This window comes from Carassius carassius, chromosome 29 (assembly GCF_963082965.1).
Source record: "Carassius carassius chromosome 29, fCarCar2.1, whole genome shotgun sequence".
Lineage (NCBI taxonomy): Eukaryota > Metazoa > Chordata > Actinopteri > Cypriniformes > Cyprinidae > Carassius > Carassius carassius.
In genome coordinates, this window is record NC_081783.1 from 20,879,468 (window position 1) to 20,942,700 (window position 63,233).

At 36.6% G+C, this 63,233-nt stretch overlaps 3 protein-coding genes and 1 non-coding gene across 6 annotated transcripts; 1 reads left to right on the plus strand and 3 right to left on the minus strand.

Moving 5' to 3' along the window:
* Positions 1-4,113: 4,113 nt before the first annotated feature.
* Positions 4,114-22,159, minus strand: acsl1b (acyl-CoA synthetase long chain family member 1b). Its single transcript, XM_059516250.1, has 21 exons — positions 21,999-22,159; positions 19,145-19,357; positions 18,943-19,057; positions 18,629-18,693; positions 16,854-16,955; positions 15,774-15,873; positions 15,362-15,537; positions 14,554-14,586; positions 14,346-14,397; positions 14,049-14,122; positions 13,843-13,920; positions 13,596-13,730; positions 12,248-12,382; positions 12,047-12,142; positions 11,884-11,956; positions 11,701-11,789; positions 10,195-10,311; positions 9,627-9,770; positions 9,442-9,543; positions 9,220-9,291; positions 4,114-5,530 (listed from the first exon to the last, which is right to left on the minus strand). Exons 2-21 carry the CDS (start codon positions 19,337-19,339, stop codon positions 5,390-5,392), a joined length of 2,094 nt encoding a protein of 697 aa, XP_059372233.1. The 5' UTR covers positions 19,340-19,357; positions 21,999-22,159; the 3' UTR covers positions 4,114-5,389.
* Positions 22,160-34,412: 12,253 nt separating this feature from the next.
* On the minus strand, positions 34,413-40,377 carry arsia (arylsulfatase family, member Ia). Its single transcript, XM_059516251.1, has 3 exons — positions 40,297-40,377; positions 39,859-40,160; positions 34,413-36,199 (listed from the first exon to the last, which is right to left on the minus strand). The coding sequence occupies exons 2-3, from the start codon at positions 40,140-40,142 to the stop codon at positions 34,807-34,809; spliced, it is 1,677 nt and encodes a 558-aa protein (XP_059372234.1). The 5' UTR covers positions 40,143-40,160; positions 40,297-40,377; the 3' UTR covers positions 34,413-34,806.
* Positions 40,378-53,099: 12,722 nt separating this feature from the next.
* Positions 53,100-57,371, plus strand: tcof1 (treacle ribosome biogenesis factor 1). 3 transcript variants are annotated; one of them, XM_059516252.1, is made up of 8 exons: positions 53,100-53,343; positions 53,871-53,926; positions 54,025-54,041; positions 54,945-55,006; positions 55,105-55,240; positions 55,309-56,727; positions 56,831-56,931; positions 57,202-57,371. In XM_059516252.1, exons 1-8 carry the CDS (start codon positions 53,227-53,229, stop codon positions 57,295-57,297), a joined length of 2,004 nt encoding a protein of 667 aa, XP_059372235.1. In that variant the 5' UTR covers positions 53,100-53,226; the 3' UTR covers positions 57,298-57,371. The 3 variants fall into 3 exon arrangements, with proteins under 3 accessions (XP_059372235.1, XP_059372236.1, XP_059372237.1); XM_059516253.1 differs by having other exon boundaries at positions 54,948-55,006; XM_059516254.1 differs by having other exon boundaries at positions 53,262-53,343; positions 54,025-54,045; positions 54,948-55,006.
* Positions 57,372-60,192: 2,821 nt separating this feature from the next.
* On the minus strand, positions 60,193-60,274 carry trnas-gcu (transfer RNA serine (anticodon GCU)). The gene has a single exon. It is a non-coding gene; the product is annotated as a tRNA-Ser (tRNA).
* Positions 60,275-63,233: the final 2,959 nt, after the last annotated feature.

Genomic DNA, 63,233 nt, shown 5'->3' on the forward strand with positions numbered 1-63,233 from the left:
GAACTCTTTTTTGTCAAATGTTTTTCTTGTAAAATGTGTTTGTTCGTCTTAAAATAAAAAGCACTTGCTCTAATATGTTGTGTCTAATGCAAAAGAGTCTAAATACTTTTCGAGCCGCTAAGTTTCTTAAAAAAAAAAAAAAAAAAAAAAAAGACTGTACGTTTAATGATGGCTAGTTTAATGTTCACAAAAAAATGGTAACGGGAGGCTTTCAATAAAAATTACTTGTTGTTTTTGAATTTCTGTTTTCATGCTACAACAGAAGAAACCTGAACTGACAGTTCATAAAAAAAATGCTTCAGAACACAAAGAAAAACTGAGAAATATTAGATTTAAAAATTGTCTAGTTCTTTTTTCCCTTAAGAGAAGCAAGACAGTGGCTATCCAACTATAACTTACTTAAAAAAATATTTGCATCCTTTAAATAGACACTACATTTAATTATGTTAAATCTCTAGATGTAAGAGTGAATGGGGTGGGTGTGTGGATCTCACAAAATCTGTACAAAAACAATTCAAATTAAGCAAATATAAAAAAAAAAAGAAAAAGATAACAATAATAAATAAAGCCTAATGTATAGGACCACAAACATTTGCATGAATTAAGCACTAATTATCCACCCAAATTGTCAGTAATCTACCGTAATAGAGAAACTCATTATATTTACTTTAATGTGAAATTTTATTTTTTGCATAACTGTAATTACAATTTGGGGGAAAACAGGTAAAAATTTTCATGTCAAACTGCAAAAATTCCTAAACAGCTCTTTGTTTTCAATGTAAACTCAAGTTAGCGTTCTGATGATGTTTAGAACACTTTGACTTATGATAACGATGAGGCAGAGAGTTTGTGTCTGAAGTTAGATGGTTAAACTTTAATAACAAGGGCCTATTTGTTGTTGTTCTGTGTCTGTACGGTATATAAGATGTGACTGAGGAATGAAGATGTGGCACTGCACTCACAATAGCATCCCCAATCACATGACCATACCATTGTGTACCTGTCAAACACTCATCTTCTCTGATGACATCACCTTCACACATCAGTATCTTTACTAGTCCACGTGAGGAGTCCATCAATCGCTCCAATGCGCTGAGGATCCTGGGAAGGGTAATGGATCTGGCCTGGAGCTCTCAAAGCCATCGGAGGAGGTGGATCATGGGAGGTCCAAACCTGAAACAAGCAGCAGACCGGATTACTCACATTTTAGTTTTGCCATTAGTTTATGCATACATACATTATGCTGTTTGGACCTTATTTTGTTTAGTTAAAAAATATCAAATATATCAGTAAAACATCCTGTCACATACAGTTTTTCCACAAAATAAGAATGAATATTTAAAAAAATTATATAATGAAGTGTGACAGAATGCCATTGCAAACATACCCTCTGATATAGATGGTTATTTTAGATTATATATATTATATTATATATTATAACTAAAATATTAATACCATTAAAAAATAATAATTACTTGAAATAAAATAAATTACATATTTCAAAAAACAATTTTATGCCTTAAATGCCTAAACTTGATGTACTAAAATAACTTAAGTTGCAAAAAAGTAACATAGAAATACATTAAAAAAACTAAAAATTACTTTAAAATTAAAATAATATAAAAATAAAAACAAATATATAAAAATAAAAAACTATTATAGTATCTCAATTATACCACTATCAATTATCAATCAGTATCAATCATCACAGTTTTTTTCTCACAAATTAATATTGAAATTAATAAATTATTTTTAAATAATTATATATTTTTATATACATTTATTCAATTTTGTATTTAAATGCAGTAATAATACAATAATACTAATTATTATAATAAACAAACTAATGAATAAGCACATTTAATTTAGTACAAGTATTTTAAACATAACTCAGATTATCCCATGAAATAAATTGCATGTCTTGTCTCTTTTTTAGCCTATAGAAATATAAAATAATAATATTCTTGATAAACAATAACATAAAAAAATAAGTTTATATATATACATATATACTTAACTAAAATACATAACTATTAAATACATTTAAATCCACAATTTCAACAAATATATTTAAATATATTAAATTACTAAATATATTAAATATATTTACTAAATGACATTTTTAATTGTTTCATTCTATGCAGTTCTAACAGAAAGTGGAAAAAACATATGAAATAAATGGTTTTAGTCACATGATTATCTACATTTAATTTTCACAGCCCTGAATAAAAAACAGCATTAACCAACTCTTGAACATCCATAAATCATATTTATTTCTCTTATATCTCTTACATGGAAAATCTATATTTATCATTATTGTCATGATAATGTATTTTAGTACAACTGAGTCATTATAAGAATGCACTTTAGTTTGTCACACACACAACAGTTGCTTTGGCTTATCCACAGGTCATTTCACACACAAAGATACAGCTTGAATAAAACAAACAATAAAAACAACCTGTGCATAATAAACACACAGTTACTGTGAACATGAAGCAGCAGCCATCAATGAAACATAAGGACACATGTGGAAAGCTCCTGTATTCTGCAACGATGTTACAGCATAATGATATGAGACATCCATAATATTACACCTGAAAACATCTGCCATTCAAAGCCTTCACACACATAGCCAACCAAATTAGATGAGAATGCAAGCTGTCTTAAAGTCAACATTAAAGGTGAGGAAAGCATCATATAGACAGCATATAGCTTATATAGGAACATATTGTAATCACACAGGCTGCGTTTAAACTCAACGGACCTTATTCATGAGAAACAAGCAAAACTTATTTGAGTAGATCATGCATAAAAATGGATTTATGAACCATTTGCACACGTTTTGAAAGGCACTATTCTTCGTAAAGCTGCATAAGAATGAGTTCTATACAAATATATAGAATTAAATAGAAAATTTAGCTAAACAAAAATTTGCTTTGCTAGTGTTTCTTGAATAAAGGACCAATAACAGTTGCTTTCCTAAAATGCCAAACTTTCCTTTTTTTTTTTTTTTATGTCCATCGTGTTAATAAAGAGTCAAAGGCTTCAGAACATTAAAATATCTAATGGAAGACAAAATAATGAAATATTTCCCACTCTCCATCTAGTGTGGAGTGTGTGCTTCTCCCTTCATGTTGATCGTGAGGTACAGTACAAAATTATTAGCTTTTTATTTATTTTATTTTTGCATGTGTGCATTTCCCCCCGTTCATCAACAACACTCGATGCAGCTGATGTCCATAAATAAGGCACATTTTCCCTGAGACTGTACATGATATTTCCCAAACACACACATACTCAATGTAGCTACTGCCAATGAAGCAGTAGTTTAAAAAATATTTTCGAGAAAGGCCACAAACTTAAAAATGAAGGTTTGCTGTATTAAAGGAATAGTTTTCTTAAAATGTACATAAGCCATCCAAGATTAGACGAGTGTTTTTTCATAAGAACAGATTTGGCGTAATGCATTACATGACTTGTTCAGCAATGGATCCTCTGCAGTGAATGGGTGCCGTCAGAATGAGCGCCCAAACAGCTGATAAAATGCATATGTAGCATCATGAAAGACCTCTTACAGTACTAACATTTCACTTACACTTAACATTTACATTAAACATTTCAGAGTAATGAGGTTTTGAATGTGTAGGTTTCATAAATTTAGACTGTTTTGAGCAGTCGTGTTCAAAGGAATTCTGAAGTTCTCAAATATTGATATTTGACTTGCATCAAACTGGTTTTTGCTGTAATTCTTGTAAAATATTTTTCAATTAATAAACAGTGGTTAAACAGGGAACTACACTTGCTCACTTGTGCTCCTAATTAAAAAAAAAAAAAAAAATTGGAGCACAGTCAAAAAGTTCAACAGTCAATAATCAAACACTCCCATTACGAGATGATACTTGACTCCTTAAAGTGATGTACCAATACCTTAGTAATGGCATTTTTCTCATTTTATTAAGTATTAGTCAAATTCAAAAATATATATTTATAAGCCATTTAAAATTTTCAAATTAAAACAGCAGAAAAAAAACGACTAGAATATGAATAAGTTAACAATCAAATGAAATCGTTTTTTTTTAAAACATAATTTGAACTAGAGGTGGCAGAGAAAAAGTGGCTTGTAGGTGTATTGTCAGAGGGTTTAATGAGGCTCAGCGGTCACATGAGTGCAATTAAATTCATTAGGTTAAAGTTTTAAATATAACATTTTGAATATATAAATATTAGATGATTTAAATAACAGAAAAGATTAAATGAAAGTAAAACTGCCAGTAGGTGGCGGCAAGTCCCTGATTTTATCACTGAATCTTTCATTCAATTGATTCGTTTGAACAGCGGATTCATTCAGGAAAGAAGCCAGTGTCTGTCTCTATGAATAGGTAATTGAATCAGATTCGTTTAAAAACGATTCTTACATAAATGAAACAACGCTGCTTGAATGGAGATGCGCAGCAGTTCAGCTGTAACTTTGTTTATTTTTGTAACTATTTTTGTTGAAGAAATACAGCAAAATTAGGCAATAGTGTTAAGATAATGCAATATCACTTAATATCAAGTCAAGTCTGCTTTATTTTCAATTCTTCCACATGTACAGTACATACAGAGAATCGAAACTGCTAATATTAACTTCTTGTTTAATTAACTGTTGTATTAAATCAACATCTCCACCTTAATCATTAGCACGGTTTCGTTTAGCCTTTGACAGCACATATAGGAAGATTTTTGAAATAGCACCATTCTACTAAATAATTTCATTACAAATTTATTTCAAGTACTTTCAGGGAACTTTATTTGTTTTCAAGTACCTTCCAGGCCTTGAATTAATGTCTCTGATATCCGAGTACTTTCAGGAAGCGTGGGAACCCTGTGTGGATTATTGTGATGCGTTTATCAGCTGTTTGGACTCTCATTCTGACGGCACCCATTCACTGCAGAGGATCCATTGGTGAGCAAGTGATGTAATGCTAAATTTCACCTTCATCTTGGAGTGAGGATGAGTACATTTTTAGCAAATTTAAGCACAATAGCATGTTTGGTTTATCTGCATCATCTCATTAGAAAAAAATGCACTTAAATAAAAGAGGAATATTATTTTGTCCTCAATAACAGCATTATGTTGTTTTTGCACGTGGATTTCTCTTCCCTTTCTCCTAAAATAGTCAAAGGCAAAAATGATGGTGTCAATGTAGGGACGTTTTCCTGAGGCAGGATGTTTAAAGCTGAAGTCGAGTCGAGAAACACAGCTGATCTAGGGTTTATAATCGTAATCTGAAAGACATAAAACTGATGCTACATCAGTTGACAACAAGCTCTCTCAGGCCTCTTGTTTTGAACTAGGTCTTTTCAGTCATGGGACCCAGATCAGCTCTGTTACACGTCCTCTGCTTTACATTTTGATGTTGGTGTAAAGCTCATCGATCAGTTTCCTGAAGCAGTTCCTGAGGTCAGCACGTTTGGCTTTCAGGGTGGGCGTCAGGAGGCCGTTCTGGATGGAGAACATCTCAGTGTGGAGAGCAATGTCCTTCACCTGAGAAGAGAAGATGATGAAAAATCAGCCATCATTTATTAAATCATTTCTTTATTGCATTTTAATGCTCTTAAAATATTAAGACCTAAATTTAAGATTTATATATTTGAAATGCATATACAAACTTCCATCCTAATAAAGTTAAGGCCAGTTTTACTAAACGGGGCAAATTTGCACAGGAGCGCAATTGCAAAACAGCGCTGATGGGTGTGAAAATGACTGCGGGTGATTTACTAATAAAAAGCAAATTAAAGAACACCGATGCGATCTCATTTACATATCGACCAATGCAATATACCAAGCGCAGCACAAGTTAGCATAGTCGCAAATAAACAAATAAATAAATAAGCCACAGTACGTTGAAAGGAACCTGAGGCCAGAAAATTATGATTTGCTAGAAGTTTTAATAGTTGAGCTTTCAAAGTAATCTTTTATTTCTTGAAGCAAATTAATAAAAAAATAACATGGCTTGGCAGACGATATGTTCAGATAAAGTGTTCTTCTGGCATTAAAAATAAATTGATACATGTGGAAGAAATCCTCTCCCTTCTACCACGCACTCTGTTCTCTGCGATGCCTCCTCTAGCAACAATTGCAGCCATTTCAAGCTTAAAATAGTTTAAGACCTGCTTCTTTTGGGTGTTAACTAATGAAGCAAATACTAGTAATTTGACGAGCGTAAACGTTAGTAAAACGTGTTGCTTGATTCATTTGAAAACCCTCCTCCCATAACTTTTCTGTCTGAAAGAGAAACTCCTAAAAATGCATATTCAATAAGGTCAGGCGCAAAAATAGCGGTCCACTCCTTTTCAGTGCTAATTCGTCACTGCATGTCTTTAGTAAATCCTGACAGTACTATTTTAACGATAGAAATGTTATTAAACTGGCCTTTAATGTGATGCATGTTTGCCAGTCACACTTTAGTGAAACCAGTCAAATTTCTGTAATAGTACTAAAAAAAACTTAGTACCATTACATTGTAAATACACAATAACTATGGAAGCACATGGGTAGCAATATTCAATTTGCAATGTAATATGCAAAATGACAATGCAATATGTAAAATGGCAATGCATTTCTGTATTTACATTTACATTTTCCAATACATTTGTGCAACGTTTGGTGCAAAATGAAAATGAAAATTAAATAATTTTCATTTGGCATTTTATACAACAGTTTTAATATGTAAAATGAAAACTAATTTTAATGCTTTATAAGTTGCAAAATTAAAATGAAAATGTATTACAGAAATGATTAGATATGTATAACATGTTCAAGCAAAAACTGTGGCAAAATTATCATGCTATTATGCTATTTTTCTTAAATGCATTAACACTCAGTCAAGACACTTACGATTGCATTTTCATTCAATATCCCGCAATGAATGTAGCAAAATTCAATGTGCACATTGAAAATGCATTCCGAGCCGATCACGTGTCCGCCCCCTCCCGACACGTCAATCACTGCGTGAACAAGGCAGGGCTTGCAGAAGGTCAAGAGACTCAAATCTCATGAAGAGGATTCAAGTGAGAGAACATGGACAAGACCGTTGGTCCGTGTACGTTTTGATCATTTCGGTTTATGGCTTCAATATTTCATTCGCACTTGTGGGCGGGGCTGAAACGCTCCTTTCATCTGATTGGTCGAATCGCTCCACCCTCAACTCGGTCTTTTCATTCTTTCAGGCAGAATAAGAGTCAGTGCGAGTGAAGCACTGTAATGTCTGAAACCACCGCTCACTGTTAATTAGCATAATATTTGAATCAGATGATGCTGGCCACATAATTCATGCTGCTGCGACTTGCAAGAGACCCCGTTAAATTATTTCTAGGTTATAGTATTGTATAAATATTGTCCCACTGATATAAACAGTGCAAATAGTTCTGTCTCCTTGGATAACAGTGAAGTGGAAATAAATATAGTTAAATTTATGAAATAAAATTAAATAGGATTTTTTGGGAAGGTAAGTCTGGCCAGTAACACAACAACACGAGTCAGACGAGTCTGAAGATCTGAGCTGAATTTGGTGAAACATTATAGTTCTATTCTGTGTCAATTACTCTCATAATAAATAATAATAATAATGTTACCCGTATTTTTCGGTATACGTTGCATCAGTCCAAAAACACGTCATGACGAGGAAAAAAACATATAAATCGCATTTATTCAGAACCAAGAGAAAACATTACCGTCTACAGCCACGAGAGGGCGCTCGGGGGTAGGCTACAGGAGCACTGAGCAGCATAGAGCTAATTTTAATATTTTTCTTTTTAGAAATGTAACTATATTCATTTTTACAATTATTTATTAATGTCACACACACATACCTAGTGCCTTATGACTTAAAAGATGAGAGTGGTAAATGTTACAGACATGGAACTGTCCAGTCTATTATTGATTTTTATTTCCACTTCACTTTTTTCCAAAGAGACAGAACTATTTGCACTGTATTTATCAGTGGGACAATATTCATACAATACTACAACCTAGAAATAATTTGCAGGTCTCAGCAGCACGAATTATGTGCCCAGCTACATCTGATTCAAATATTACGCTAATTAACAGCAAGCGGTGGTTCACTCGCACTGACTCTTATTCTGCCTGAAAGAATGACAGAGTTGAGGGTGGAGCGATTCGACCAATCAGATGAAAGCAGCGTTTCAGCGCCGCCCACAAGTGCGAATGAAATATTGAAGCCATAAACCGAAATGATCAAAACGTACACGGACCAACGGTCTTGTCCATGTTCTCTCACTTGAATCCTCTTCTTGAGATTTGAGTCTCAGACCTTCTACAAGCCCCGCCTTGTTCACGCAGTGATTGACGTGTCGGGAGGGGGCGGAGACGTGATCGGCTCGGAATGCATTTTCAGTGTGCACATTGAATTTTGCTACATTCATTGCGGGACACTGAATGAAAATGCAATTGTAAGTGTCTTGACTGTGAGTGTTAATGCATTTAAGAAAAATAGCATTTAAATTATAATTTTGCCACAGTTTTTGCTTGAACATGTTATACATATCTAATAATTTCTGTAATACATTTTCATTTTAATTTTGCAACTTATAAAGCGTTAAAATTAGTTTTCATTTTACATATTAAAACTGGTGTATGAAATGGCAAATGAAAATCATGTAATTTAATTTTAATTTTGCACCAAACGTTGCACAAATGTATTGGAAAATGAAAATGTAAATACAGAAATGCACTGTCATTTTACATATTGCATTGGCATTTTGCATATTACATTGCAAATTGAATATCGCTACCCATGTGCTTCCATAAATAACTAGGTTCTATGTTTATTATTAATAAATCAAATTTGTTCAGCTCTCATATACATCTTAACTAAATGAATATTGCTTGTTCCATACTTTAGCCTTATACATACTTCTTAAATAAACATACATAATTATTTTCCCAATGAAAATATTTGTGGTAATTCAAAGCACAATTTGTGCATGCATTTTGAAAATATGATTATTTAAATAAAATCAAATGCAAATAATTAATAATAAACTATGTCATGATTGTTTGGAGTGCAGAAATCATACTTGGTTCTTACTAGTTTCATTTATATATAATTCAAAAATATGCAGCACACATAAAGTTTATTAGTTTAAGTTAAAACTGTATAATCCAAATGAATGGAAATTAATATTTTTTGAGTCTATCAAGACGAACATCACCTGTTCAAAAGACTTCAGGCCACTTTCTTTACCCAATTTTACAATATCTTCCAGAATGGCTTTCTTCACCTCCTAGAAAAAAACATAAAACATTATTTTTCTCTCAAACTTTGTGACTTGTTAGATATATGCATTTTATTTTAGACCCAAATATACCCAAGCATGCAACTCTCTGAAAAGTGGTGAAGTGAATAAAAATGCACATGGCAGATCTGTCTTTACCTTATTTTTGCACAGTTCTTCATACGAGCCCTCTATGCCTCTCTTCTTGGCCCAGCCGGGCAGAAAGTCTGGATCAGGTACAATGATGGCTACCAGACAGGCCTGTGGAGAAAATGAGAGAACAAGAAATAATGAAGACTTGTCCTGTAACGCCTCCATCTGCGTGTTGTTCTCTCTCTCCTCACCTGCAGACTGTCTCCATGAACGAAAGCCTGCGCCACAGCTTCGCTCCTGATGTAAATGTTCTCGATCTTCTCTGGAGCGATGTATTCACCCTGAGCCAGCTTAAAAATGTGCTTCTTCCGGTCCACAATCTTTAGAGTGCCATTCTGCAAAACAAAAAACATGTGGTGGTCAAGTACGATCAGTCTGATTCTTCCACTAATCACTGAAAACTATGAATTAATAGAACTATCAAACTAAAAACAAAAATGGTCCATTTAAATAATGGCATATTTGACATGAATTAAACCTGATCTGCTAAAAGAACAAGTAGCTAAATAGTTATTTGAAATATGAACATTCATGAACATACACACTGGTCAAATAAATGCAGCCTTGGTGAGTAGAAGAGACTAAACATTGTAAAAACTCAAACTTGAGTAGTTTTAATTCCACATGTACACATTTAATTAGCTGTATCATGTTTTATTATTTGTAATGCACCAGAGTATCTCAATTCTTCATTTTCTAAATTAGATTAAAATTTGCCTGTGAACACAGAATGAAGGTCCTCTATTAAACCTCTCTTACCGGCAGCCACCTGCCAATGTCTCCAGTGTGAACCCAACCATCTTCATCAAGAGCCTCCTTCGTCTTCTCAGGGTCTTTCAGATACCCCTTAAAAACATTAGGACCCCTCACACACACCTGCCAGAAACAACAGCAGTCAAATAACACATCTAATAACACATACACACACATCAAGGTTATTCCTGTTAACTCAAGCTAAACCATGTTAAAAATTCTTTTATTATTTGATGCAAAATAAACCTTCAATGAAATAAATTAACTGAAATAAAGTTCTTTAGAAAATCAGTTACTTCCTTTTTTAGATAAATAATTTTGTACATTTAAATTATTATTTTTTTTAAGTACTAAAGTAGTAAGCAAACTGAAATCAATAAAAAAAATAAAAACGAGATATATTTAAAATAATAATAATAAATAAAAAAATAAAATCGCAAAAACTTTCAAATTAATGTTAAAACAGGAAAAATAAAAACCAAAAATATTAAAAACTATAATGGTGTCTTTTTTTCCCAAAGCATTAACAAAAAAAACTTAATACAACTGCAAAACTTTTAATTTATTTCTCACATTACCTCGTTCCACCACATTAAATTAAATTTTAATTTTAATTAAATTTAAAAACAGTAAATGATTAATCGCGATTAATGGCATCCAAAATAAAAGTTTTGTTTACATAAGGTGTGTATATTTATTATTAATATAAACACACACACAGTTTATACTGAAAATATTTACATGTACAAATATTTATATTCTTATATTTTAGATTATATATAAATATATTTAATCTATAAACATGAGTTTTCTTTATTTTCATGACTATGAAAATTGTAGATTCACACTGAAGGCATCAAGGGCTATTTGACCAAGAAGGAGAGTGATGGGGTGCTGCGCCAGATGACCTGGCCTCCACAGTCACCGGACCTGAACCCAATCGAGATGGTTTAGGGGTGAGCTGGACCGCAGACAGAAGGCAAAAGGGCCAACAAGTGCTAAGCATCTCTGGGAACTCCTTCAAGACTGTTGGAAGACCATTTCAGGTGACTACCTCTTGAAGCTCATCAAGAGAATGCCAAGAGTGTGCAAAGCAGTAATCAAAGCAAAAGGTGGCTACTTTGAAGAACCTAGAATAACATTTTCAGTTGTTTCACACTTTTTTGTTATGTATATAATTCCATATATAATTCCACATGTGTTAATTCATAGTTTTGATGCCTTCAGTGTGTCATAGTCATGAAAATAAAGAAAACTCTTTGAATGAGAAGGTGTGTCCAAACTTTTGGTCTGTACTGTATATGCATAATAAATATACACAGTAGCCACATATATCACATAAACATAAACTTTCATTTTGGATGCAATTAATCATTTGACAGCACTACATATATAAAAAAAAATTACAAATCTTAATCTTTAATACATTAAAGGTCAGTACGTATAATAGAATGACTACATAAAATAACAACAATAGAATCTCATTTATATTAAAACAACACACACACACACCTCTCCCTCGCCTTTAGTGGCATAATAGTTCATCTCTGCCACATCCACTAGTTTGATGTCATTACAGGACAGAGGAGCTCCAACATGACCTGCAACGACACCATAAACCAGTCAACATTAACATGCACCTGTGTTAATAACTGCACATGCTTCAGTGTGTGTGTGTGTGTGTGTGTGTGTTACCCGCAGTCCAGTCTCCTGGTAGTGTAACTGTGCTCCCCGCAGTGCATTCAGTCTGACCGTATCCTTCATAAAACTGCAAGGAAACAACATTTACTTCACAGCCAGCAGTATAAGATATGGTGGAATGAGTCTTAATGTATGTGTTTAGGTGATCAAACTGTACATTGCAGCCCAGCGCAGCTCGCAGGAAGGTGAGAACAGGAGCTGAAATGGGAGCTGCTCCAGTTATCATCATTCGAACCTGTCCTCCAACACTGGCCTACAGGGGGCAGCACAGACCCATTACTACAATAAAACACTACAACTCTTTCTAATTCTGTCAGCACAGAAGACACAGCAAGCACATTCTCAGGTCAATGATCACCTGGACTTTCTTGAAGATGATCTTGTCCCACACACTGTCTCTCCTCATGATGCCGCTCTTCATCTCGTTCTCTTTCCTCCTGAACGCAAACTCCAGGATGCGTCTCTTCAGGGAACTGTTGGCCTGTCCGTAGATCTGCGAGAGGGTTTCACTACATTACTACTACACTACAGCATCTAACATGGGGACACTACGAGGGGAAAGACATGAATGAGGGGACACAGATCATACAGTAATACAGTTATGAATGGTTACTACATGCTTTGCATGTATTTAGGCATATGATCAGTTAAGTATTAGTACTACCACTACTACAAATAATGATAAATAATAATAATAATATTATTATTCAAAATAAGTTTAATTTTAAATCAATGAACTACATTACTATTTTTCTAGTACTACTATTTCACAATAAAATAAAAAAACATAATAATTAACAACAACAACAAATTGTTATTACTTTTATTATTACTAAAAATATTTTATTATTATTAATTATACAAATGTAAATAAATATATTACAATTGCCTTAAAACTACTGCACTATAAAAAGGGGTATTTATTAATAAAAAATATATATTAATAATGGCAAATTGTTATTATTAAAATATATATTTTTTTATATTTGAATAATAAAACTAAATAAAACAAAAAATATTGCAACAAACTTTTTTACTATTAAATACAATTAGTTTTTAATAATAATAATAATAATAGTAATAATAATACTGTTATTAGAGTAACTTATTTTATTATTTTAATTATACAAATTAAAATCAATAAATCAATACATCACAATTGCAATATTTACAATTACTTTATTATTATTATTATTATTATTATTATTATTAATAAAAATGACCATTTTATCATTAAATAATTATTGCAAGCAATTGCAATAATACTATTTGTAAAATTAAACAATATTAGTATTTAATAGAATTAATAATATGAATAATAATATTTATTTTTTTGTTTTATTTTACAAAAACAAAATTACAATATACATTTGTAAACAAACATTAAACTACGACACTAAAGATTAAATCTTGAATCTATTGACCTTCTATTTTGGTCAGAAACCGCAGGGAGAGATTAAAGAGTCTCTTTAGTTAATAACAGTTTCATAAAGGATTTCAGTACAAATATGGGAAGATAAATGCCGAGTTCTGCATTTTCAAATGGACGTTACAAGCAACCCAAACTCACAGCATTCGCAGAGGTGGAGTTCAGGAGTGTGGATCAGCGTCATTTTTCCCTCTGATTTACACATTCCTGTTTTCTGCAGGTCACTCGCAGGCCTACAGCTCTTATACTAATAAAAAGGCCACATCTGTATGCTCACCTTGTCAAACATGCGGTTCAGCAGACGAGGAACCACAGGGAACACGGTGGGCTTCAGGGCCGTGAGGTCATCCATCAGAATTCGGATGTCACCCTGGAAGTATCCGATACGTCCGCCGTGCATCAGCATCACACCCTGAGAGTGAGGAAACAGCATCAGTCCACATGAACAGACATGAGCTGTTTTTAAACCATTAATAACGCGTTTATTAAAACACTCAACTAACTTAAAAGCACTCATCACAGACCTGTACGACTCTCTCAAACATGTGTGCCAGGGGCAGGTAAGAGATGTGTGTGTCCCGAGGACTGATGGGGCAAGTGGGCTGCAAATATGACCATCAGAAACATTACAAATTACTGTTTAATAAGCGGTTAAACATTTGCATCCTGCTTTACAAATGTATTAGAAGTGTTGTGTGATTATAGGGCTTTTATTTGAGAATGCATTTACCTTTGTGACATTGATGAAGGCAGAAACATTAGACACTATGTTTCCGTGGGTGAGCATCGCTCCTTTAGGGTTTCCTTGTGAGAAACCAAACGAGAAACCTTGTGTCCATCATTACACAATTTATTTTCAAACAGATACTACAATCAAGAATTTGGAGTGCATTGGTCAGACACTTTTATCCATAAGACATTACATTGCATTGAAGCCAAATGTACATTGATGTCAATTTGTGCATTTTCTGGGACTTGGATCTTCGTGTTGCTAGTGCGTAGAATGAAGTAAACTAAAACATCATACCTGTGGTTCCACTTGTAAAACAAATAATAGCCAAGTCATCAGGCTGTGGGGGCTGTAAATACAGATTTTTTAAGAAATAATAAATGCACAGAAAAGTAGCATCCAGACTTTTTCCAGAACTAAACATTTTATAATTATAAAATATATTAAAAAAATAAAATAAAGTAAAAAACTTTATTAAAGTAAAAAGTAAAAAAACTGTACTAACCACAGGATTCTGTCGATGAGCCTTGCCGATATTCTGCAAAGGAATGGAAACTTATTAAAATAAATGATGGAGACGAAGGAAGTTCAGTGAAAGAGGAAGAAACTGCAAGGTGAATGAGGTTTGTGTCTGTGACTGACAACAATCAAATATAAACAAATATAAAAACACTTAAGCAACTTAGATTATGAAATCTAGTTTTAAAATAAACATGTAATATTAAACTAAAAAAAATGACTAAAAATGTAATCATAAAGTCAAAATAATAAAATAAATCGATTAAAATAAATATGTAATAAACGACACATTTACTACAAATTTAATCATAAACTATTACATAAAATATCGAAATAAATCATATAAACAAAACGCACCTATTCATAAAATAAAATGAAAAAATAATTATGAAATTTAAATGAACTTGAATCATAAAAATTTAATATAAATACATAATATTAAATTAAACATTTAATCAAAAATGTTACAATGAAAATTAAAATGAAAATCTTTTTTTTAAATAAATACAAATTGGATATGGTGCTGTACGGCATTCTTTTACATAATTATTATTGTACATGAATATAATATTCATATAGTTCATCCAATTCCATAACTGTGTCATGGTACTTTTTTGGCTGGAAGGATGTACTTTAAATAGCAGCTGAAGTGCCAGTGAGCTCTTCCACCAAGTTTCCGCAGATGATCCGGGGCACAGAAAGACAAACAGACCCCACCAGACACAAACACACACATCGATCGCATTCGCTGGGGTTAAGCAAAGATTTGAGCAGACAATCTGCGGTTTATTCACCTCTGCATCTCTCAGACTGATGATGTCGATGCCACACTGCTGTGCTCTGCTGACCAAATCAGTGTCAAACTTTTCAATGAGGATCAGGGTTTTGACTGAGTGCTGTCGGCCCGAAACACAGTCCAACAGCAGCTTGACCTTCTCAGGTACATCACATACAACTGTAGAGATACAGGCTGCAAAACACACACAAATGCATGTAGTAAAACAGTCATAAAAAAAAATTACATTCATATTTGGTTATGAATCTCTTACCCTAATAATGACCTATCAAACATCAATAAAAAGACAACAGGGACATCTTATATGACACATCTACATGCAAACTAAAACCAGTGACTAATAAACAAACTAACTTTATGTAAACACACTAATTTCAAGATAAAACTGCGTAAAAAAAAAACTGACATACTTTTTTCGAGGATGTAGCTTATGGCTTCTGTGCCCAAGGTGTCATACAGAGGAACTGATATCAGAGAGTAAGTGTAGCAGGCCAGCTCTGAAATCGTCCACTGGATAAAGATTTCTGACATTAGTGAATCTCAAACGTTACAAGATGAACTGCACATTGATTCACTGTAACCTGTCGCTCACAAATTTAGAGTCCCAAACAGAGCAAAAACTCAAGACGGGAGATTTTAAAGTTGCCATTCCAATTTAAATTGAAATTAAAGATTAATTTGATCTTTTAAAGGTGAAATGTATAGGTTTTGCACCAGTACCAATCGGAATTGCAAAATATGATTTATAACTGTTTTTTCTGTGATTGGTCTACAAAGACTCAACTTGTGCTTCTGGATAATAATTTTTTTTTTACATATGTATCAAAATAAAAAACAATTTGGATAAATGTAGCATTACATCACTTCTCTCTGCAGTGAAAAACTCTTTCAGTGGGTGCCATCAGAATGAGAGTCCAAACAGCTGATAAAAACAAATCCATAATTAATCTATTTTCAGCTTCGAAACTGTTTCTTCTGGACAAGTATAAATCAATAATCCATGATAAAGCTTCCTACAGTGAAAAGGACGGTTCCCTATTGTCTTCTGTTCTATGCATATTTCTATATTGATTCAGAGAAGACTTTTTTTACTGGAGAACTCAATATTATTTATAGAGGACCTATATTTTTGACTGAAGAAATGGTTTCATATAAAAAAAAATTATAATTTTGTTTCTCAAAAACATTCTAATTTTCCCGTCACAAGACGTTAGTTAATGGACTGGAGTGGTGTGGATTACTTTTGGATTATTGTGATGTTTTATCAGCTGTTTGGACTATCATTCTGACGGCACCCATTCACTGCAGAGCATCCATTGGTGAGCAAGTGATGTAATGCTACATTTCTCTAAATTCAGTTATGAAATCTTCTGCAATGTTCAAAAACTATTCCTTTAAGATGAATTGCATTATTAAGTTAAACCAGGTTCAAATCTAAAGACGAGTGTAAAGATGCATTTGGGCAATAAATCACATTTATTAGCTCTGACCTCTGGTCTGTTCTGAGAGAAGATGCCGATGTAGGGATCTCCATCCTTCGAGTGTCCTTTGTGCAAAAATGCGGATCCCAAATCCTCTGCTCGCTCAATCACCTGATGAAGAGGAAATGACAAATAACTTAACCAAACCAGAAAACGACTTCTGCAGTTCACTTTGCACAAGAATGGCGGAAATATTAAAGAAAATTATTATTTCTCTAAATAGTTTAAATTAATTTTTCCATTGGGAACTTAATATGTGACCCTGGAGCACAAAACCAGTCTTAAGTCGCTGGGGTATATTTGTAGCAATACCCAAAAAAACATTGTATGGGTCAAAATTATATATTTTTTCTTTTATGCCAAAAATCATTAGGATAATAAGTAAAGATCATGTTCCATGGAGATATTTTGTAAATTTCCTAACATAAACATATCATAACTTAATTTTTGATTAGTAATATGCATCACTCAGAATTCATTTGGACAATTTTAAAGGTGGTTTTCTCAATATTTCGATTTTTTTTTTGCATCCTCAGATTCTAGATTTTCAAAAAGTTGTATCTCGGTCAAATATTGTCCGATCAAACAAACCATTTATTCAGCTTTCATAAGTTGTATAAATCTCAATTTCGAACAATTGACACTTAAGACTTAAGGTTTTGTGGTCCAGGGTCACATATGTTAAAGATTATCAGTGCATGCCAGTATAATGTGCAATCTATGTAGATTATTAACAAGACAACAACATAAGGAATGTACATCTGACAGCGTCAGCAGTTAAACAAGTTCCCACATGCCCGTTTTATAGTTTGACCACCTGTGTAAGTGCAACCTTCACAAACACGCCAACAACCTACAAGAAACCTGCACTTAAGAGGTCTGAAATCCAAAACCAGCTTCACCACAGGTGTGTGTCAGACGCTCTGATTACACGTCACACAGATTAGGCATTTTGAAAGAACAATGTCTCGCTCTATGAATTACTTCATAATTTACATCTAGCATGCTGTAAAACCTGTGAAAAGTTTTTATTAAATGACCCAGTGCACCAGGTAACTTATTATCTTTTAAACCAAGAGAACAGTAAATGTGAGCTATAATAAATCTCAAAGCTCAACATTAAAGATGGGCGGATGGCATGCACCAGGGTGAGAGATGGGACAGGTCTGCATTGTGACATTTTACATGTGTACTCTTATGTCTTAAAACACTTCTGTTTTTCTGTGATGGATTTCACAAATTAAGATATTTTTGATGAAATCTGAGAGCTCTCTGACCCTGCATAGGCAGCAAGCATAGACTACCACGATCAACATCGAGAAACGTAGCAAGAAGATCGCTAAAATAATCCAGCTGCACTACGGGAATATGTTGTTTTCTATCCAATCAAAACTTACGTACAATGCAGAAAATTCACATGGCGCAGCTGATACAAAACCTCATACACCATTTACATTCAGTGGATATTCTCCAAAATGGCACTAGTGTAAAATCTTTTTTTTTTTTTTTTTTTTTTTGGAGCACAAAAAGTATTCTCGTAGCTTCGTAAAATTAAGGGGTCTGGAGCGACATGAGGGTGCGTAATCAATGACAGAATTAAAATTTTTGGATGAAATATACCTTTAACATAGGAAATATAAGATAAATGTATTGCTTACATACAAAACTGTAAAAATAAAAATGAATCTTAGTGATGAGGTTAGTGAAAATATCAGAAAGCTTACATTATTACAAAAGCATTGATCAAAACAGAAACAGACATGGATGCAGAAGTGTCATCCTACCTCTGAGTATGAAAGCCATTCATACGGCTGCTTTGGTTTTCTTGATCCAAGACAGGGACCATTTTCTGAGAGAAAATGTAAAGATATCACATAAAGACCAATTCGATTTTTCAGTTTGGTGTTTATATACAGAATATTCAACATCATGCGATGTATTAATGCTGACCACTTAACCACGGGTTGACACAGCATTTCATTGTAAAATATAACTAGATTATCACCCAAATCATTATATAAAGTTAGATATACAAGTAAGTTCAACTTGATCATTTATTTATTGCTTCAAGGTTGAAATAAAAGTTAAAAGTGCATACTTGACTCCCTCAGACCCCTGTGAAACCACTCGTACAGGGTCATGGCATCCTCGTAGAAATGGCTCAAGAGCGGTCCTCCATTTAAAACAGCCGCTCGACGAGCAAATTCTCCACCCTGATCGACAAGAAAACATATTTTATATCAAATCTCTGATTGCAGTAAGACAGGCTTTGAGTTCATCTTAATGTAGTATTGTGTTACCGGCAGCTCTACTGACTGCATGCGCAGGTCACAGGGTGCTTTGAGGGCTTTGGGTCTGGTGGCGAACCAGTACGCTGTGACGGCGGTGAACGCACCCATCCCGAGGAGGGTGTTTGTGGAGACTCTGTGGAAATAGTCCCTCACCTCCGACAGCTCAGGGATTCGCAGCTGCTTCAACAGCTCGTGTGCCTGCATGACTACAGTGAACTCGATCTGTGGAGGACAATAGGGGTTAAAGTAGACACTATTGTGCTACATAATACCAAGGAACTTCAACAGATCAAAAGGTAGTTTTACCAGGGGACAAAAAAAAAAAAAAACATTGGTACTCATGGCACTTTTAGAAAACAAAAAATAAGGTTGTCTTACTACTTGTATATTGTATTCATATCAAATATTTCAAATGTTTATTTTAATTTTGATGATTATAACTGACAACTAAGGAAAATCCCAAATTCAGTATCTCAGAAAATTAGAATATTGTGAAAAGGTTAAATATTGAAGACACCTGGTGCAACACTAATCAGCTAATTAACTCAAAACACCTGCAAAGCCCTTATATGTTCTCTCAGTCTAGTTCTGTAGGCTACACAATCATGGGGAAGACCGCTGACTTGACAGTTCTCCAAAAGACGACCATTGACACCTTGCACAAGGAGGGCAAGATACAAAAGGTCACTGCAAAATAGGCTGGCTGTTCACAGAGCTCTGTGTCCAAGTACATAAATAGAGAGGTCACGGAAGGAAAAGATGTTGTAGAAAAAAAAAGTGTTCAAGCAATAGGGATAACCACACCCTGGAGAGGATTGTGAAACAAAACCCATTCAAAAATGTGGGGGAGATTCACAAAGAGTGGACTGCAGCTGGAGTCAGTGCTTCCAGAACCACTACGCACAGACGTATGCAAGACATGGGTTTTAGCTGTCGCATTCCTTGTGTCAAGCCACTCTTGAACAACAGATAGCGTCAGAAGCGTCTTGCCTGGGCTAAAGACAAAAAAGACTGGACTGCTGCTGAGTGCTCCAAAGTTATGTTCTCTGATGAAAGTAAATTTTGCATTTCCTTTGGATATCAGGGTCCCAGAGTCTGCACACAGTACCAAAGCTTCCAGTACCTGGTTTAAGGACCATGGTATCCCTGTTCTTAATTGGCCAGCATACTCTCCTGACCTTAAACCCATAGAAAATCTATGGGGTATTGTGAAGAGGAAGATGCGATATGCCAGATCCAACAATGCAGAAGAGCTGAAGGCCACTATCAGAGCAACCTGGGCTCTCATAACACCTGAGCAGTGCCACAGACTGATCGACTCCATGCCATGCTACATTGCTGCAGTAATTCAGGCAAAAGGAGCCCCAACTACGTATTGAGTGCTGTACATGCTCATACTTTTCAGTTGGCCAAGATTTCTAAAAATCCTTTCTTTGTATTGGTAATTGTAAAGTAATTTTCTGAGATACTGAATTTGGGATTTTCTTTAGTTGTCAGTTATAATCATCAAAATTTAAAGAAATAAACATTTGAAATATATCAGTCTGTGTGTAATGAATGAATATAATATACAAGTTTCACTTTTTGAATGGAATTAGTGAAATAAATAAACTTGATGATACTCTAATTATATGACGAGCACCTGTAATGTGAAATTTCAAAAAGATCAAAAGAAACATGAGAAATGTGTTTGTGTCTGACAGGCAACTTTCTTATTGCCCTTCAGAGATTCATAAAATCAGTCCTGTTAAAAAAAATGTATTGGCACATTTGAGCTGTAAAATCCTGACAAGTGTTTTGAAATATTGTGGAAACCCCTTTGATTGAATCTTAGCAATCATCTGGTAATCAAAGTGAACTGTGACACGCTATCTTTACTGGGAAACAGTCAGTGGTGAAGGGTCAAGCTGATTAAATGATCAGATGTTCTGCAAGGTTATCTTCATCTGTGATTCAGCTCACATCAAGCTTAGCTTTTATATAACAACAAACCTTCACAGAAATCAACACTCTGTCACTGTCATTAAACCTACAACCTACATTTTACAAAACAGGTTTCCGGGCAAAATTAACACCAACAGCTTAAACTAGTGTTGGCTAGATATTTTGCATTGCGACATTTTCATGACTTCTAAGCTCACTTCCCCCAAATTTCTGCTAAGTACAGAATAAAAAAAAACAGTAAGTCCTACAGTGCACTGATTGTCAACATTTTTAGTTGAACATAAAGAAAGTTTTTTATTTGATTAGTTTGTCACAGAAACTGAGGATCTGAACTTTGAACAGGTCCAACTACACATTATAATCATATTCAAATTAACGGTATAAACTACAAATTTCATTTGCAACAAGCTAACCCAAGCTAACTTAGCAGCAGCATTATGCCATGAGTCACCTTAGTCCGCTAGCCTATGTGATTCAGGTTAAACCTTGCGAGGACGCATTACCCCTTTAACCTCTCACCCACTTCTATTCTTACTGCCCTGGGTCGGATCATTCTGAGAAACAGCCTTCACTTAGTGAGTAAAACAATCACAGCACGAAGCCCTTGTAGACTCATGCATGTCTGCATACAAACAACGCAGAGTTAAATACTGTGGAGACTTGGAGCTAAAATACTACAAACCATTTAATATCCTTGCTCATTCAGAACAGCAAATACTAAGTTCTCTACATTCTGACAAAAGCAATTGTACTATAAACAAGTTTCTCCGACTTGGCTAGTAGACGCCTTTGCTTGAAAACCTGCCCTTCATCAAGGTGTTGACTACAAAGTCAAACCATCTCAAATCACTTGGCAAGAACTCAACATGACCAACACACAACACACACACACACCCACCCACACAAACACACACTTCACCTGAAACTAGAAGAATGAGGTACGTCCAAACTTGGGAGTCGATGTGCTTCCCGAACCCACAGAATCACGCCAACAGAAGGTGAAATGACCAGGTGAAGGAAAAAAAAAAGTTCAGTCTGAACAACTACGGGTTGAGTTCATATGCAACCGCGGGTCAGACCCCTGCCGACTCCTTCCTGTCCCTTATTGGACAGAAACACACGCTGCGTCAGCCAATCACAGAACAGGAAGTCAAACAAGCAACGACCAATAGTTAAAGTACTCCAATAAAACACAACTGCCTAGATCATTGTCACTGTGTCAATACTCACCAAGAACTATATGCTGATTACATTACGCTGATGTTCTGTGATAAAAAAATGACTGAATTTATTTTATTTTTATTAATACTTATACTTAGCAAGGATGCATTTAAAATGCTCAAAAGTGACACTAAAGACATTTATAATGTTACAAAGATTTCAACGGTCTACTCATTAAAAATACTGAAAAAAAACAATGAATTATGATTTACAAAGAAAATAGCAGTACATCTGTTTTCAACATTTATAATAATTGGAAATGTTTCTTGAGCAGCAAATATAATATATCAGATCACAGGAATAACTTACATTTTAAAATGTATTCATTAGAAAACGGCTATTTTAAATTGTAATAATATTCCACAATATCAGCGTATTCTTGCTCAAGTAAATTAGGGATGCACTGGTTGACCGGCCATAGATCGGTTTACGGTCTTTTCTCGGCCGATTTTTCCGGAAGTGCGCCCGCATGCACATACTACATTGTAATCATTTGCTATCATGTCATTTGTGTGGAAGTATTTCGAAATCTGTGTGCAGGACAATTGTCTCTGGCTACACATCTGTGGTAGGGGTGTGCACTGATAGTCGAACATTTGAATATTCGTTCTGCTCTAATTATTCGATAAATAAAAATGATATTCGAATTTCGCTATATTTTTGCTTGCCATAAAAAATAAATTAAAAAAAGTCCACAATAAAACCTTATTCGGTCACTTTCTGTGATTCTCCACGGCATATTTGAAGATGTATGCAAGCAAAAAATAATTAATGAATGAATAAGAACTGCTGTCTTCTACAGTACTTCAAATATGCCGTGGAGAATCACAGAAAGTGACCAAATTCAAGAACATTGTTGCGGCATTTCTCAAGCAACGAATAAACACAGCTAACTTGGAGAATGCAGTGAAAACTCCTCTTCTCGCGTCTACCCTAGACCCTCGGCACAAACATCTCAGGTTTCTCGATGAAAACATGAGAGAAGTAAGAAAACTTTTTTGAACATTATCAGAACATTTTCCTTGATGCGAGTGGTGCGGATGCAGCCGCCGTCACCAACAATGAAGAAGATGCAATGCCCACTCGTTGGAAAAGGCTGAGCCAGTTCTTCAGCGATGATTACAGAGAGTCCAGCCGAGACGAGTGGGAACAGTTCTTGCTGGAGCCATGTATTCCACCAGATGAGGATCCCATTCAGTGGTGAAACGAAAACACGAAGCGCTTCACAAAACTCATTCGCTTAGCACACCGTTATTTGTGAGTCCCGCCAACGTCTGTGCTGTCAGAGCGCGTTTTCTTTGCGGCCGGCCTTATTGTTAACAGACTAAGGAGCCGACTTTCCCCCGATCATGTTTACATGCCCGTATTTCTTAACAAGAACATGTAAAAACAATAGTTTCAAAGTTAAGTGTAAGCATTCTGTACAATAGCCTAATTGCTGCAGGCTGCTTTACGTTTTTTCTTTGTTCACTTTTTTTGTTTTTTTGCTTTTAATCTGTACTTTTGTTTGTTTGCACGCATTGTTAAAGGTTTTCAGCTACAAAAAACAATGTGTAATGTTCAAGCTTATTGTGTGTAAGCTTGTTCAAAAATGAATAATAACTGAAAAATAACGTCCGTCTCATTAAACTTAATTTAAATAAACGAATATTCGAATATTCATTTTTTTTGAGCCCAAATATTCGAATGTGATATTTGCGGAAAACGCACATCCCTAGTCTGAGGCACAGATAGCAGGAAGCGGTCAGCCGTTTGTGTACTGGCTCAAAAATAAGAGCCCCTATCCTGCTCACTGAAGCTGCACGAGCACACTGTACCTGCCCCTGCTTTTTTTTTTTGGTAAAGTAGAACTTGTATACACATTTGATAATCAAGAAAAAAACGTCAGTTCTGTATAGGATGATTTTTTTAATTTTACCTTAAAATTACATCGACTTCATTTTATTTAAAAATCACCTGCTGTAGCACACTGAAAAAAAGTGTTTAATTCAGCCAATTAAATATTTTTAGGGTAATGATTCACATCTATTTTTATTTTTTTTACTTGAGCCAATAGTTATTTATTTTTCATTGGCTCAGGAAAAAAATATAGATGTGAATCATTACCCTATTTTATTTTTTTTAATTGGACGAATTAAACACTTTGCATCTGATTTTAACATTTTGGAATAATGTATTTATATAGCATATTTTTATTTAGTCTCACTGGTAAATACCTTTTTTTTTAAGCCAAACAAAACTAAACTTAAAACTTAAAAACTAAAACAAATACTAAATGCTGATTAAGAAACATCTTATAGAATTTGTGTTGATTGTGGTGTTTGGACTGTAGAACTATGCAGTTGTTGCCTTTAATTTCACATGGTTACAGTTAATTTTTTAATTTAAGGCCAGTTCTATGTAGTTTCAACCCAATTCAAAAACAAAAGCTAAATGCTGATTTCTGTATCATCTATGTTTGAATTGAATGTAGGCTACTTACTGTGCAGTTACTGCCGTTAATTTCAGATGGTTACGGTTATTGTTTTCAATAGCCAAAAGCCAGTTTGGCCTATTAAATACCAAATAAACATCTTGTTTATGTATACTTTCTTTCTTTCTTGTTTGTTTGTTGCTTAAAGAAAAAAAAGAAAAAAAAAAATCGGAAATCGGTATCGGCCAGTTTGCTTGTAAAAAAATCGGAAATTGGTATCGGCCATGAAAAATCATGATCGTGCATCCCTAAAGTAAATGCAGCCTTTAATGAGTGTAAGAGACTTCTTTCAAAAACATTTGAAGAAAACTGAATGCCAATAAATTGCAAAATTACTATCTAGCATCACACTTCTGTTTATTTCTCAAAGATCTCTTTATTATCTCACTGTGTTTGGTGTCGATCCGTCACGAGGAGCTGATAAATAATCACTTCGTCTCATTCCACTGGTGTGCAAACTTTCCAGGGCAAAGGTAACATGACCACAGCCTCGTCCTTTAAACTCTTGAGGAGGGTGAGTGAGACCAATGACAGACCCGCAGGCCGGTCACCCGATGGGCACAAACACAACCCCCTCCCAGAGCAGGGCTGCTATTTAAAAATAGTGGTACAACAAATGGAAAACAGTGGCATGAGGTTGAGTGGAACAGATCCAGATATATTAAAGGCATGTGAGTTATGACGAGAGACCAGCGGACATATGACATCTGCATTAGCCTCAAGAACAAGACAGCTTTCACTGATTTGAGGTGTAAACTTTAGTGCAATGTGAATTAAATCAATTCAAAATCAAAACTTCTATATATATTAAATAACCAGTACGATTATTTGCATTTTTTATGACATTTACAACAGAATTCTCACTACTGTAATACACCTCTTTTAGGATCCCCTTGGTTTTTTTTTTTATTGGTGATTCATTATATATATTAATATTTAGTATTTACTTAACATACATTTTATCAGCATAAAGGCAGGACAGCATATAATGCTACCATTACATTACATAATATTCTGATTAAAAATCTGGGGTTGTTAAGATGCATTTATTTGATAAAAAAAAATACAGTAAAAACAGCAAAACTGGGAGATATTATTACAATTTAAAACTGTTTTCTATGTGAATATATCATTAAAAAAAAACATATGATCTCAGCATCATTCCTGCAGTCTTCAGTGTCATTTGATCTCTCAGAAATCATTCTAATATCCTGATTTTCTGCTAAAGAAACATTTCTTATTAATAATATTGACAACAGTTGTGCGGCTTAATTTTGTGGAAATAATACCATAATTTACTTCAGGATTCTTTGATGAATAGAAAGTTCAAAGGAACAACATTAATTTAAAAAATAAATCTTCTATAACATTCTAAATGTATTTATGCACTTTAAAAAAAAATTAAACCATAAAAAAATGGCCCTAAAACAGCTTTACATTTATATGCAAAGCCCAATTTCTTATGCTTTATGGTGAATTATGACCCAGACACATTCTTGAGAGGTTTTCTGTGACTCACTTCTCTACTATTCACACTAGATCATTTATTTCAGTCATTCATAAGGAATGTTTAGGCCTACAAAGTTTCAAAACCCACACAACAGACAAGATTGCATCACACTGCCTGTCAAACACTCAATGACAAGTCCCAATGAGACCGAGCAAACAGAAAGAGTCAGGAGGTGCTAACCTCAGCAGTCACCATCGTTAATAAATAAATATTGACCAATCAATCAGCAGATGTATTGTTTTATCCATGATAAAGGACACACAACTAAAGGCTAGTCAAACTGAGAAGTGGAAAGTCATATCTCGGATCCAATTTTAAACAGTGCTGCAACTATTCAAAAACCACAACATTAGACAATTATGAGTCTGCTGCATCATGGGGTCAGTTGATCTTATTTACAGTTTTAGACAATAATACGCCTAATAAACCAGATTAAATTAGACAGGCGGTATCAGTCTGACCTTGTGAAATCTATCACATGTCTCTGACCAGGACAAAGGTTGAGTTTTATTCTGCTTCTGAGTGTTGACAAAATACACACACTGCAATCTCCCTTATACATTTTTGAAAGATATGTGACCTATAAATGCATGCAACAATCAGCAGCGTTTACCATTATTAATAAAGATGAACAGGTGTGGTCTACAGGCACCCATTCACACGCCCATGACCTTTTGTCCTGCATATCAGGAGTCTGTTTCCAAACCCTTAGTTTCCACAATACCTGCTCATTAGCAACACAACGACCGAACCAAACAAGCCCTGCAAGAATACCAGATTACACATGAATCACATTGGCCTAAACCAAAATACAAACAACCAGCTACACAACCACAATGAGGGCAAGATATAATATACAATCATAGTGTGTGCACTACAGCTTCACAGTAATCTGAAATCGCACGAAACTGCCTGCATTTTTCCCCCCATGAAAGCCTATTGTTGAATACTAAACCTTTCATTTATTCACACATGTGATTTCCACAGGTAGAAGGGATGCAGGAAATAGAAACATGACTGTTGTCATACAACAAGGTCAAAAGGGACACAATGGATCTCATGCGAGATGACATTCTAATCTTTAATACAGATTAATGCTAAATTTCTAGGCGGAAAATTACAATCTATAACTGCACTTTTGCTTAACAGCATAATGAATGCATTTAGAAGCTAAATTAATAACTTGAGTCATAGTATATAGTCACACACACACACACACACATGACAGATGACTTTCTGTTTCTAATTCACAAACCAAGAACAGCTTTAAATATTCAACGCGGCTCTTTACAAAATACATGCTAATTTAAAAGTAAGGATTTGCACTGCACACAGTATGCATTTGATAAATAATTAAAATACATATCCAAACAACAATTAAAGTCGAAACTGTTAATAAAGAGGAGTTCATAGTGTCATATTTCACTTCCATTCACACATGCTGTTCTGCAGGCATCCGTATGCATAAATGACACGTTGCAATGTTGCAGAACACCAGCAAGCAACAAGTTGCTATTATGCTACTGCATTACGCATTTCATTACTCAACGAAGTATAAAATACATCAGAAACTGTAAAAGACTTTTAAACTGGCTTTACTGACCTGTATGAGACAGAACTCTTCTGATAAACGACCATGCGCGTGGCGTCTGCTGAGCGTTTACTACTTTTTCCAGTGCGTTTGGTGGCAAAAATCTCCACCAATCAGAGGCGCTGTACGAATGAACAGACTGTAAGTAGGCCTGTGATTGGTGGCACGTTTAACTCGCAGTAACCCGCGTTTCGCCCTCGTTCACCTTTGTACAGACTTTCACAAGCGGGAGCGCGCGCAGGTGTGATATTATATCAATATCATATCTATACCACAAGGGATCGATAAAAACACCTAATATATGTAATAATTCAGCTGTATTGGTGATTTAATATGCTTAATATTTACTATTTATAAAAATATCCCGGATACAAATTATATTGTAATAGTACTAGGCTTCGTAGAGTCATTTTTTAAATAACACGTGTGGAAGCAGTGAGATCCTACTGATCAAAACGATAGAATAGCGAAATTAGTGGTGAACTATGTAGGAAAGGATGAGTACAAGTATTGGAAAATTAACCGACCAAAGAGACACAGATATATACAGCAAAAGATTCCATTAATAACATTATCAAGGAGTATTATATTATGATAAACAATTATTTATTTTTTAAATAGTTCAAAATCATAGGATAATTTTATTTTTTTGTATGTGTGACTGGGCCATGTTTGGGCTTAAACCCAAGTAATAGGCTAAATAAAAACTCTTAAAGCATTAGTTCAGTTCACCCAAAAATAAAATTATGTCATTAATGCATCACCCTCATGTCGTTCCAAACCAGTAAGACATTTTGGTCCAAAAATAGCAAAAACTACGACTTTATTCAGCATTGTCTTCTCTTCCGTGTCTGTTGTAAGACAGTTCAAAACAAAGCAGTTTGTCATATCCGGTTCGCGAACGAATCATTCGATGTAACCGGATCTTTTTGATATGGTTCACCAAATCGAACTGAATCGTTTTAAACGGTTCACGTCTCCAATACGCATTAATCCACAAATGACTTAAGCTGTTAACTTGTTTAAAGTGGCTGACACTCCCTCTGAGTTAAAACAAACCAATATCCCGGGGTAATTCATTTACTCAAACAGTACACTGACTGAACTGCTGTGAAGAGAGAGACGAACACCGAGCCGAGCCAGATAATGACTCGTTCACGAGTCAAGAACCGGTTGCATCGGTTTTCGGATCACCAGCATAGACTGTAAAAAATATGGACAAAGCGTCTGTGACGTCACCCATAGACTTTCTGAAGAACGGGTTTGAAGCCGTTTATGGGGGGTATGGGCAGCGCCATCTTGGAAAATCTTGGGAAATCCTAACCCCGCCCACCTTCTGACGCAGCGCGCTTCACTCAGCTCGCTCTGCAAATTCGGTTATCTCTGTGTATATTTTAGGCAACAAAATATGTTAGAAAACACCATACTAACTATTTTCGTTTTCATTAAAAGAAATCTTAAACATTATAGCCACACAAATGTGGTTCAGGCAACGCATATTGATTATATTCAACTACACATAACGTTTGCTTATTTATGAAAAAACAAAATATAAAACACAAACCTGCCTCTTTTCATTTTAAATATAATATAAAAATATTAAACATTTTATGGTCCAGGCAATATGTGCATTTGTACTAAACAACAGATTTTGCAGTAAACAACATTACAGATCATCTTCGTTGTATTAAAATTTAAAATGACAAAACTCAACCCAGTCTCTTTTTGTTAAATTTCAGTTTTATCAATATTAGCCATTATAAAAGTATAAGTAAAATGTATAAGAAGCTATACAAATAAAGCAAACAATTCAGTTAAACATACAAAGTCAGCGCTCTAGTCTAACCATACATCGGTAAAGTTAAATAGCTTATAAAGTTATGAAACTTCCCCTCAGCCAAAACGATTGCCCAGGGAAAAAATTATAGATTTACGAGACCAAAAATCGCCCATTAGATATACACAAGATGAATTATATCTCATGTTTAACCACTACAGAGACGCCAGAGTCCGCGGCATTGGCGGCAAACTTTAGAAGGTCTAGCCAAGGAAAGACTGCTTCAGGCGGGGTACATGAACGCCGAGCGCCCGGTCATCGCTGGATCAACTGGATAAAATTTTCATAAATCTTTAAATAAACCACAGATTTGAGCTTCAAACAACTACATTCTCGCCTGAAAACCTCTTAAAACTACATTTCATGATACAGAAACAGTAGTATTATATGTCAACTGTATTAAAAAATGGCGCTTCTTGTTGTCATTCTCCGTGGCGCTGCCTTATCAGCTGTCAATCAAGCTGTCACTCAAAGTTAACCACACCCTTATTGTCATATATTTTATATCTAAATACGATCTAAACTAACAAGTTAGAAAAAAAATCACCCCCCTCACAGTTGTCAGGCACTCGGAAGCTATCGAAAAATACAATAAAAGTCCATGGGACCAACTTGTAAAAACATGAATTTATGCTGTGAAAACGGACATTTTAACATGGGGGCTATGGACATTTGCTCCCTTTTGGGACCTTCCCCTGGCGGATTTTCGATGTATTGCAGTTTTTCGCACTTCCGGGTAGGCTTCATTTTTCAGATCAGAATGTTGCCGCTTGATCACCAGTAGTTCTTTCTGACAGTTCGATTCACGCTGAATCACACATGCGCAGTATCATCAGCACTTCAGTTCTCGAATCGGACACGTCTGACGGAAACGGTTCTTGACTCGTGAACGAGTCATTATCTGGCTCGGCTCGGTGTTCATCTTCAGTTCTCTCTTCACAGCAGTTCAGTCAGTGTACTGTTTGAGTAAATGAATTACTCCGGGATATTGGTTTGTTTGAACTCAGAGGAAGTGTCAGCCACATTAAAAAAGTTAACAGCTTAAGTCATTTGTGGATTAATGCGTATTGGAGACGCGAACCGTTTAAAACGATTCAGTTCGATTTGGTGAACCGTTTCTAAAAGATCCGGTTACATCGAATGATTCGTTTGCGAACCGGATATCACTAAACTGCAGAGTTTTGAACTGTCTTACAACAGACAAGGAAGAGAAGACAATGCTGAACAAAGTCGTAGTTTTTGCTATTTTTGGACCAAAATGTATTTTCGATGCTTCAAAAAATTCTAACTGACCCTCTGATGTCACATGGATTACTTTGATGATGTTTTTCTTACCTTTCTGGACATGGACAGTAAACTGTACACACAGCTTCAATGGAGGGACTGAGAGCTCTCGGACTAAATCTAAAATATCTTAAACTGTGTTCCAAAAATAAACGGAGGTCTTACGGGTTTGGAACAACATGAGGGTAAGTTATTAATGACGTAATTTAGCAAATTGGGCGAACTAACCCTTTAACAGTTTGAATGATAAATCCATTCTGTCTGTTTTACTATTGGAAAAGAGGAGAGATGTTTCCTCAACTGATAGCGTTCCGTTAAAAATAAAAACCAAAAAAGAGCAATAGAAACATAATTTTTAGGAAACCACAATTACAAAAGTTAAAATGTTGTAAAACAGGCCCACCACAAAAGCTCACCACATATTTAAAATGAGTCTTGTGTCTAGACTGTTTGAAGACTGTTTTCTTCTTAAAATTACTGCAATATTGCAATCTGAGTTTCTTGGTACAAAGGCCTGCATGTATTAAATGATATTTTCACAGCTGAACTACAAGTACAATATCAAGTTAGAACCTAAATTAATTTAAATACACTTGGCCCCCATGAATTTAAATGATATTAACCTCTTATTAACCAGTGGGCCTGTTGGCGGGTTTTTTTTTTCATGTCTTTTTTCTCTGTCTAATATCTAGTAATACTCATAACTTACATATCATTTGAAAACCTAAAACCTCAAAATTCATCCTGTGAAAGCCATTTTGAAATCGGACATTGTGTTACCATGGAAATGGTACTTTAATATCTTTTGGCAGTCTCCTTCCGCTTAATCAGGTGTCACATTACATTACATTTAAGTCATTTAGCAGATGCTTTTATCCAAAGCGACTTACAAATGAGGACACTGGAAGCAATCAAAAACAACAAAAGAGCAATGATATATAAGTGCTATAACAAGTCTCAGTTAGCTTAAACACAGTACACGCAGCAAGGGCTTTTAAATAATATAATAAACAAATAAAAAAGAAAAAGAATAGAGCAAGCTAGTGTTAGGTCTTTTTTGGCTTTGTTAATTGTATAATAAATTAAAAGAAAACATAAAAAAGATTAGAGAAAAAAAGAATAGAAAGCTAGTTACACTGTAGATTTTTTTTCTTCTTTTTTAAAGAATAGAATTAGAATAGTGAGTGTTAAAGTTAGAGGGTCAAATAAAGATGGAAGAGATGTGTTTTAAGCCGATTCTTGAAGATGCTGGGATTGAGTTCGGTAGGTCATTCCACCAGGACAGAACATTTAATTTAAAAGTCAGACAAAAGTCCGGTAAAAGTGACAAGTGCTTCTTTTGGATGGCACAATCCATCCGCTTGTGACACTTGTGACGTTCACTTGCAGAATGCAAGGTTCTAGAGGGCACATAAGTCTGAATTAATGAATTTAGGTAAAGGGGTACAGAGCCAGTGGTGGTTTTGTAGGCAAACATCAATGCCTTGAATTTTATGCGAACAGCTATTGGTAGCCAGTGCAAATTGATAAACAGAGGTGTGACGTGATTCTTTTTGGCTCATTAAAAATGTATCTTGCTGCCGCGTTCTGGATTAATTGTAAAGGTTTGATAGAATTGGCTGGAAGACCGGCCAAGAGAGCATTGCAATAGTCCAGCCTGGACAGAACAAGAGCTTGAACAAGGAGTTGTGCAGCATGTTCCGAAAGAAAGGGCCTGGTTTTCCTGATGTTGAATAAGGCAAATATGCAGGACTGGACAGTTTTAGCAATGTGGTCTGAGAAAGTCAGCTGATCATCAATCATAACTTCAAGGTTTCTGGCTGTTTTTGAAGGAGTTATGGTTGATGTGGGAAAATTGTGATGAAACGATGGGTTGGCTGGAACCACAAGCAGTTCTGTATTGGCAAGGTTGAGTTGAAGGTGATGGTCCTTCATCCAGCAAGAAAATGTCTGTTAGACAAGCTGAGATGCGAGCAGCTATCATTGGATCATTAGGAGGGAATGAGAGGTAGAGTTATCAGTCATAGCAGTGGTATGAAAAGCCATGTTTCTGAATGACAGAACCTAATGATGCCATGTAGACAGAGAAGAGAACTGGTCCAAGTACTGAGCCCTGAGGCACCCCAGTAGTTAGATGTTGTGCGGTACTTGGACACCTCACCTCTCCAAGATACTTTGAAGGACCTATCTGATTGGTAAGACTCAAGCCACTGGAGTGAGGTTCCTGAGATGCCCTGTGCCAGTAGGGTTGACAGGAGGATCTGGTGGTTAACCATGTCAAAATCAGCAGACAGATCCAGCAAGTCATAAATACAAAATGTATTATGGTCTTTTGGAATCAAAACTTTTTTTAATTGTGACAAAATACATACTATCAGTAAGGTCCAAGTCTCAAGATTCCATATTTGGTGGTTATTTTGTGATAGAAGTAATATTGACAGATATTAAGACATTTGTAAAAGAAAAATGCATTTAAAAAATGCAATGGAGTTTTGATGGCACCCGGTGGCTGTTTGTGGTATAACGTCCTAAATAAAACCCCTCAGGTTACTGTGATTATAGAGGTCTGCGTGGGACAATTCTTTAGTAATATTCACTCTTTGTTCACCCGCTGTCCACTTAGAATAATTTTCTATAGTTAAATATTTTATATATTATAATATAACAGGGGAGGAGTCTAAAAGAAGAGGGGACAATAAAATGTATTTTTTTGGGGCCCTAAATTAAACAGAAACGTGGAAAGCTTTTTCTTCCCCATTAATGGTAAATTAACACCGTGTGACAAATATAAATATTGTATTGATATGATATGGGGAAAAATATTATAATAATAGATGTTGTTCAAAATCCTGCCACGCCACAGAGTGCCACTTTTATACAGTAGTTTTCCCTAATTGTTGTACAAGTACATAATGACCTATGCTGCAAAAGATTTACATTAATAGATTTACATCTTGAATAAAGTTACATTTTAACTATTTTAAGTATTAAACTATTTTTTAAAGAATTTCTATATGGTCAGTAGACAAACTAGTACAGTAAGCAACTCGATAAAATAAAGTCAAGCTGTTAAGAATCAGAAGTCTCTCCGTTTAGAGTCTGGCGCCCTCATCTGAGAGGCCCATTTCTCTGAAATACACACACTTAACAAGCAGCCCTTTATTCAGTCTCTGTGTGCAGCTATAGTGCAGTCCCAGAAGACCCATAACCAGTATTTTTTATAGGTAAACACGCGATATGCTTTGCATATGTAATATATATATATATATCAGCCTAGCAAATGCATTTGTCCAGTAGTCTAAATAAAGAAATTTCAGGTGTCGACTAGAGGGCAATCAGTCCACTGGAACTACAGTAGTCTCAGTATAAGAGAATTTGAGTCTTTTGAAAAAGTTGATTTTATTTATGCAAAACCAGAATAGGTAAAATCAGGTAGCAAACAAACATAAACAGTCATGTTCATGCTCAAAACAACATAACAGATTAATTTTATTCTTTCAGCTGATATTTATATAAATATGAGGTGCAAGCACTGTACACCAGATCAGAGAGGAAACAAAATCCATTCATTAATTCTTTCAACATTCACTGCACAGGGATTCAAGGTCACATTATCAGAAAACCGCAGGGGTCAAAATCTGCTCAAAGAAATGATGTGGATGATCAGAAACAGTGAGCAGAAACACATGCTTCAGTGAATGTGATCATGGGACTCTCCATACAAGGCAAATTCATAATCAGAGTCCCAAAAATAATAATTTGTAACTGTCAGCAGCATCTGTAATAGTCAGTTCTTGCAGGATGTGTTTGTTCAAATTCTGTTTGACATCATTCTAAAGTTAAGTCTTCTAAAAAAGGACTTCATTTTGCAGAACTTCCGCTTTTGTTTCTTGACTTTTCTCTTTCTTAGATTAAACGCCTCCCAGTTTTCTTCATCTCCTTCCCAAGGACCCCAAGCCCCTCCGTTGCGTCTTGGATCGGCTCTGGGATCTTCTGCAGGGTAGCGCACCGGAACAGCAGTCCGGTTGTAGAACGCTAAGCGGGCCAGCAGCTGCTTGACCACATCTGGCCGTCGCTCTGCGAGATCATAACGCTCATACGGATCATCGGCCACATTAAAGAGCCACAAGGATTTCTTCGCTTCTGTGTGCCGTTCCAAACTCCACCAAGATTCCGGAAAGTTTCCCAGCATCTGAGGTGGAATCCAGTCTCCATATCCAGGATTTCCGGTCAAGAGCTTCCAGTTTCCGACTCGAACTGCTGCCTGTACGGCCGTGTTCCAGATCCCATATCCATTTTTTAAAGATCCGTGCCGGGCAGCGTTGTAGAGCGGATCAATATTATGTAGGATCTCCAAACGTGGAGACTCCTTCCCACTACTAATGGTTTCCCACATATCATATCCATCAAGCCCGTTCATCCGGGAAACGTTTCCTCCTGCGAGTCCCACTAGCGTTGGGTACCAGTCGGTGATGTGAACTAGAGCTTTGCTAACTCTCTTCCTCCGTCTCAACAATGGACTATGGACGAATCCAATTCCACGGATGCCTCCTTCCCAATATGTTCCCTTTCTTCCTCGTAGAGGCCAATTGCTCCCGCCAAAAAGCGGCTGTCCGCCGTTATCTGTAGAAAAGATAATGACGCTGTTCTTATAGTAGCCATACTTTCGGAGCGCATAAGTCACGTTCCTTACCGCCTCATCTACGACCGAAACCATTCCGGAGTATTTCCGCCGAAACACATTTCCCATTTGTCGATATGGATAGATGTATTCCCTCGGCGACTGCAATGGCGTGTGCACGGCTTGGAAAGAGAGGAAAATGAAAAGAGGCTGGGATGACGGATCGTGAGCAGCGAGGATTTTTCGGACTCTTTGCGCATACAAATGGGTGGAATAACGCCCTCCCTGACCCCAAGCCACACGCTCGCCCTCGTGAAGGTCGTACCCGCAAATTCCCGGCCCATCGCAAGACTTGTAGGTGTAATAATCCACGCTGCCCGTCAGAGAGCCGAAGTACGTGTGGAATCCGCGACGGGTTGGCAGGCAGTCACGCTTGTAGAAGCCCAGGTGCCATTTGCCCACCATGTGAGTGGCATATCCCTCCTCCTGCAGCCGCTGCGGCAATGTACGGAGGTCAAAGGGCAAACAGCTGGGCTGCCGAGAGCGGATTATCGAGTGCTGGAGACCCGTATGGATTTGATATCTAAAGCGGAAAGGGAAAGGAAAATAAATGGATGAGAACTCACAAATACATTTCATCACAAGCCCAGATATGGATTGAATGATTTATTTCACACACTGTACTGCTATTCTGCCCTACAAGGGCAAAAGACCCTCGCTAGAGTGTGAAACTGAGAAAAATGACATTATAGGTAGGACAATGGAAATTTAACAATTAGATGTTTTAGTAATGAAATTATCTACAAAAAAAATTGTGAGCTCAAACTTGATTTTCATCCCCAATTTGGAAGTTATTGTACTCTGCCAATTGCATTGTCTGCAAAACATGAGAAGTCACACCAAGGCAAAAGGCAGGAACATCCATATTATCAATATTTGGTTGCTGATCACCATTTACAAAATTGTTTTAGTAACACTTGTATAAAATCCAGTGATCATGGGCTGTCTCATATAGGCTATTGCATATAGTAATGGGACTGCTTTAAGGTTGTTGTTTACCGTAACAAGCTTACTACAAGTTAAACAGGAGTGAATACCGTGGATACCAATTTATTTGCTATGCTCAATAACGTAAAAGAATGGTAGACATAGCATAATTGCTTTTATATTGACTTGTTTGCAATAGCCTAACCCAGTGGTTTACAACCTGTGGTCTGCGGCCCCTAGTGGGACGCGGTGGTATTGCAGGTGGGCCGCCAATTATTTTCTGTTCATTTCCAGTCCATTCTAGAGCTGTGCGATTAAAAGAAATCGTCATAAAATCACGATTTGAGCGTGCGCGATTTCTAAATCGCTTTATAGCACGCTTTTCCGCGGGCCTGACCTCCCGTAGTATGCTGTCCGATCCAATCAGAATGCATTGCGCCTAGCGCGAGAACAGAACAGACTGGGCATATGCCTAACTCAAGGTTCACACACTGTCTGTGATGCCCCATTTTTCCGAGCCCATGTTAATGGATCAGAGCGTTCACACTGCACACGGTAAAAGGCTAGAAATAAAAACGTGCAAAAATAATTAATGTCTAGCACATGAGCATGGAGAGAGTTGTGAGTGCACAGGACGCAGTTTAAGTGAGAGGAGACACGTTTTAAGTGCGCACACTCTCTCTGCGCAGAGCAGCGTGTATCTGAGCAAGCATGTCTGGTTATGTGACAGAGCAAAGGAAATCTGCATGTGAACAGAGAGATTCGCACTCGTGCATTATTTTAATGTGCTTTCGCGTTATATTTATGCGCTCTCGCTGCTGACCGCATACACATACTGTATACACACTGCAAACACCTGAGGCACCGCTACAATTAATGAGCTCTATGAACAATGCATGGCAAAAAAAAAGAAAAAAAAGTTCCTGTACACAGGATTTTTTTTTTTTTGCCACAAGTCTATACATTTTGAAACATCTTTACTATAGTGATAATTTTGACTTATGTCTTTTCTAGAGACGTTACAACTTTTTGATAAAGTTTTAACAGGTTTTCTTTTGGAAATATGTTTCAAATTAATCCTGAATGCATTTATGACTGTAAAAGCATATCGGTGTGTGTCACAATCACAAAATTGATCAAAGAAATCGCGATAGGTTTTTTTGGTTTTTTTTGCATATCGCACAGCACTAGTTCATTCAATAAATACAGTTAACAATCTAGCTTCTGAGTACTAAGTTATTAACCCAACAATAGCGGGGTCAGTTAATTTTTTTTAAGTGGGACGCGCAAACATATTTGTTTGGTTTTGTGAGCCGCGAGTTGAAAAAGGTTGGGAACCACTGGCCTAACCTAAAAGAACGACCTGTGATTTGATGTGAAGCCAACAAGTGGGAATAATGCTCAGAACGCTTGTGGAATAAACATCTCCAATGACTTTCATCGCCACGGAGTGATTTTATTGGGTTACAGGAAAAGGTAGGATATGGATTTAACTGCAAACTGTTATAGGCTACTGATTTTATGATTGATCATGCTAGCTACGACATTCGAGTCCACACGTGTCCAACTAGAAGTGACAGACTGGTGATTCTGTCTCACAAAAATAAAATAATATTTAAAGGATATTTACGCTTGCATATTGCTGGCTAGGTATCTAGTCTTTACCATGCTTTGTTATATGTAGCTGTTTGGTAGATCGTGATCTATCTAATTTGGTTTGTCTACACCGTAATTTAACTGCGGCAGACTTGCAGTAAAACAACAGCAGGATACCATATAACTTCAAACCGGCACTGTAACTTCATATTGACACGCGGCTAAACAAAGTCAGGATGACGTAACTCAATTTGAGCGTACCAAACAAAGTTAAAGAGCAGTAACTGGTGTTATACTGTGTTCTGCCTTGGTTTCTCCGGGGCTTTTTTCAAAGTTACGGTTGAGACGACCCATTATTTTCTCTGAAAACAACAAAATTGACTCAAGATACTTATACACATGATAAAGAATGTCTTGAAGGTCCCAAAAATATCAATACCTAATTTTCAACAAAAATCAAAGTTACGATCTTTTGCCTTTGCATGGCAATATAGACATCAGAACTGCACATAACTGAATTATTTACTTGTGCATGTTTATTTTAATCCTCTTGTGCTTTTTGTATGCCTCTCATATTCTTTTAAAGTGTACATTTACTTTCATTTTAATTAATTTATTATTTTTTTACCCGATTTTTTATCTCTTTAACCCTATTTACGCATTTACTTTGCCCTGTCTTTACTTTTCATAACTTGGACATTAGTTTATGACAGTTTTTTGTAACACTGTTTTAAAACTATGTGTATTGTGAAAAGTGTTGTACAAATACATTTGATTTGTCTTTATTAAATAAGTTATTTTGTTCTACTGTTAAATATTTATTGGCCAAAATTGTTGCTCTTTTGTCACCGTTACTTTTGTCACAAGTAACAGTGATGTCAGATTTGTGAAAGAAACACTTATTCAAGTGAGTTTTGTTCAATAATCACTCAAACTGATACACCTATTGGTCTGAAGGATAAAATGAAAAGAAAAATCATTTTCCACAAACATTCTTTGTTCAAACAGTGCTGTAAATTGTCTGTACATTATATATTCGATGATGGTGATGGTCAATCTTCCAATAATGCATAATGTTTTCCAATAACTAATACTAATAAACTAACACTGTTGTAGAGAATTACTTTTCTTTTTCTTTAAATGATCAGTAAGTAACTTAAATCAGTGTATCTCAATTATTTTCACTCCAAACGCCCTACATTGTCCATAACAATATTTCGAAGGCCCCATGACTTTTCCTGTGTGTTCCCGTTTTACTGTATAAGAAAATTTTTTTAAACATTTTTCACATACAGTTTCTGATTAAATATTTTAGAGCTCGGCATAAACTGTTTTCATAAAGTGTATAAAGTAGCCACAGGGTTATACGATTTTATTAATTTACATGACTTTTCCAGGTCTAGACAAATCACATTATTAAGTCAGCTTGAGGACCCCTAGTGGGCCCCCTCCCTTCAGTGTCTCTGACATTGTAAATTGCTTTATTATAACAATATCACCCTTACAAAACGGTACTGTGGTGTACTTTGTGATGACCATGGTGCGTTTATCTTATTTACCACTCATTTCCATATTCATGTAGCAGAGGTAAGCGTCTACATACTGTACATGGTGCAAACAGCTGACTGAAGTGAGTGATTGAGTGAGTGAGTGAGTTACCTGCCAGTGATGAACTGACTGCGTGAAGGAGTGCAGATGGGCTGGATGTAGTAGTTCTCCAGCTTGACTCCCTCCGCAGCCAGCTTGTCCAGTGTCGGGGTGTGGATGTATCTGTTGTGGTAGCCGATGTCGTTGAAGCCCTGATCATCCGTCATGATGAAAATAATGTGCGGACGCGGATGGCTCGGCTGCTCGACCTGGTTCGGACTCGTCCAGTCCTGGGACAGATAGCCCAGACTGAGCAAACTCATCACGGAGAGCGCCGTCAGAGCCGCTGCTGTCATGGCAATGCGTTTAAGCCACTGCACGTGAGGAAAAAATCATGAATGACCGTCTAAACTGCAGGTACGAGCGTAAAGTTTGGGTGAGGAGGCAGAGCGATGTATGTGCGTGCCGTGAGGGGTCTGGCTGTGTCTCAAAAACTAGTGAGCCGCCTACCTCCTAGAGCGCTTTTTTCCCCTGTGCACGTGCCCAACACTGCTGCACGCGCCTACAGTGGCCAACAACGTCTAGTGAGATTAGTTAGTACATCACGGTATTTTTGCTATTCATGCTGACAAATGCACACAGACACCCTACTGTGCACAATGCTTTTCTGATGTTGCACACCAATATTATGCTCTTTAAGTACATTGTAAAATAAACAAATAATTAAAAAAAAGAAAAGAAAAAAAATCCTGTAGACTATTTCACGGTTTTTAAAAAATGTGTTTCCCAGTACATTACCATGTTTATAGATAATATTACATTTTTAAAGTTTAACAGATTTTTTACAGCCTTTAATATAGGATAGAAACAGCCTATATTATAATGTGAATATACTAATTTACTAATTATAATTATACCAATTAATATACTGACAAAATATATGTTTTACACGTAATAATATGCACAAAGTACAATCATGGTAACAAACATAAATAAAATTTTCAAAAAAATGTAAAAAAAGGAGAGAAAAAAACAGCAATTTCAACCAAAAACCAATCAAATGTGAGGGGATTCTGGGAATGCTGATTTATATATTTTTTTAAATGTAAATTATAATGAAAATATTACATCTAAAATGTATTACTTTTTTAAAATAATGCACATACATTTGACAGAATTTTACTGTAAAATTACACTGTAGGAAAAAAGTCAGTAGACAAATGGATAATGTTTTTGAAGAAAATGAACAGAACAATTGACATTAAGGACATTTCCTTCAACCCTAAAACACAATGCGTAATTCAAAATAAAACACCTGTGAAAAATCACTATGGAAAATTCCTTATATTAACCCTATAATGCTGTATTTTTAACAACTTTTTGTAGCATGTACATGAATTGTGCCATAGATGCATTACAGATTTTCACCATATAAAATAACCATACTTTTAACCATAATAAATTATTGTAGCATTTTGTCATAGTATTTCATTATCTTTTTTATATCTTATTTTTATCTTATCTTTCATTCATTTTTTTTTTACAGCTTACTACATTTTGTCTTTGATGCCCAAAAATGCTGTACATAAAATTACTTTTTTATTGTTTTTTAGTACACGTATGACATTTCTACGTAAGCAGCTCACTAGGTTTTGACACACAGTATACAGTTCAGTTTTTTATGAAGGATTTTCTTTCAAGGATTGAGTCTACACCGCTCTTTAAGTGCAACAAGGAGACGTATTCAAGAGAGATGTCTTCTCTCGGTGTGTGATGTCTTGCCATTGTTTAAACCAATAACCCGTAAAGTAAATGCATTACACCAATGTCTTTCATCTGTGGTTTGGAGCCATTTGCAGATAACTGTTGATTTATATGATCACTTTATCATCATGGACATATTATGACCTGGCTACAGATGTATAGGAAGTACGATCATTTTTACAACCTTTTTATTAGCTCAGTAAATGGAAGACCAACTTTAGATTTGCTCTTATTCGTTTGAGCAATGTTTTTTATTAATCTCCAAACACAAGCTGAGGCCCCTAAGGATTCCTGCTATTAAAACATGCTGCAGGAGTATTTAGGGGGACCAGGGGTACAAACCGTGCTTGAACAGAGACAGCGTTTGTGCACACAAGAGCGCTTTTATTGGGACTTTGAGCGTTGTTATTATATATGAGCTGGTGCTCACTGGATTCACTGTGTGCACATCACCTGAAGCCACACACACTCCGCAGATAAGATCTGAAAGAGAAACATACGTTTCTGCTCACATCTGTGTCCATTTAGCACTGGTGTCAACATATTGTGCAATGAAGTCAACATTCTTTGTAAAAGAAATGCAAGAATGCTCCAGACCAACTATCACGTCATTTTGAGAGGAAATCAACATGTCTCATGTGTCAAATCATAAATTTTTAGCATTTTGTTCTTAATACAAAAAAGTCAAACAATTGAGAAAATGTTGTGGATGAAATACTTTTTGATTGTGGATGTTGAAGATGAAATTAGAGATCAAACTAAAGTGGTAATAAGAATCTGCACTTGAATTGACAGGACTGGTCATGAATGAGTCACTATTAAAGGAATAAATAGGTAATCCAAAAATGTATAGTTATCATTAAGTTATCATTAAGAGGTTTAAAGTTAAAAACCTCTTAATGATGGATTTGTTTCTTACAAACATGCCGCTTTTAACTTCATTGGACGTTAACAGATGGACTGGAGTGGTGTGGATTACTTGTGGATTATTGTGATGTTTTTATCAGCTGTTTGGACTCTCACTCTGACGGCACCCATTCACTGAAATTTAATTCAACTGATTAAAAGTTTAAAGTTGAACAAAAACAGTTACAGTGCAGTGCCAAAGAAATATACTTCATCAGAGTGATTAAAGTTTACTCTCTTACTTAAAATATTTGGCAGTGAAATTATCTTACATGAGCGAGTAAACATTACTTTCCCCAATAACAACAACAACAGCAAATCCACCTTAAATTTCTCTGATGTCAGTTTTACCTCAAACCTCGACATTCTGAGTTGCTGCCAAGCTGTTACTATCTTTAATGTTGACTTTGCAGAACAAATGTACACAAGCGCTTTTAGATCTCTCTATTAATATAACAACTGCTCATAAATCTACTAAATATTATGTCTGGTATTTAAAAAAAGTAGATATTTTAAAAATCTGGCCTTTATGTACAGCTTGTACAAATTCCTTTGGTCACAGTCACCTGGTCTTGTTGACTCAGTGATTGTTCTGGAATGTAGACATAACAAACCAAAGTAAATTATCACACGCAAAAATCCAATCGATTTATTCTATTTTATTTTTATTCTTTACAGGCATGTTGTGGCATGTTTTCCTTCTTCTTCTTCTTTTTTTTTAATTACCTTTATACCTATAAAACACATTCAACTTCATGTTTATAACAATAAACTGGAGACAGTATTAATATAGGTAAATCTAGAGGTAAATACGCTTTTAAAAGTATTACATATTCGAACATAGCCAGAATGTGCGTGCGTTGAGACACAATGTTGCTAATTTGTCTTTTTAACACTAAAACTGTATCTTTACACATACTAAGAAAAATCTATATCAGCACTCATAGAGACCAATTATTAACCTTTATTTATGTTAGCAGTAGTGGAGGGATGAATGATATATAATATATCACAACCTCAAGCCCTCAGTGGATAATAATAACAGATGGCCGTGTAAATTATGTACTGAGATTATACATTTATAATCTTGCAAGAGTAAATGTACTTCAGCTACTGTTATTGTCACCTCGTTAAACACATACTCTTTTGTAACTCCAAATCTAATGCATATTTTTTCCCTTTATGGCCTGAGAGAAAGTGAGAAGATGAAAGGAAATAATTAGAAGAGAAGCCAGCAGAGTCTGAGGAGATGTTGAATTTGGCATTGCGAGAGTGTTATTAAAAACCCTTCCCCTCATACTAACACTAACTCTATTTAATCATCTACCACTTCCAGGAAAACGGCACACTTTTCACTTTCAAGCTTTTAAAGGATCTCAGGTTCTCATATTTACATATAGTCTGTTCAGAGAGGACTTTTTTTTTTTAACCCTAATTTGGAAATGATTTTTATTTCCAGTTTCTGAAACATGATTGTTTGAGTCCAGTCGTTTGTTTCTGCTTTTATAATCCATATTCTCAGTATGGTTTACAGTATTACAGAGTACTGTGTGGATCGTGTCACCCTGTCCTGAAAGTGATTTTTGTGCATAAATGACTGATCACATCTGTTTTCATATAGAAGGTAAACAGCCGAGTTGTTATAGATCGAGAGGGGCCAGTAGTGAAAAGTGGGGCGACTGTTAAGCAGTTTTCAGCAGAGGGTAGTTGTCAAAGAGAGGGATGTAAGCGGTGGTCAGACCTATGAACAGCTACATTTGTGGAATGTGGGTTCGTTTTATATCCTGGGGAAACTGAATCTCGTTTTTGGATGAAACCTGAGAAAACTGTGCATACAGCACACGCTCACTCAAGCAAAGCTCAGTGAAACATCATGACTATGTTTGCAACAACATGTTAGCTGGGGTCAGCGGAGCCCCGGTGAAGGTTGTAGGCCTATTGGGCCCTGTTTGAAATTGTTTAATTTGTTTATCTGGTGTCTGAATAATTTTTGGTTTGACTGTTAAAACTACAAAGTAATTCAGTCAAGAGCAGTGAGTGATTTTCATTTTCTTGGATTAACATTACAGCAGCCAGTAGCTAAATTAGGCGCGGTCACTTTAAGAGACAAGAAACGCAGTTTTTTTCCTCAACTGTTTACTTTCACTTAAGTTTTTTCGAGCATAATTTCCAAGGTGGGTATTTTGACATATTTTGTATGTATTTGTCGGCACAAGATCAAAAATAAGCAAATTCGATGTTCAAGTGTTTTGAGACGCCTTTCTCTGCGTGAGCCCTGAACACCAGAACACCGCGTGTACTGAAGTGGGCTCTTTCACATCCTTTTGTTTGTTCAAACTGCGATTTGTATTTGTTCGTTCAGGTGCAGGAGGGACTTGGAGGAGAACTTAGCAGAAGAGAGCTCTGTTCAGTGTCGCTGTCCTGTCTCTCTCTCTTGCGCAACGAACACAGCGCGCGAGTAACCAGCTACTCTGTTCAGCTTTTCCGCGTCTTGTGTTTGGATGCTTTAATGTTTAAATCGACAAGCGGTAAGGCTTAAAAATACATGAAAAAGATAAGCTTTCATGACGATGCGCAGCAGTGGCCCGTCAACTGTCCTGAGCATCTTTTTAAGCTGGCCTCAGCCAGTCTTATATAGATATAAAATATCTATATAAGATATAAAATATCAAGGTGAAAGTCATCATAGCTCCCAACCCAAGTTTGAGAATAGATTAACAGCGATTTTTTTTTATCGCCAGATAAGAGTCTCTTAACGCCGATAACGGCCCACCACTAATATATATATACATATACATATATATATATATATATATATATATATATATATATATATATATACACACACGCACACACACAGTGCCCTTCAAACGTTTGGGATCAGTAAGATTTGTAATATTTTTAAAGAAGTTTCTTATGCTCATCAAGGCTGCATTTATTCGATAAAAAATTTAATTTTGGGAAATATTATTGCAATTTAAAATGACAGTTTTCTATTTTAATATAGAATTTATTCCTGTAAAGCGATGCTGGATTTTCAGCATCATTACTGAAGTCTTCAGTGTAACATGATCCTTCAGAAGTCATTCTAATATGCTGATATGCTTATTATCAATGTTGGAAACAGTTGTGCTGCTTAATTGTTTTGGGACCTGCGATACTTTTTTCAGGATTCTAAAAGAAGAGCAATGTTTATTCAAAATATAAATCTTGTTATTGGATATACTATTCAGAAGTTTAGGGTCAGTACATTGTTTTCTTTCTTTTTTTATTTTTATTATATATTTTTTATTATTAATACTTTTATTCAGCGAAAAATTCTGTTTTGAATATGCTGTTCTTGTAATAAACGTTCTGACCCTAAACTTCTGAATAGTAGTATATATCGTAACACAACATTTATATTGTGAATAAACACTGTCTTTTTTAACCTATTATTAATCAAAGAATCCTGAAAAAAGCATCACAGGTCCCAAAAAATATTTAGCAGCATAATAAATCAGCTGCATAAAAATTATAATAAATCAACATATTGAAATGATTTCTAGGATCATGTGACTCTGAAGACTGGAGAAATTATTGATGAAAATGCAGCACTGAGTCACAGAAATAAATTATTTTTTAAAGTATATTAAAATAGGAAGCAAAAATTTGAACCATCAATTTGAACCAAATTTTATTGTTTTTTCTGTATTTTTATTATCATATAAATACAGCCTTAATGAGCATAAAAGGCTCAGTTAAAAAACATTTAAAATCCTAGTAATCCCGAATTTTTACACATCAGTGTGTGTGTGTGTATATATATATATATATATATATATATATATAAATATATATGTGTTCTAATAATTTTACAAAAATACATGAGTTGTGTGCATGTTGTTGAAAATGGCCTAATTGTTCTTCTTTAGTGACATTAGTCATATGACATCCATAGTGGCTTCGAAAGTTCTGCGGTTCTTCTCCACACATTGTAGTCTAGACCCTCTTGGTTAGGAATATGCCATGACTGTTGAAGGCCTGTCAATAGAGAAACAACACATACCTGCAGGGGAACCAGCCAAACCCTGACCCCCTGGCAAAACCATTTACAAACTCTTTTTTTTCCTCAGATACTCATGAATGGAGCTCTGTGAACGCTAGTTACCCAGCTCCTCCTGTCAGCTGACCTGAACTGCTTACCATCACCTAGAGCTAGTGAAGAGTTTCTCCTTCATTAATCATGCAAACAGAGCCAAATGTTAGGTAATTATCAGTTTCATCATAGTCATGAATGTTTGAAACTGCTGTCGTGTTTCGGTTTTATCTGAGTTTGTTCTTCCCACCCTGAATCCTCTTTAGAGAAACATGTAAACACGAGAGGGATACGTTGCCCTAAAATAAACATATTCACACACACACCCTTTCGTACAGACTTACACACACTCACACACTCCACAGCTCAAACCATAATCCAAACACACCTGCTCACACTCATTTCACCACACATGCAAGTTTAGATGTCTGGATTTGATTGGTCTTGATTGGTTGGAGCCGGGTGTTGGAGCAGCGGTCGTTTGTGGTTTTACACTTACACAGAGATGTTTGACTCACTGACTCTGCTGTTTTTGAAATCAGATGAGGATCCTGACCCCAGTGAACTGCTCAGGTAACATGTTCAAGACAGACCATAATATCTACATTGGTTGTGATGTGTCTCAGACCTATCAAAACACACGCTAGTACTTCTTGGTCACTTAATATATTAAATAATATCAAATTGCATACAATTAAATTACATAATTTTCTTACAAGCCTTTAACAGGTTATGTCAAGTAATGGCCTAGTAGTTAGTGGATTTATCTCTAAAGTATGTTCCTGTGTATCAGTGGTAAAGCATTGGGTTTGATTCCCAGGGAGCACACATACAGGTAAAAAAAAAAAAATGAAATTTATAGCCTGAATGCACTGTAAGTCGCTTTTGATAAAAGCATCTGCTAAATGTAATATGGTTTTAATTTAATTAGATCGTTAGGAGCAAATGGTAGGTGAGAATCTAGGACTTAGAAACAGTTCAATAGGTCTTAGATGAAGGCTGATGTTAGTTTTCGTTGCGGGAATGTCAGAGATTGCAAACCAGTAGAGGGGGAAAGTAACGAATTACATTTACTCGCAATACTGTAATTGAGTATTTTTTTTGTGTAAATCTGTAATTTTAATTTGCTTTAAGTATTGTACTTTGTTACATTTTAAATCATATCCGTTACTGGGTAAAAACATAACTAAAATAAAGTGAAAAAAAGTGACGTGACATACAGCCAAGTATGGTGACCCATACTCGGAATTTGTGCTCTGCTTTTAACCCTTCCAAAGTGCACACACACAGCAGTGAACACACACACACCGTGAACACACACCTGGAGCAGTGGGCAGCCATTTATGCTGCGGCGCCCGGGGAGCAGTTGGAGGTTCGGTGCCTTGCTCAAGGGCACCTCAGTCATGGTATTGATGGTGGAGAGAGCACTGTACATGCACTCCCACCACCTACAATTCCTCATGGCCCAATACTCAAACTCACAACCCTTCGATTGAGAGTCCGACTCTCTAACCATTAGGCCACGACTTCCGAATAATGACAGAAATAATGCAATGGGGGAAAACATTGCGGCCAGGAAGCTTAATGCACTGATTGATTGATGAGCGGGAGAACATAATGCGCTACCTTACAAGAAAGAAAGATGGAGACGGACAAGGAAGACACGAATGATGTAGACCAAGGTGACAGTGAAATTCTGTCGGATTCTTCTGAAACAAACACCTGGCCATATATAAGTAACCAGTTTGATTTTAAGTGAAAGTAAGGTGCACTATGTGCATTGTTTAAGACAGCTTTCAGTTCAATAAAATAAAAAACAAATTTTTTTATTTTTATTCAACTAAAGTGGGCATGCTGTGATCTGTACTGTATTATTTTTACTGTAACTGACAGATTACGGAGGAAAAAAAAAACAAAAAAACGGGAGTGGGAGTGGGAGTGGGAGGGAACGGGAGTCATTCTTCCGGGATTGGGACAGGATGGGATTTTCCCCTAGTTTTTGGTGTGATTGGGACGGGATGGGATTTTTTTTTGCAGGAGTGGGATAGGAGAGATTTGAAAATACACTCCCGTGTCACCCTGTACAATCACACCTTGTCTCCTGGATGGTATGTAAGCGTAGAGACATGCCAGGCATCTGCGAAGGTCTTATGTCTCCACACTGCACGGTGGAGGTGGACATGAGATGAGTCCCACACACTCTCACTTAGAACCAGTAATCTACAGCTGGAACCTCTGATGGCTCTCCTGTCCGAGTATGTATTGAAAGTGTGTGAGGCTAGTGGGTTTCTGTCGGAGGGAGTTCTGTGAATACTCTCCAAGGAAGGAAGCGGCTCCAGCACTATTGATCTTCTCGGCAATATGCCTGGATGTAAAGTCCAAGTTCCTGGATCTTCCGCTCAGTCTCTCCATTCGTCTGTGGATGGTAGCCAGAGGACAGGCTCACCGTGACCCCTAGCAGAAGGAAGAAGGCTTTCCACACATGGTAGATAAATTGAGGGCCCCAGTCAGAGACCATATCTTCTGGTATCCCAAAGTTCCTGAAGACATGGGTGAAGAGTTGTTTAGCAGTTTCTAGGGCAGTTGGCAACCCATGGAGGGGAATTAACTTGCAGGTTTTTGAGAAATAAACTACTGCTACTAGGATACGTGTAACCATCTGATTCTAGTAAATTGGTCACAAAATTAATTCCCATGTGTGACCAGGGCCAGTGAGGAATGGGTAGGGGTATGTGCTGGCCCACAGGAAGGTGACGAGGAGTCGAAGACATGTTATAGACTGAGCAACTACAGACATACTGGTTGACATCATGGGACATACTGGACCAACAGTACTGAGCTTGGAGGAGCGAGATGGTCCGTTGGCGGCCTGGATGTCCAGAGCCCAGTACATTATGAACTGGTTCCAGAGGGGACTGCGACTGGCACATGGGAATTAAATTTCTACCTCCCTGGGCTCCCAGCGGAACAGGTTCAGTCTGAGGGGTGGCTCTGATATCTTCGATGTTCCAAAGGATGGGGCTTACAATGAGTGCTGGAGGGAGAATCGGCTTGGATCTGATGGAGTATCGAGGGAAAGTAGGCGAGACAGGGCATCAGCTTTACAGTTGCAATTTCCTGGACAGTAGGTAATGATGAAATTAAACAGAGTGGAAAAACAGAGCCCAGCGGGTTTGAAAAGTATGATGAAAGTGAAAGGATGGTTAGCTCCCTCCAGCCAATGCCACCACTTCTCTAGGGTTAGTTTAATGGCCAACAGCTCCCTGTTATCGATATAAACTATGCTATGCTGGGTTCAGTTTTTTGGAATTATGTGCATGGCTGGAGGCTCACCGAATTACTGGGAAAGCACTACCACAAACAGTACATGGAGGATCAGGATGATGAAGGACAGGAGCCATGATGAACACAGTATCGAGCTCTTTGAAGGCTTTGTGGGCGCTGGAGTTCCAGGAAAGGGACTTGGACTTTCCTCGAAGCATGGTGGTTAATGGGGCAGTATGCAGGATGAATTCCTTGAAGCGCCGATAGAAATGAGCAAATCTTAGAAATCTTTGAATCGCCTTTACAGATTGAGGAATGAGCCACTCTGTGATGGCTGTCACATTCCCATGGTCCTAAATTCCCTCCTGGCCTATGCAATTCCCTATTTGGCAATGGTCGGCCAGGTTCCAGGAGTAGAGGAGTATAGCATTGATGCAGACAATCACAAAGTTGTTGAGGAACTCCTGGAACACCTCATTCATAAATACCTGGAAGACAGGTGGGGCACCGGCAAGGCCATATGGAATGACAAGGTACTCATAGTGGATGGAAGGGCTAATGAAAGCCTTCTTCCATTCATCATTTTCCCGGATACAAATGAGGCTATACGCGCTCCACAGGTCCAGCTTGGAGAAGATGTGGGCCCAACAGATTTCCTCGAGAGCAGCTGGGACCAGGTGAAGTGGATAAGGGAGTTTGACCGTCTGGGAATTCAGAGCTCAATAATCAATACAGGGCCACAAGCCCCCGTCCTTCTTAGCTGGTGAGCTGGACGGCTGGATGAATCCTTAGTGAAAAGCCTCCTTGATTTACTCCTCCATTGCCTTGCGCTCCGGGATAGTAAGTGGTTAAACTCTACCCTTGGGGAGTTTACCTCCAGGCAGAAAGCTGATGAGGTGGTAGATGGGTGGCTGCCTGCTTACTGAAGACATCTTTAAATGCCACATAATCAGATGGGATGGAGGGAGTCACACTTGGCTCTGGACTGGATGCAATCTGGAGGCTTGTGAAGTGGAAGCGCAGTGAGGCAGTGTTGATGGCAGAATTTGCTCCAGCATATAACCTCACAGGAGTCCCATCTGATCTCTGGAGAATGGAGGATGTGCCAAAGGTATCCCAGGATAATGTCCACTGTGGGTCCTTCCAGTACCAGAAAGGGGATTTCCTCTTCATGACAGTTACAGATCTTGAGTTTCAATGGAGGAGCCTTAGTTCACACACCCACGTCCTTTCGGTTTTCTTGGATTGATTAGACTCTAAGCTCTTGGGCTTGACGGCAGTGAAGCAGCTGAAGACTGCTCAGGAGGTCTTTCGATAAAGTTGCAGAGGAGCCTGAGTCAACAAGGGCTGAGATTGTAACGGAATGGGCTGGAGTGAATAGTTGCACTGAAAGGGTGGAAATTACTGGGTCAAACTGAATGGTACTTACCGCAGGACATGGGGGTCTAATGGGGCAGGCCCTAATGTAATGATCTGTATGGCACAATAGGGGCAGAATCCAGCCACAAGTCTGCGAGCATGTTTCTCAGGAGAAAGCCAGGTGGAATCCACTTGCAAATGTTCTGGTACTGGGGAACCACTGGCAGGGGAGACAGACTGGTGAGCTGCTTAGGTGGTGTGGCTGGCTGACAAGTGTTGGGAAATTCGATTGACTTTTTGCATTAAGCTTTCCAATCCAACGTAACCATCATATTATATATATATATATATATATATATATTATATATCACCATCTGAGCATGGATACGGGGATCCAGCACTTGCCTGTACGCACTGAGAAGAGTTACCTTATTCCATCCAATAATCGACTCCATAGTTCAAAACTGCCAGGTGTTGTTGTTGGTGGAAGACACACCCTGACCCATTTGCAGTAGCTGGTCTGACACAGAGAGCTCTTCTGTAGCTGAGCCAAACACCTCCATGAAATGGTTTTTGAAAGCCTCATAGGAATGAATTTTGACACTGTTGGCGTTCCATATTGCCTTTGCCCATAACAATACACAGCACGAAAGGAGTGAAATTAGAAATGCTACCTTGGTGCGCTCTGTAGTGAACTTCTGCGGCTGCATCTCAGTATATAATGCCACTTGAAGGAGGAAGCCGCCACATTCAGCTGATTCCCCTGCATAGGAAGCAGGCATAGCCATGGGACTGGCAGAGGCAGATTGAGGGTTGGGAGATGGCCTGAGAGAGGACCAAAGAGTGTTGACCAGCACCTTCAGAATATAAGCATAGAATTGTCAGTGTTGGTCCGGTCTTCTGTTATAATTCGGGGAACAAACAATAGGTAAGTGAAATGACAGGATGATTTATTAAAAGGTTTGGAGGCAGATCGTTAGGTGCAAATGGCAGGTGAGAATCTAGGACTTAGAAACAGTTGAATAGGTCTTAGCTGAATGTTGATGACCGTTTTAATTTCAAAATCATCAGAGATCAGGAACCAGGAACTAAGGAGCACAACATAGGAGAGTCGCAGGAGGATTGTTGGGAGTCCAAAAGGTTGGTATACAGAGGTAAGTGCCCACTGAGTCTAGGCACAGTTCAGATTAGTGAACAGTAGACCAGATGATCACAAACTGTTGTGAGAGTGGTTATGTAGTTGACTTGATTGGTGAGTGCAGGTGCGGATGATCAGTAATCAGTTGACAGGGAGTCGAAACATATATAATTTACATAAATTACATAATTTATATTATATCTAAATATATTTAATATATACCAATATAACATATTTTTCTTAAATACATACATGCATGTGTGTGTATTTATATATAGAAAATAAAGTACACACACATATGTAAAAAAAAAACTTTAATTTTGGATGTGATTAAGATTAATTTTTTGACAGCAATAATAATAATAATAATAATAAATATATATATATATATATATATATATATATATATATTGCATAAAGTATGTGTGTATTTATTTATTCATTAAATTTTATCATATTTTACTACAATAAATGCCCTTATAATATATTTTTCTATATTAATAATTCTATATTAATAAATATTTCCAGTGTTCATAGTGTAATGTAAAATTGCACTAGGACCTGTAAGAAGAGAAAAACTTAAATAATAGGGAAAATGGCAATGAGAATTATATTTTAATACTGTAAACCTGAGGTAGAACTGAACTATTTACACGCTTTCTCTCTCTCTGTCTCTCTCTCTCTCTCTCTCTCTCTTTCTGTCTCTCTATATATACGTACAGTATAAAAATGTCTCATACGCTACAGAAACTGATCGCACCTTAAAGAACTACATTTCCCATGATGCAGTGCGACTAGTGCAGAGTTCAGGGGTCAAAGTGAAGGAAAACGCGTGTCGCTGCTACGCGATTGTAGCGGAAATAGAAACATGCAGCAAAGTTTTTCCTAAGTTTCGCGCCCACCCTTTTTTAAAGTCATCCTCATCCCAAACATGAACTCAAATATTACAGACGCCTCGCAGGACGAGCTGATCAAGTTAATATATCACCATTTAAAGGACAGCGGCTACAAGAAAGCAGCCAACGTGCTGAGAAAGCACGCGCCCCAGGTGCAGATATGTAACGTTATATTCATGTGTGTTCGAGAGAAAGCATGCTTGTAGATCAAGAGATTGTATTATTCCATGCTTTTTAAAATGTCTAGAGAATTCAAAATAAAGCATTTCAACGCTTGCATTAGAGCAGTCGAACTAATCTAATGCATTTACCAATACAAACTTATTTGGTGTTTATCACTCCATAGCACACTGAAATCACTGCCTATCAGTGACAACACTAACGTTACAAGATGTCTATAAACCATAATGCATTACTTAAAGCTGTATTCATACCTCTGTAGTTAGCACTAACTGCATGTATGCGTTATATAGGACTTGAATGAAAGAAACAAGCATGTTTTTAAACTCGTGCATGTAGTGCAAATGAACTTTGTCCTGTGGTTACTGATTTTAGTGCACGGATAAAACTGTGCAACAGTTCACAGTGCTTTATTTGTTCTATTAAAGTTGATGACAGACTAGCTCTGTATTGTCTGAATGCAGGTAATGCTTGTATTAAATATGGCCTTTAATTACAGGTTGAAACTGAAGAAGTGAAAGCATCCTTAAGCGAGATCTTTAAGAAGTGGGCAAGGTAAGGCGGTGCATGTGTGTCTCGTGTTGTAGGCTTCATTGAAATGGTTTCAAACTAATTTCTCGTTTTTCTTCCTTTTAACAATGTGATGCGTTCAGCTCAGATGATGGAGATGGTATGTACATCAGAGACTTTACTAAATATTATTTATCACAGCCCCACCTGCTGGTAAACGAGTAGTTCATTTCAGTGTTTATATTGTCTTATGTGTGTTTGAGCAGTGTTTTTCTGACATTTATCTGGAGCTGCCACGAGTCTGACAACCTAACTTAAAGTTTGTGTATCAATTTACTCATCCAAGATGTTTCTTCGTGGAAACAGATTTGGCATTACATCACTTGCTCACCAATGAATTCCTTGCGGTGAATGGGTGCCGTCAGAATGAGTCCAAACAGCTGATAAAACATCACAATAATCCACAAGTCTCCAGACCGTCAAAATTTGTGAAATGTAAAGCTGCTTTATAAGAAACAAATCCATTATTGAGACGTTTTTGACTTCCAACCATCGCCTCTCCAGTGAAAAAGTAATCTTGCCTGAATCAGGAGAGAAATATGCTCAGATCAAGTACTTTTGACAGTGAAAACAGTTTAAAACTGTTAATATGTAGGGGATTTTTGATGCGAGGAAAACAGGAAATTTACTTTTTTTTTAAATGGAGGAAGCACTGTTAGGGATTATGGATTCATGTTTTTGCTAGAAGTGACGGTTTGAGGTTAAAAACCTCTTGATGGATTTGTTTTAAGTTGTAAAGACATTTAATGACATAATACTACATTTCACCAAATCTGTTCTGATGAAGAATCAAACTCATCTATATCTTGGATCGCCTGAGGTTGAATACATTTTAAATGCATTTTAATTTCTGGTAGAAATCTTCTTTTAAATAGGAAGAATTTGAAGCTTTATTTTAGACATTTTTTTTTTAGTAGAGTTGTGATCGAGCTGAACTATGATACTAACCCTCAGTTTCTTTAAGTTCTTTATATTTTTGGTTGTTTGTTTTGTGTATGGAAAGTAGTTGGTCCAAAAAAGTCTGTGAGCAGCAAGACGACTTCAGGATTGGCCAAAAAATCAACGGTATTTGATTTAAAACTGACCAAAATATTTGACCCAAATTTAACTGAGCCACCATTCAAAAGTCCCCTGACATATTCGTGACTTGCTCCACTCCACAGAAACAGAAGAAAAAAGAAACCGTGACAAAACCAAGGGAAAGAAAAAAGTCGGTGCCTCCTTTGGCAGGGCACGATTCTGATTCAGACTCGAGTTTAGATGTGGAGAAGTGGAGGAAAATGGTTTCTCAGTTATCAGGTGAGATTTACATGAGATTAATACAGAAACGTGAACTATGATTATTGAAGTTTGTCTGTTGTAACCAGATGCTGATCGAGTGAAGATGGATGTTCTCTCGATCTTGGAAGAATCTCCGGTCTCATCTGCAAAGTCTTCAGCAAAGGGAAGGACGACAAAGAAGCCGGCAAGAGCTAAAAAAGAGGCAAACCCAGCCAAGAAGGGAAAGAGCAGTACACCAGCAAAGAAATCGACTTCCAAACCTGACGACATTCCCGTAACAACTGACACAGCTGAGACTCCTTCAAAAAAGTCAAAAGACAAAGATTCTGTAGCTATTTCTGAATCTCATGAAGTTAAGACACCATCCAAAAAGGGTGGGAATAAGACAAATAGTAGTATCTCAGGTCTTGATGTGGTTAAGACCCCTAAAAGAACAAAGGCTAAAGCCACAAACTCGTATGATAAACCAGAAGCACACCATGAAATGAATGGACTCTTAGAAACTAGCAAAATAGCCTCTCCGTTGACCAGGACTAAAGAGCTTGGTGTAACAGATTCAGAAGCCAATACGACTCCTAAAAGAGTTCACTTTATAAAAGATAATAGTTTTTCAGAGCAAGCTGAGACCAGTGTTTGGAAAGATATTGGTACCTCAGAAACAAGCAGCATTGAAAATCCGTCTAAAAAGGCTAAAAAGAAGAAAAGCCAATCTGAAACCAGTAATGTTGAAACTGACAATAGTACCTTAAATATGAAAGCTGCTAGCAAGCTGCTAGAAACTGACGCTACGATGGACGCTACCTCTGACCAATCAGAGACGCCATCAAAAAAAGTGAAAAACAAGAAGCCCGTTCCTGATGAGACTCCTTCAAAGAAGGTTAAAGCTAAGAAAACGCAAGGCCCTCTTGAGATTGACCAAGAAATGACATCTGAGAAACCAGATGCTTCTCTAGAATTCTCTTCATCTAAAAAAAACAAACTTAAGGCAAGTAAAAGCCATTCAGAAACAGTTGAGCCTGAAACACCATCAAAAAAAGCTAAAGCCAAGAAAGTTAAAAGCACCGAAGAACCTGCCGAGGAGGAAACGACCGGTAAGAAACCCAAAACAGCTGCATCGGATGCTGATCTCCCGCGTTCTGACTCCACAAACAGCTCTTCGACGAAAAGAAGAAGCAAGGCTGCTGATGTTGTGGAGCTCCAGAATGATGCTCCTTCAGAAACGCTCTTAAAAAGCAGTAAATCTCAAGCGAAGACTGTAGATGGTGATGGTTTGGGAAATGAGGAAACCTGTAGTCACGCTCTAAAAACACCTTCTAAAAAAAGAAAACACAAAAGGGAAGAAGTGTGTGATGTCCCAGCACCGGAGGAGGCCACGCCTGAGCCCAAGAAGCCCAAGAAAGACAAAGAGAAGAAGAAAAGCAAGGAGAGTGAAAACACAGATGCTCTTCAACCACCAGAAGAAGAAGAAGCCTCCGTTCCTGTAGAAACGAGTCAGAAGAAAAAGAGTGAGTCATTAAATACATGTATATCCTGGCTTGTGGCTTTATTTTACTGCTTCTTTCAGTTTTTGTTTGCTTGTGTTCCCTGGCACATTGAAATGATGTACAGAGAAGAAGAAAAAGAAGGAGAGAGAGGAAGAAACCGAGGAGATGATCCCTGATGATCCTCCTGTATCTGCTCCAGATGAGGAGGAGGTTGTGCACAGAAAGGTAAAGTTTGTGAATGAATTTCATGATTGAAATGGCACACAGTTTCTAAAAGAAAGTTATCAGGTTTTCCTCCTTTAAAAAGTCATGGAGATCAGTTTTAAGTGAAGTGTTGCTAAAATGGCTCATTGTGTTTCTTATAAATGGTCTTTACTTGGTCTTAAAAAGTCTTTCTCTTTATAAAAACCCGACGGAAACCCTTTATAATAATACAACTGATTTAGATCAATTGTTCTGTAAGTAAATTACTTATACTGCTCTTTTATTGTCCAGAAAAAGAAGTCTTCAAAAGAGAAACGGCTCAGTAGTGATGAAACTCATGGACTCGACAGCACAGAACAACAGACTTCAGTTCACAATCTCGGCTGAAATCAGTATTTAACCTGAATGCATGCTCCGTCCTTATTGTATGGATCATGTTTGTTCATATGTATGTAAGTCAGTGTTTTTATGTTTTGTATTTTTATGGGAAGGTACGTTTTGAGAAATATTTAGTATTGTTTTTTTTTGTGTCTTTTTCTATTTTTGATAACTGGATTTCCTGTGATTAAGATGAATTTTATGCCTTTTGTATTCTTTTAAAATCTTTTTTTTTATATAAATCAAGAGATCCAAGAAAAAAAACAAAACATTGTTTTATTTTCATTTTGGTCATATGATAGGTTTTCTTAAATGTTTTATTAAAAGAGTAAAATGGCTTAAGATCAAGTATTTAATTCCATAAATGTGTTAAAATCTATGGCCATTAAGAAAAAAAAAGTCAGGTTGTATATGTCATTTTTGATTCAAAATACACATCAGATGGTTTAAATTACAACTGTCTCCTCTCATTCTTGACACAGAAATGCACGTCAGATATAAATACATATGTTGGCATATTTCCTAGAATTAAAACAAAATATACTTTTGGGTGAAAAATATATTGCATTTATTTTATAAATTGCCAATGAATCAGAAAAGATAAAAAAGTAACAGCCACTGACCATTATTTCTTGCTTGATTTGCTACAGACTGTACCAGAGACATAAATTTAAATTGAGTAATTTTTTTCTTCATTTTCCCAGAATATACTGTAATTTGTGAAATACAACCCGAATTCCGGAAAAGTTGGGACGTTTTTTACATTTTAATAAAATGAAAACTAAAGGAATTTCAAATCACATGAGCCAATATTTTATTCACAATAGAACATAGATAACGTAGCAAATGTTTAAACTGAGAAATTTTACACTTTTATCCACTTAATTAGCTCATTTAAAATTTAATGCCTGCTACAGGTCTCAAAAAAGTTGGCACGGGGGCAACAAATGGCTAAAAAAAGCAAGCAGTTTTGAAAAGATTCAGCTGGGAGAACATCTAGTGATTAATTAAGTTAATTGATATCAGGTCTGTAACATGATTAGCTATAAAAGCTTTGTCTTAGAGAAGCAGAGGCTCTCAGAAGTAAAGATGGGCAGAGGCTCTCCAATCTGTGAAAGACTGCGTAAAAAAATTGTGGAAAACTTTAAAAACAATGTTCCTCAACGTCAAATTGCAAAGGCTTTGCAAATCTAATCATCTACAGTGCATAACATCATCAAAAGATTCAGAGAAACTGGAGAAATCTTTGTGCGTAAGGGACAAGGCCGGAGACCTTTATTGGATGCCCGTGGTCTTCGGGCTCTCAGACGTCACTGCATCACTCATCGGCATGATTGTGTCAATGACATTACTAAATGGGCCCAGGAATACTTTCAGAAACCACTGTCGGTAAACACAATCCGCCGTGCCATCAGCAGATGCCAACTAAAGCTCTATCATTCAAAAAGGAAGCCATATGTGAACATGGTCCAGAAGCGCCGTCGTGTCCTGTGGGCCAAGGCTCATTTAAAATGGACTATTTCAAATTGGAAAAGTGTTTTATGGTCAGACGAGTCCAAATTTGACATTCTTGTTGGAAATCACGGACGCCGTGTCCTCCGGGCTAAAGAGGAGTGAGAGCTTCCAGCATGTTATCAGCATTCAGTTGAAAAGCCAGCATCTCTGATGGTATGGGGGTGCATAAGTGCATACGGTATGGGCAGCTTGCATGTTTTGAAAGGCTCTGTGAATGCTAAAAGGTATATAAAGGTTTTAGAGCAACATATGCTTCCCTCCAAACAACGTCTATTTCAGGGAAGGCCTTGTTTATTTCAGCAGGAAAATGCAAAACCACATACTGCAGCTATAACAACAGCATGGCTTCGTCGTAGAAGAGTCCGGGTGCTAACCTGGCCTGCCTGCAGTCCAGATCTTTCACCTATAGAGAACATTTGGCGCATCATTAAACGAAAAATACGTCAAAGATGACCACAAACTCTTCAGCAGCTGGAAATCTATATAAGGCAAGAATGGGACCAAATTCCAACAGCAAAACTCCAGCAACTCATAGCCTCAATGCCCAGACGTCTTCAAACTGTTTTGAAAAGAAAAGGAGATGCTACACCATGGTAAACATGCCCCGTCCCAACTATTTTGAGACCTGTAGCAGAAATCAAAATTGAAATGAGCTCATTTTGTGCATAAAATTGTAAACTTTCTCAGTTTAAACATTTGCTATGTTATCTATGTTCTATTGTGAATAAAATATTGGCTCATGTGATTTGAAAGTCTTTTAGTTTTCATTTTATTAAAATTTAAAAAACGTCCCAACTTTTCCGGAATTCGGGTTGTACTTTAATGATGCCTTTTAGATTGAAATAAAAGAAAACATCCCAAATACACATTTTAGTGCTTATTTTATTACACTATTTCCATCTTCAAGATGTTATACAAAACTTTTTAAGAATATGTTACGCATTTACTGCGTCATAAATCTACACCATCATTTACATACACCAAACTTTGTAGGAAAATTTGTTTACATCATATATCACTCACTTTAAATAAAATGTTATTTCTAAAAACGTTAAACTACATAAAAAACATTAAAACTAAAATCTGTCTACAAAATGACATTATTCAATATTACGAAATCTGTTCTGGAAATGTATGCAAATCAATGCATATTTAATTTTGAAATGCCTCTTTTTATATATATCTAACAATGACGTACTGTATTAGAAAACGATTCACAATGTGTTTTATTGTACTGGGGTTATTAACTGTATTAAATTAAAAGGTAATATATATTATTTACATTTTTGTGACACCTGTGGTGTCTTGCCATAATAAACAGAAGTGTTAAAGTAGATTAACACTAAATAGATGCTAAATGTTTTTCAAGACGGAAAGAAAATCACGAACCGACGAGGATGGGATTCGAACCCACGCGTGCAGAGCACAATGGATTAGCAGTCCATCGCCTTAACCACTCGGCCACCTCGTCGCGGCACCCCAAGGTCGCCTGGAAAAAATTTGGGTTGAGAGCGAGTCCATAATAGAACGTAATTATGTTTAATTCTATAAAAACAACACTGTATTTGTACCGTTACGTCTCTATACTTATACATTGGCACTGAATAATTATAAAGTAACAGTATTTCTGTGTATGTACAAGCGTAATGTCCACCAGGTGGCGGTGTTGCCTTATTCCTTATAGACGATGCCTGCTGTAGGATGTTCAAGTCTTCTTTTTTTGGCAGAAGAGTTCTGAAAGAATGTTTCCTCATTACACAAGAGAAAACTGACAGCGGAAGCCTGACTTCAGACGAGATCCCAATTTAAAAGCGGTCATATGATGCGATTTCAATGTTTCCTTTCTCTTTTGGAGTGTTACAAGCTCTTCATAAAGAAGATCTGTAAAGTTGCAAAGACTAAAGTCTCAAATCCAAAGAGATATTTTTTTATCAAAGTTAAGACTCTGCCATACCCCCCTAAAACAACTCATTCAAACACACCCCACGTGTCTATGTCACTATGTGGAGATATCTGCATAATGCCGCCCAAATGTTCAGGCAGAGAAAGAAGGCGTGGTTTCAGTAACCAGTTAGTGTTGAAGCAGCCATGTCAGGGAGATGCTGTGTGTATCTAGACGAAAGCAAAAGCACTTTATTTGGCCTTTAGTTCGTTCAGGACTGCAATTTACTAATATTCTTTGTTCAAAACTGCAACACTATACCAGTATAAAGATTATAGCACAAATGCAACAATATTCCAATAATTTGTCCATAACTGCAATAGTATAGAACAGTGGTTTTCAACCTGTGGGCCGGCGGTGGTATTGCAGGTGGGCCGCCAATTACTTTTTAAAATAAATAATAATATTGTTAATAGATGTAAAAATGTCTAAGTCATAACATAATAACATCATTTCATATATATAATTAAATAACAAAAAAGAAGTATTAAACTGTTACTATGCTTCCACTATTCAAGCTCGCTGATTGGTTTAAGAATAAACCACCAATTTATCTTAGATATTTTTGCTGCATATGCTACAGAACAACAAATTCAAAATGCATAAATGGCTGTCAACATGTTTCCTCTTGACTGGTTGCTCCGCTGACTGTATATCCGCTGCCGAGCTCCTCCTGGATCTGGATTTCCCGTTTTGCTGAGCGGTGCCAGCCCGAGTTATTTTCTGTTCATTTCCAGTCCATTCTAGGGCTGTGTGATTAATCGAAATCGTCATAAAATCACGATTTGAGCGTGCGCGATTTCTAAATCGCTTTAAGGCACGATTTTCCGCGGCCCTGACCTCCCGCAGTATCGGATCCAATCAGAATGCAACACCCCTAGCGCGAAAACAGAACAGACTGGGCATATGCCTAACTCCAGGTTCACACACTGTCTGTGATGCGCCTTTTTTCCGAGCCCATGTTAACGGATCAGAGCGTTCACACTGCACACAGTAAAATGCTAGAAATAAAAACGAGCGAAAATAATTCATATCACATGGACATAGAGAGAGTTGTGAGAGCACAAGACACAGTAAGTGAGAGGAGACACGTTTTAAGTGCGCAGTGCGCACACTCTCTCCGTGCGAGAGTAGCGTGTATCTGAGCACGTCTGGTTTTGCGACAGAGCAAAGGAAATCCGTGTGCGGACAGAGAGATTCGCGCTCGTGCATTATTTTTAATGTGCTTTCGCGTTAGAATAACGCGCTCTGCTGCTGCTTCTGCACCGCGCACTGGAAACGGGGTACATGTGAACCTGTATAATGTAACAAATCTATTTCAACACCTGAGGCACCATTACAATTAATGATCTCTATGAACAATGCATGGGAAAAAAGAAAAAAAAATCCCTCGACACGGGATTTATTTATTTATTGCCATAAGTCTGGAAATTTTGTTACAACTTTACTATAGTGATTATCTTGACTTATGTCTGTTAGAGAGATGTTACAACTTCTTGATAAAGCTCTTATTGGTTTTCTTTTAGAAATATGTTTCAAATTAATCCTGAATGCATTTATGAATGTGAAGCATATCTGTGTGTGACACAATCGCAACATTGATCAAAGAAATCACGATTGTTTTTTTTGTCCATATCACACAGCCCTAGTTCATTCAATAAATACATAACAATCTTACGGAAGTTCTAAGCGGTCATGCATTATAATTTTTTTTCCTTTTTGTTTTCTCGTTATAACGACTTATTTTTCTCGTTATCTCGACATAACGAAAGTTTGTTTTCTCGTTATAACAACATGACCGTTTTACTGTTGCTATAGTAACGAACTCAACTTGGACAACCATGCAGGCGCTCTTACTGTAGCATATATTTCAGCAAATTTTGCTTCGCCTAGGTAATAACGTCTACAATACTGTACATAAATAAAGGCTGATCAATCACTGTTGATTTTCCAGAGACAGTACACCAAACGTTTTGTTTTTGTAATTAACATGTTTAAATGGCAACACAGCGAACACAGACGGAGTGCCTTCAGAAGGATGCAGAACTATTCTAAGATCTTGAGCTGCTTGGATTAAACTCACTTTTATATTTATATTTATTTATATTTATGCATTTAGCAGATATATATATCAGATATATATAATCATGTGCCTGAAAGAAACACAAATAAAGATATAGGTGCAAACAGAATACAGTGACATCAACCTTGGTTTCGATTAGCAGTTATTTTATGACCCAGAACGCGTTGGTGAAACTCATGCATCTAGCAAGAACTTAATACACAAAATAATCATGTTGATTAAAGCATTTAACATTTATTAATTAATTAAATGTCAGTAATGAACAAGACTGCACAAATTATAGCGATCAAGAGGAAGGTCCACGTACAGTAAAGTGGACAGTGTACAACACCCCATCAGTTATACTCAGGTCTATACTGCCACCTGCTGGCGCAGTTTTGTAACTTATTAGAGAAAATTAAGTCG

Excerpts from the sequence above, each read along its gene's own strand:
- arsia (XM_059516251.1), bottom strand. The coding sequence starts at position 40,142 with ATGACAGCAGCGGCTCTGACGGCGCTCTCCGTGATGAGTTTGCTCAGT. Across the intron at positions 36,200-39,858 it reads AGTCAGTTCATCACTGGCAG|ATATCAAATCCATACGGGTC; the intron begins GTAACTCACTCA and ends TTTCCGCTTTAG.
- tcof1 (XM_059516252.1), top strand. The coding sequence starts at position 53,227 with ATGAACTCAAATATTACAGACGCCTCGCAGGACGAGCTGATCAAGTTA. Across the intron at positions 55,007-55,104 it reads GATTGGCCAAAAAATCAACG|AAACAGAAGAAAAAAGAAAC; the intron begins GTATTTGATTTA and ends TCCACTCCACAG. Across the intron at positions 55,241-55,308 it reads AATGGTTTCTCAGTTATCAG|ATGCTGATCGAGTGAAGATG; the intron begins GTGAGATTTACA and ends TGTTGTAACCAG.
- acsl1b (XM_059516250.1), bottom strand. The coding sequence starts at position 19,339 with ATGCAGGCACACGAGCTGTTGAAGCAGCTGCGAATCCCTGAGCTGTCG. Across the intron at positions 19,058-19,144 it reads TGCAGTCAGTAGAGCTGCCG|GGTGGAGAATTTGCTCGTCG; the intron begins GTAACACAATAC and ends CTTGTCGATCAG. Across the intron at positions 10,312-11,700 it reads CCACTAAAGGCGAGGGAGAG|GTGTGTGTGAGGGGTCCTAA; the intron begins GTGTGTGTGTGT and ends TGTTTCTGGCAG.